The following is a 72,089-nucleotide window of genomic DNA, read 5'->3' as shown; positions in this document are numbered from 1 at the left end:
TTTTTGTCTCTCTCTTATGTCAAAGAATATAGAATAAATTTTTACTTCAGGGATGTTGGGGTTATCACAAATTTTCATCTTTAGAATTAACCACTAGTTCAGATGCTATTGATGAGAATTCTTAGGATTATGAAGAGAATTGATAGGTTAAACTTTTTCCCTCTTTCTTGTGACTTGTGATAGAGCAAACTCGAAATCGTTTTCCAGTTTTCACATTTGGGGTTATAAGTTGACCTTGATCAATAACAGTAGCAACACAAGATAGGACCCTATCTAGAATTAGAAATTTGTACAAAAGAATCCGTATAAATTGTCAAATCTAATCAAATATTCACTAAAATAGTTAAGGTTCATGTCACATGTATATATACATGCATGTCCTAACATTTGGCAGAAACCGTGACCATATATGACATAAAATGTCTGTAGATTCTCTAAGGGTGATCATGAGGCATGAAGAGTGATGCACCGTGACTGGTGTGTCATGGGAGTGTGGGGGCTAGAGCTAACGGAGATTTATCCTCAAACTTTTTTTTTTATTTGATAAACAAACACACATATATATAGAAGGAAAGGGGAATGAGATAAGGGAATACACTCACACACTAATATTAAAACTACACGTTGCATTTATTTTCAAACTTTGATATACTATATATGATTAAGTATTTGAACACAATAACTCAACGATATTTGACTTTAAATATCTATATCTCCAAGTTAGAGTCGAAAATTCTCAATGACTATATCTTTATTATGAAGTTCCATGTATTACTTAGAGTCGGAGTAAAATTATGATTACTTCACTTACACTACTCAAAATGCTGATTATAATATATAATATTTCTAATATCACTAACAGTAGTGATAGACAAGAATAGGCAATCATGGTTAAACTTGATTGTAATCATATATGTGTGTTTTATATGCATTGCATGGCATAATCTTAGGCACATCAATATATATAAAAATAAATGTATGCAGTGGGGGCATTTCAGCGAAAAGGAAGGTTAGATAAGATTGGATTTGCATGAGAGAGAGAGAGAGAGACGTAGGGTAGGGTAGGGACAAAAGAATGACGGGAAGAGAGAGAGAGAGAGAGAGAGAGAGAGAGAGAGAGAATGTGCGTGTGCAAGATCAGCCCCGTGAGAAGTGTTTGGAGGGATTGACAGCTAAACTACCTTTGACGCTTCCTTCACTGCTTTCGATGGCCTCTCTCTGTCTCTCTCTCTCTCTCACCCAGCCAACCCCAGAAACACACCATGTCTCTCATCACGTGCAGATTCCTTCTCTAAACGCGTTAACCCCATAATAGCAATAATCCATCTAACCTTTGTTTGCACGTGTCACTATCTCTCTCCACGTGACTTTTTTTTTTGCTTACAAAATTAATGAAAAAGATGAGGAAGGTTGAGTAGGAATGAGAATGGGTAGAGTAGAATCGGATCATGGGTGTCTTATTTTTGACAAGAGGAGATGAGATGTGGAGAGTAAAACTCATGCAAAATAGGACAAGTTGGATGAAATAAGGTAGGATATTTTTACCATTCCTAAAGTTGGTTGATTGAGCAGGATTTCATGTCCTATATGCAAACCAATATAAGAACATATACAAGTCGACTTAATAGAGGTTTTGGAAAAACCCTAGAACTTTTGCGTCACCACAATATTGAAGTTCAAATAGAGAATATGAGAACAATATTATTGAATATGAGTAATTCTTAGGTACTCTCGGAGCAAGAAAAATGGTGCTCCCTCATCTCACATTCATAGTGAAATCTACTCATTAAATTTATGGTGAAGTCCACCATGAATGTGAGAGGAGGGAGCACAATTTCAGTATACTCCAGGAGTACCTAAGAATTTTCCATTAAATATTAGTGATCAAGCTGAAGTCAAGACGCCTTCCTTTTGTTGTTACAATAAAGAAAAATATTTAAGGCGGCCTTTGAAGTAATTAATACAGTTCATGGAAACAATTCTAGATAGTAATTTAAAAAATCCAAAAGGATCGTATTAATGTGGGGTATTTGTAAGTATTACTACAGTTAGCAACTAGAAATTTATTTCAATTGTATAAATTTCAATTTCTTTGGGTCGGTGATTCCGTAATAACCCTCGGCTTTTTTCCCTTTGAATTTGTCTATTGGCTTTTCACTTCGTAAGCAAATTGCCTGTCTTTTATTTCACCGCGCACTTCAAACTACATGGTGATTAGATTATTGTGGCTTATTAATTATACTTTATCTGAACTTCATAATTAACCGTTCATCTGAACTTCATAATTTGTTAATTTAATAAATATTTTATTCTGCTAAAATCAAACAAAGGGGTCTCAATCGTTCCTTTCGAGAAGCACTTCATACTAATGGTGAATTTATCATTGTTTATTAACTATAATTTATCTGAACTTCATAATTGGTTAATTTAATAAAGATTTAATTCTGCTAATTAAAATCAAACAAAGGGGTCTCAATCATTCCTTTCAAGAAGCTCTACTACTACCGTAGTACTAAATATTTACGCTAATACTGACCTTTTGAAAGATAGTTGTTAATCATTCTAATCATGTGATGTGTGGATGGATGAGTTAATTTGGCATGCATAGACCTCTTACCCAACTTCAACACTAGACTTATATATGAACACATTAAAGAATAGGCAGCAACAACCCTAGCAACTGTTCCATCTAGGCGTTGAGTCTAATAATGGAACTTTTGGAAAGATAGTTATTAATCCACACCAGGTGATGCAGCTAGTATGGTTAAAACAATATCATCTATACATAACAATAAGATTTAATATACAAAAATTTAACATGCTAGCAAGCAATTACCTATATCTATTAGCATCACCTACCAAAATTGACTATTCATATGCTTCAGGCATTATTTTAGTCCCAAAAGAATGAAACACATTCCTTTTGATTTGGGGGACACCTTTGGTTGAAGCCCCCACCAAATCCCTAACAGTAATGCCTATATAAAGATATAATTACAATTTCTTATTTCTTAATCTAGTTGCAATATCAATGTGTGAGATTGTCAACCTTACATGTGTGAACTGTGGTGTTTTTCTTTTTAATAATATTTCTTTACTTTTTAATGTGGGATTTGTTGAAATTTAAGGCAATCAACAGCATGAATGTCACTCAGTTCCAAAGAAGCATTGCTTTTTAAAAGCAAGGTGATAAAACTCATAAAAGGGTCACTATTTTACTGTGAAGTTTTACCTACAGTAAATGTGATCTGCATACAGTTTACCTGTTTACCCTAAAAATTAGGACTCGAATAAAGAATTCAGTTAACCTGGTATTGTGGAAGACAGTGGGACACATAGCTTGATTCTATTAAACAGAGAATAAAATAGTTTTCAAGTAGATCATGTAAATGTGTAAGACTAGAATCGGATCATATGTTGATCGAATTCAAGTTGAAAAAAAATGACGGGAGATTGAGAAACTGTTTCACAACTTTGGGAGAAAAATTAGAGGAATGGTTATTCCAAAATTTTGACATATTTATGATAAATTACTTGACAAATAGCGATAAAATGGTCGTCCATAATACAAACCATCCAAGAAAGTGACGAGTTAAATATGAATGAGCGTAAGCACATTAATCCCAAACATAAATTCAGCATTTAATGATCCAATGATGAACGGATGTAGAGCCGTTACCACCGTTCAATTCTATACATTTAATGGCCGTTACGAACCTTAAATGGCTAGGATTAAGTGGTCATTACCGAGCCATTAATCCTCCAGCTCAAGTACAACATAAGGTGAGGCCAACAGATTGAATATTTACTCACACAAAGGCTATATAAAGCCAGGAGAGAGATATAAGTGATTCATTCTAAACACACAAATATGTATTGTTCAATAAGTATAATTCTGAAGCTTCCTTTCATATGTGGACTTAAATTATGCAATAATATTTATTGTTCGGATCAATTCAATTAAATTCAAGTTGTTTACCTCTTTTCATTACATATTCTGTTTGCTTGCATTTTTAATCCAGGCAAGAGATTGGGGACATTATCAAATTCAGGCAAGAGATTGTATATGAACATAAATTAATAGTACCTTAATAATAATTAATAAATATATATTGCGTTAAGAGTTTTGTAACTCAACTAGTTAGTAGTATTTTTACACTTTGTTTGGCTTTACTTCAACAATAAGGTTTAGATGATTTAAACTATTATGCTTCTCTTGGTTGATAAGGAGAAAGAAACAGGTCTGAAAGCTACCAACCCAAATTTGTAAGTGATATCATCAGGAGATAAATTATGCATGGGAGATTATGCCTAACATCTAAAAACAATATATCCAATGTGGATTCATAAAGGGCATTTAATATGTCCATTGCATTTCTCCAACATTGTCTCCATTGTATACAAACAAATCACAGTGTACCACCTATTCACATGTGTGCCCATTAATCATCACAACAAAACAATTCACCACATACATAACCAGCTCCGACCCTTGTCTCCTGCCCTAGTTTATTATTCTTCCTAGGTTTTAGAGTTCCTGCTGCTATATACGGTTCCTTCATTCATCATAGGATTTGATTCAAGACAATTATACGCATATAATTCTATAAAAAAGAACCATTAGAAAAAGTAGATGATCACTATCAAATGTATGTTTCATGTGCAAAGAAGAAAATTCAGTTTTTTTATTTTTAAGCTCAACTTTCCTTACACTTGTAGTTGTTTTTATCACAATAATATATATACTCCTTATTACATTTGTAATATTAACTTATATACTAACAAAAATGAATGTTTTTGAGATTACAGCTAATGATCACTCTTTTGATTGAACAAATGAATGAACTTGGCAAAATTCATGGCTAATCAAAACCTTCTTCCTACTTTTGCAAGCGAGCGAGTGAGATGGCCCCCATTGATGCATTATGCGTTTGAATCATGCAGAGAGAGCTATTATTTGAAGAATAATCAGCAACACGTGCTTTTTCTTTTTTCTTGACTGGTGTAATGATTATGTGCTTGGCATATATGCATGGTTGTATCAAAATTGATTTAGTTTGTTGCTTTTCACAAAGAAATTCTGATGTCTTTCTAATAAAATAATCGGTAATTAGACAATACAGGTCTATAAGAAATTCGACTACAGTTACAATTGAGGGTGACTTTGTTCTTATCACTATATCAGCATCACTGACAATGTTACAGAAATGATTATATTAAAAAGTAGCCAAAAACCAACAGAAAATTATTGGTACAACCAGAAAACATCATAGCACCCTTTCGTATATGTGGTGAATTATGCAGTTCATTAGGCACCTTCAAACGATCTATTTGTTCAATTTTGTTACAACGAAAAATACTTTTTTCTAAGAAGATAAATATGATCAAAAATAAATCAGATGCTGTTAATTAGTCAAAATCTTGAACACCAAAAATCAAAAAATGTGTATTTAGAAAAATAATAAGAAAAAGTATGTGTAGCATCCATACATTGAAGAGAATGTCATAATAACCAGCTTCCATAATATTAGTAACAAGTCCTTAACCCGTATATAACTCATAGAAGTTTGTCAAAAAATATGATACATGTTTAATTAATAAGTGTCAATAAAAACGAAAAAAAAATTATAGAATTTGTGAAAAAGAATTATTTAATTTAATTAGAATTTGTTTGAAAAATGTTAAAACTAATTTATTGAGAAATGGTTAATATTAAGTTGTTTTATCCATCTTAAAATTAATTTGTTTTATTCAAAAAGATGCATGTGAATTGAACTCAGCCACATATATACAAATATACATGTATATTTATATATGAGAGATGCTATGTCCACAATATTTTTATAACATTTTCACAATATATCACAGGTGGTTAGTTGTTATTGGTTCAAATTTGAACATAATACTAAGATTACTTTTTTGCCTCAATAATAACAACCAGTAACAACTTATCACTTAGAATTTGTTATAAAAATGTTGTAAACATATCATCTCTCTCTCTCTCTCTCTCTCTCTCTCTCTCTATATATATATATATATATATATATATAGCCACCGACTCTCAATATTTTTATAGTTAACATGGATAGGTATAGAACTTTTTAGCCAAGCCAACATTCCAAAGTGAATGCTAGTAATATAAATCTTGTTTTTGTTGATTAATTAATTGTAGCCAGCTACTGGGATTTCCGGATTATTCTGTGTATGATTCTTTTGACTCCTCGAACGTCCAGAAAAATAAATATTAATTTATAGCTGACAACTATGTACCTGAGATTGCTCTTCACCTTAACCATACAACTAGTTTTTTTTTTTTTTTTTTGAGGAACAACCACACAACTAGTTTGCCTACTAATAATTTCATTAATTCAATCTTGGAAGGAATATTATAGAGAGCATGATTAAATGTCCAATCAAAGAATACGGATATTAATACAAATAGTGCCAAATTTGGAAATGTGTCTCGTGACAATCCCTCCTCCTTTTGTTTTTAGACAAACTTTCCTACAGATGAAATTCCAATCCCCCAAATTAATTTTATTAAGTGACAAAATTCCCTTGCAAGTAATTAAGGTGAACTTCTTTTTTCTTTTTTCTTTTTTCTTTTTTTTTTCTTTTTTTAAATTCAATAGTTGAAAGAGAAAATTATGAAACTTAGTATTCAAGGGGAAATATGCACATTTTTTTTCTTTTTCTTTTTGCTGTGGAGAAGGCTAGAAAGGTTGATTTAGGCTTAGGGAAGAAAAAGAGTAAAAGACGCAGACAAAACTCTCACTTCCTACGATAAGTTTAGATAGAGGGGTCACTTTGCACTTGCTTGAATGCCCTAAAGTTCCCATCAAAACGCCAAGATTTTCGAAGCACGCACTCGTAGTACAGACAAGGCAAAGTGGCAAACCATGCTTGCTAACAAGCCTCACAATCTCTGACAGCTATATATGTTTTCCTCAACATTGTTCGCTTTCTATGTGTTGACAGTTTGATACTCCAGTTAATTTTCATTTTAATTTATGGATTATTAAATTAGAGTAGTAAACAAGAAAAGAAAAATATTATACTTTACTCATCTATGATATTATTGACTATTCAGTATTGAATCAGTCTAACTTATTAATCCATCGTTTAAATAGTGACATTTTCCTCGTCATAGATACATTCTATTATCATAATAACATATGATATTATTGACTATAATGCTTTATTTTCATGCCCAGATAGGAAATTTTGAACAAGGTAATTACTAATTAACTAGTATCTCACCCCTAACTAAAATTTGTGACTTAAACCTATTCATTCCTTCCATAATGTTTTTCTGCATAACTTGCAACTTAAGTACTGTAGTCATACACTCATACTGTTAAGCAATAGGCTCTTGCATTGGTTATTAGTCAGCCCTACAAAGTGAATCCAACTTGTTGTATTAGTGGGAAAATTTCAAAGTGCTAATAATTAAAAAGGCAGGCAATCTTCTGTGAATTGATTTAGACTTGTTGGAAATGTGGGGTCTCTTATGAGTCTATGACAACTGATGTTTAAGTCACTTGGGTCCAGGCGGACATATATGCCACGGCTCTGTTGTGACGTGAGACTAGTGACATTAGGGTTCACGGGCTATGGTTCTAGTTACGAAACACAACAATTTTTTTGCAGCTAAATTTGTGTAAAAAGCGAGAGAGAAGAAAAACATATACATATGATGGTAAAAACTCATGGGTGCGTATGGTACGAAGTGCATATATAGCTTTGTCCCTTCTCCTCACATGTTGGATAGCCACCAACAACCATAGATGAAAACAACCAAATTGCATGATAGCTCAAGGATATTGAAGTATCCTTCTTTATCAAAGAGCATTTTGCACAAGTCATTTTTTTACGTGGGGCCACTGGACAGCTAAGATTTTTAACTTTGGACTAGATGTTTACTATAATCCCCCACAAAATAGGAGTATTTCTCTATCTTGCTCTCTCTCTAAGTTAAATGGAAAATTAAAAAAGTGACGGCAACTCTTCAAGGCATATAATGGTTTAATGTAACCCTATAGAGCTTGTTTATTCCATCAAATAGTAGCTAGGTAGGTGTGAAATGATAGGTTATGAGTTATGACTCCTAAAAAATTGGCTTCAATTGGAACCTCTCCTTCGATGTCTTTCCTCTTGCATTATACAGAAACAAAGGAAGACCAGTTGGCAAACTAATCTCACGGAAAGATGTTAAAAGCAGTTAATATCAATTTTGTTATATAAACCTTACAAACGTCACATCAATAATATAATAAATAAATTCTTTAAATATTTCTTTGTGTTGTGTTTAAAATTTGATAAATCAATTTATAGAGTTTATGTAGTAAAATTTATTGTGTCATTTATGTTACTTTAAGTTCAAGTTCACAAAAATAAAATAAAAGAGTTACCTAATGGTTTTCAAATAAAAGAATTATGGGGGCCTTGGCCAGAACCATATAATTAGATGCATATTCTATGAATTCCAATGGTGTTACTTGACCCTAGCTAGGATTCAACTATAATGCCTCAATGGGGTTAATTTTCTCGTCCTACCAAGCAAGATAAATTGGGAGTCTAGTGAATTCGATATTATAGGCTTCCTTTAATTTTAAGACCGGATATGTGTTCAGATTAAATATGGAGATATAACCATAATTTTTTAAGTTAAATGGAGGCAATGATAAATATATAGAACTTGTTACTCCAGCAATAATTAAGATGACTTTAAGAAATGGGCAGCTGAACTCCTAACTTCTCGCAATGAGGATTTCTTGGAAGATTTCCTTGATGCCATTAGATTAGTTGGACGCTTGAATATTACTCAAATGAAGAGAGCTAGTACGCATAATAGGGTCCTTGTGAGGTGAAGAGTCTAGTCCGAAGCTCAAAACCAAAAATCCTCAACATCATTTATCTTGGAATTTGGAACTAGCTAGTGCATGTATGCTAAACTTGGGAGTTTAGTAATTAAATGACAACCCAATAAGCTAGAATCAAATTTAGTATGTGTCCATGAATTTAGCATATAGCTTCTTAGAAGAAGAAAAAAGAAAGAAAAAAAAAAGCATGTATCTAGATTAGATCCTATCTTCGAAGGCCTAAGCCCCAAATAGTACAAATTAGCATAATTTTTTGTAAGTTTAAAGAAGAAGATAATTGTGTGTTTAATAGACCAATATTCTTTAATAAAACTAGCATCACGCAGTCATTTTTAAAGGTTCGAATTGAAGACCTATGTCTTAACAAAATCCTAACTATTGGATCACGGACAAAATATTAAACAAATACACACGGACAAAGATATGGGATTTGTTCACAAAGTAAAAACATAGACAATAAAATCACATTGGGGGCAAAACCCAACTCAACAAGTCCACTACGAAAGTAGTTGCAGTACAAATAATACTCACGTGAGTTTCTATATGCATAGTTAAACTAAGTACTTAAGCCCTCTGCCCTTGCTAGGAACTACAAGCTCATATCTTGTGCCTTCAAAGTTACATCTTGTTGAAATTTGATTTGCTGCCCTCAAATCGTTCTCTTAGTTTCTCCAAGGTTTCCTAAAGGTCTGACACTGTTCATGTGGTTTCAACAGCAATTCCAGCACAATTATAGTGATTTATGTGTTTGGAATACTCAACCTCTCAAGGATATTCAATGGAAGAGGATGAAAGACAAGTAATGGAATTTCCTAGGTTTTTCTCTATTTTTTATGGTTGTCTTCCTTATCTCTAGTGATTAGGATTGAGATAAAGTTTAAACACAAATAAGGTTTGTGCTTGAAGTGGCTACAAACACAACCCTATAAGAAAAACTTGAAATTTCTAAATTAGGGTTTCGGTCAACCAAGGTATTCAATCTTGCACAATGATCAAAAACTTCAACCTTTAGCTCTCATTACACCAATTCATATTGTAAAGCACAAAACCCAAGATGATTTAGAGAAGAAGATATTTAATGTATCAAAAAATATGCATATTCCTTTTTATAGCATGCAAATATTATATAATTGTAAGGCTCATATACTATAAGAGAGAGAAGGCATATATCCTATTTATAAGAAAATTATTAGAATAGGAGATGCATATTATATATTGATATCACCATTTGGGTGTGCATTTGGTTAACTTATTTGATATTAGCTTATTTACTTAAATATGAAATTAAAAAAATGACTTTAAACAAATACATCTCGTGAGTCAATAAATCACATCTTCGAGTTTGAAAATTAGTCTCTTAAAGAAACAAATTTAGACTAAGATTCTCTATCAATTAAGTCTCCCAAACCCCCCAAATATGAGAGAGTGTTTGTGTGTATGTGTTTTTTTTTTTTTCAAGCAATTAATAGTTAATAAGCTACCCTAACGAAGTGTAGCTTAGGCTAATTGAACGTGAATGCATAAAAGTGAGACAAAGGGTCCTAAACTCCTTCGGTGTACAAAGCATCTTACTTTTGGTGTGGGGTTTTTTTGTTTGGGTTAAGTATTGTTGGGACCCACACTAAGCTAATTTCAGTCATTTAAACGAGTAAATTTGATACCACAACTAATTTCACAAATTTGCCACAACTTTGCCACATAACGACTCAAGAGTGGTGGAATTATGGACCCACATAAACCTACTATTTTATTTTCATCATTTACAACTTACCACATAAGCAAGTTGTGGAAAAAATAGTGAAAATTGTTGTGACACTAGACTTCCTCCTTTAAACCACAATATTTCATGATGACGTGGCAGAATTGGTCGATTGTTCCTTATAGGAGTCCCGTCAGCAAAAGACACTGGTGGAGGCTGGAGAGTGGAGAGAAGCAGAGGACCAATCCTCGTACTCTGACCACTTGTAGAAAATAGCAGTTTGAAGCTCTGTCTAAGATTTTACAGTGTTTCTTATACTAAGGATAAAAAAGAAGACAAAGTTTGTAGTACTATGCTCAATTTATGTAGATTGGTGATAACTTTTCGCGGCTATAACCCAACACGTGGGTTATATTACATTCAGTGTCCACATTTGCATTCCAAGAGTTGTCGCTGGTTGTAAATGGTTTACGATTTGGTTAGGTGAATTATTTGATTTCTAGTGCTTTGAAATCAAAAGAGAGGCTAGTGATGAAAGGAAAAGTTGCATGTTGTTGAATATCTGTATACTTTTTTCTTCTTTGTTTATCTTTTTTATTTGTTCTTTTTTGGTTCTTGCACTAGCATTTTTTTTTCTAATGAGTAATTTTAATTGTATGAAGGGTATTGATTATAATATTTAGCTTAAGGCTAAAGAGGGGTGTTGAAATGTTTTTGTGATTCGGATTCAATAAAATATTCTTGGAGAGTACCTAGAATTCACCATTCATCTGTTTGTGTATTGAGATTGGATTTCTAATATAATTTGTTTTGGATGTATTTCAATTCGTTTGTGATCTTTAGGTTTTAAAAGATGGATGCAGGGATATTAAGTGAATGAAGAACTTTTGTGTTGTAGAGACGGGTAGAAAATATGAAAATGAAACCAGGTAAAGGTCCCTGATCAGAACGGTGGTTGGACTTCCAAAGATTCTCCAGTTTAAAGAAGAACAAGCCTAATAACAAGGCCAAGGATTAACCAATATAATTGGTCAGAGATACTATAAAGGTTAAGTTAAGCTCAAAGTAACAATAATAGAGAGTGCATATTGTTTCCACTAATCTAAGGGGTGTGTAAATGTTTCCTTAGGAAGGAAAGAGAACATGCTAATAACACGTCATCTGCTTAAGTCAACTGAGTGGATGTGTTCCTAAGGTATTTTTCCAATGCGGTAGAGGGTAAGAACATATCATATCGTAATAAATGCAAATAACAGTAGGTGAGCTATAATAAATGTGAACATGATGAATAATAATCTTTTGTGAACACTCCTTTTTAGGTAGAGCTGGTAGGTTGTCGACCTTTATGCAGGCTCTTTCAATCCTAAATCGAAATAGGTTGACTTAAGCCTGTAATTCGATCGTTCTAGGGATGTTATTCGGCCATGCTTAGGAGCTTTTCGATCTGCTAATCTTTAGCTGGGCATGATGTCTTTTGATCGTTCAAGGTCCACAATTTAGGACCAAGTTCAATTGGGTCGAGCATACTTGAATTGGGACTTCTAGACCTATTTAGGAGTTTGTTTATCTTGGCTATTGAAGATTTATGTTTATGCAAATATATAATGAAAAAAATAAAAGAAAAAAAAATCAACACAAATTTACGTGGCTTAATAGTGTACCTATATCCACAAGAGCAAGCGTAGAACATTCCACTATCTAAAAAATTAAGAATTCACAACATATTTGTATTGTCCTAACAAAAATCCTAACTCCATTAAATTTTCCAATATTACCATACCATGGGATCAAATTCCCTCAATCCCACCCCCCCCCCTCCCGCCGCGGGCGCTTTCACTGCTCAACCTATTATTCGCTCCCACATGAGCTCCATTCCATCATGGGGTTCTAAACAAAAAAAAAAAAATTGTATTTTTTTTTTCATTCAAAATATGAGTCACTGTCTCTAACTCTAACACGAGTTACAAGATTTCCCTCCCACATACACAGGATTATGTGTTTCTTAACTTTTTGCAAGAGACTTGAAGCGCAACTAGCACAGTATTCTTTGCTTAACATTGAAGCCATCATGCATGATCTCTGACCATTCAACTATTTGAGTCCCTCTCCATAGGTTTTGAATTTTAGACTTGTTTATTCTGGCATGGGCTAAGCTCAGTGCCAAATAAACATAGTGGCAACTGGCAAGGCTTGGTCTTTTCAGGGCCCAAATTCTCGTGAAGACCATTGCTCATAATAATCAAAATGTATGCAAAGTCGGAAACAAGTAGCATGCATGGAATAGTACCACTGTGCCTAGCTAAGCTAACTTCCAAAAATCCTTGTACTTTTTTGGTTTTGGCCAAGGCTGAAACTCTTTAGAAAATTGTAGAGCTTTTTCATAGTGATGATGTTGTAACTCAGGCAAGGCAAGACAAAGAAGCATCCCTATTCTCCACGACAGCTCCATTACTCTTACCTACCAGTGATAGCAGATCCATTTCGATTTTGTGGTTGTGGCCTCGCATACTAATTGAGCTTTATAACCATACAATTTGCAATGGCTTAGTAACAATTTCTAGAGAATAATGACAATAATGATACTAATAAAACAGAAACTTAAAGTCCCACATGGCTGTCTATTTGTGTTTTGTGTTCAATTTTACAGTTTCTCCAATATGTATGAGTTGTGACAAATCTGCTAGTGTGATGTCACGGGTTCTTCAAATTTGTCTGACATTCATTCAGATCAAAACAAGCACATATCCGAGCTCTGCCTTCTGTGATTTTTAATTTTAACGTACTCTTATATCATCCAAGAAAAAGTATCCAATACAAAATCAAATTTTGAATAAATATGCATGAATCACTGGCTTTTTTGGATTCCTTTCTTGTCTTGCCACAGGGATATTTCTCCTACAATGCATATTCTGAAGCATTCTTCATGACTTTGCACCGTTAGTGATATCTCGGATTGTCTGGATTTGTATTGGATTTTGCATGAGTGTGTGCTAAATCGTACATCGGAAGTCTACTAGATCGATTTGGACTATATAAGTGATTATAAGTAGATTTAATTGTAACTTAATTAATCAATTCTCTTCTAATTTAAGTTAGAAGTACTAATTGTTTCTTTGATTTCCTTGCATCGAATGGTCATAAAATGAATTTTGGCTACATGGGGAAGATTGGGATTTTATCTTGATGAAGTTGATGATAACAATTTTTTTTTTTTTTGTGTTTACGATATTTAATTATTGGTCATTACGTTAATAAAAAGACATAGAGTATATATATAAACTCTCTTAGAACGAATCTGGAATTGTACAACTATTCTTGTGCCGAATATATAGTATGATTTGTTGGTTTTTCTTATATATAAAATTTTGAATTTTGATTCTACAATTGACAGACCTTCACCGTAATAACCTTTTAAGGCAACCAATCACCGCGGTAATATAACTTTTTAGTAACTATTTCTATTTGTAACATCTATAGTAATTAAGTGTTACAAAAAACGTATGTTGAGTCTTTCACCTTTATATGTTTTTAAATAATCTTACTTATCCCATAAAAATAATAATAAATAAATAATCTTACTTAACTTTTTGCTCCACTCTTCATTTGATGGCATTGTGATTTGTGAATGACAAATTTTAATTATAGCTTTTGTTTCATGATGATTGCTATTTATTATAATACCAAGATATCAGTTAGTTTTTTTTTTTTTTTTGGTTTAGGTTAGATTCGAATTACATATCTCTTATTTAATGAAAAAAGACTTTACAAATTAAGTTAATTAGAACATGTTATGAATGACCAATTTCATAAATCATCTTGTAAATGAGAAATTCAATGTAGTTTTTGTTTAAATAAATATTTTTAAAAGTGGAAACTTCGGTCCAAAAAATTGTTTGCACTTCACACCGAAAGCTCAGAAGAATAGCACTCTTCATCAGCACCATCCTTTTTTCCAGGAATAAAGCAGGCCCAATTTCACAAAGCCTGTCCTATATTCTATGCTTTGTCGTTTGCCAAGTACTAAAATTTAATGCCCGCATCTTGTGGCCCGAATGGTAACCCCTGTGGCCCTGCCCCTCCCCACAGGAAAGGAGAGTCCACGTTTTGAGCTCCATGACTTCATGAGGAAATATTTTGGGAAACCCAACCTATGCACTGGATTGGGGGAAACTTGTAATGTAATAAATAAATAAATAAAAAAGAATCAATGTTGGGTTGTAATTAAGTTATTAAATTAATTGGAAAAAATTTTTTTATCGAAAATAATAGATTTAGGTTCAAATTCGGTTTACACAAAAAACTAATTGATATTTTAATTTGATAATAAGGAGTAATCATTACGAAGTGGACACCATAAGTTGAAATTCTATTATATTTATCCACAAAAAAAAAAAAAAAATTCACTATAGCATATCATGGTATATTAATTATTCATACTCTATGTTTTGAAAGCGTACACTTTAGCATTTTCATTTCATGTTTTAAATTTAAATTACAAATTTAAAGGCGTATCTAGGGTCACATCTTACCAAAAAAAACTAACTTATTATCATTTACGCTATTAGATTACGCCACAAGAAATATTGATCAACACTCTCCTTCACAACAAGTTGAATTGGTCATTTTGTTCAAGACACTTTGTCTTATGCTAACTCTTTACCGAAAATCTCTTTCTCTCGTATTTTTTGGCAAAATAATGCTTTAACTCATGGCTTAGCAAAGAGAGTTAGAATTTCTTTTACTATATTTGTTTGGATGGAGTCTATTTCACCGAACCTCCATGATTATTATGGTATAGATCTTCTCGCTATGAAATAAAAAGTGAATGTGTCTTTCCTCTAAAAAAAGATAAAAGAAATAAGAATTAGGACATGAGGCTTGTTTACCGTAATATGTTCTGCTTGATTCTTGCACTAGTTACCCATATGCTCTTGCCTTGTCTTAAGCTAGCGCTGTTGAACTAGAAAGGAGATTTCATATCCAATGAATTCAATTGAGAATTATTGAGATATATCATTGGTCATTTAGGAAATCTGCTATTTCTCTTTAAAGCTCTTGGCCTACATGATCAACTCCTAGATTTATTCTTCGTTGAAGCATTACTTTTACTAGATTTGATTTCTAGTCATTGGAATTCCATTTAAACTCACAATATGGAGAAAATCTTTGTTGCCAGCACACAAAAAACTGATGTCAGCTATGAGGATGTTCAAAATATTTGAATAGAGTTAAATTACCTCTTTCCATGAACCTCAGCCTATTAAACACAAGCAAAAAATGTGTTTTCTTTTTTTCTCTCTATAAAGTATAAACTAAATACAAAAGAATTGTAATGGTAATTTGAATTCCCACAAAAAAAAAAAAAACAAAAAAATTGGAACCGAAGTCAAGAGTTTCTATCAGTATTCAGCAAGTTTTTCCTTCTTTTTTGTACGAAGTAGTAACCAAAGCCTCCCAAAATAAGCACAATAATCAATCCATCAACCACTCCTACCATGACCAAAACCCATTTCTTGACATTAGACTTCCCATGACTCCCATGAGTTCCCTTTGGAACCTTAACCATATAAGTCATTCCAGTTCCCCTTGTAACCTGTTTAGCTCCCACAACTAGCCCATAAAGATAGCATTCTTGTAGGTAATATAATGCAGCTGCACATGTACAATCATCTAAACACAAATTTTCACAATCTTCTTTGCTAACATTAACCTTTTTAGGAGCACCCTGCAGCACACTACTAACACCCCCTAATTCAATCATCTCTACCTGACTAATGTTACAGAACCCTTCAGAAATTGCCTCACTGCAATTAGGACTTCTTGCACTTGTTAAAAGCCCAATGCACGAACAAGCATTGGAGAATGTACAAATGCCATAAGGTTTACAAGCCAGAGGAAGATCACATGTGGTATTGAGTGCCTGATAAGAGGCCTCAAATTTTCTCTCTTCTGCTGAATAAAAATATAGCCCCAAATTTCCTGTCGCATTTCCCAGCGCTAAAAATCTTAGAAGTTGATTATCTTGTGATGTGATCTGCGCAATTTTTTTATATCTATCACTAAATAAATATAAGCCTTTTGAACCCAACTTGATAAATGTGATGTTTCTGTTCATGGAAGGCTTAAACTCCCAGTAGGAATAGTTCCACTCACCAGAATGCAGATACAAAGCAATCCTGTTGTGTTGGATCTCTAAGGTGTAGAATGAACTTGAGTTGCTTGGGAATGAAGTCAAGCGAGTTGCCACATTGAGTCTCTGGCCCCAGAGAATTACATCTGTTGGAAAATTGAAACTTTGCCACTTTATTCTGTCCATGTTGTCAACTAGAACTAGATTTCCTGTGCTCAGTATCTGCAATCTCTGCATCAAAGTGAAGGAAAGAAAACACATACACACACATATCAGAATATGTTGGCCTAATGAAAGAAATGACACTATAGGTTTCAAATCCTATCGTATCCATCTGTCAAAGAAAAAACTTAGTTATGCTATAGTTTTTACCTCCACACCTTGTCCAGAAGTCCCAGTTCGCCATCCCACGCGATCTTTCGGACCCTTTAGTCTTAAATCTCCATCATTAGTCAGCTCAAGCACACACTCATCCCATGTGTAAAACCTTGAGTAATGGGCAGAATTCCAGACCTTCACATCTCCTAGGAAAACTTCAAGGGAGCATGAGTATTTTCCATTAACTGCCTCAACACTTAATGCAGCTTTAAAATTGGGCTCCATTTGATTAGTCTCCATTAGAAGAGCTCTCCCAATGAACCCCATACTATATACCACAGGTACAGCAAGTGTGACCTGGTAACCAATGTGAATGTCTGATTTGCAATAGCCATGAGTTAACAAAAGAATGAGAAAATTGAAGGAATAGAGCTTCATGGGGGTGAATTGCAACCTCAACTTTTGAGTACTAATCTTTGATCTTTTGGCAGGTGGGTTTACTCTATTCATCAGGATTTCCCGATGTGAATTGATGAGATGTTGTGAAAAAAAGGTAGGCATGAGTGTCACAACTCACTCAGAAGTCACAACTTTACAAAGACCCAATCCACTCTAGAAAAGGGTATGAGCCTTTCACTTTGTTTTTTCCTGGAAAATGTACTTAATGCTAATGTAGTGGGGGCATCATGCCGGAATGAATTGTTAATTTCTTTTTGTTTACTCACACCTGCTCAAGTAACAGAATGTAAAGCTCCTGAAGGACCAAAAGTTGTTGCATACAGGTTGTCAATCTGGTGGTCAATTAGTAATACAGGTACATACTTATTAATGTTGGGACAAATAATGTTACAAACCCCCTTTCATAACTTGTTGAGATGGCAATTTTTTAATAATTTGATAGTTTCGACAATGGAGAGGAGATTCAAATCATGAGTCTTCTAAAAAAAGAAAACAAATACAATTGAACTGCAAGTTTTCTTGACATTGAGATAGCAAATTATACATAGGTAAAAAAAATTCATAGTTTTTTTTGTAACTTATTAAGATGACAATAATGATTGGTGCAATATTATATTCATATGAACTCATCACTAAAACAATTTTTTATTGTAGATCAATCACAATTTATCAACTCAATAAATGTATAAAAAAAAATTTTGAAATTTGTTGTGTACAAAAGACTTACTTTATTGTAAATAAACTTTTGTAATATCTTTTGGTTTGCGTGTGTATGATTAACTTTGGACAGCCGCGAGTGAAATTGTGATGTGGGACACAGCCCATCTAATTTGGTTGGATCAATTGAGTGCTATTCTTTACTAGTGGGAAAGGCATCATTTTTTAGTGGGATTATGAGAAGTGTGGTGGTTGCTAGCCACGTGGACGTGTCCACTTGAGCCACGTGTAACCGTGAACATATATGCTGACACTGCTCTCACGTTTGGATGACGTGTTTGGTTTCATGGCGGCAAGAGCATGCTTGCCTTGCAACACGTTTTCGTGTTTTCTTGAAGCTAGGGCATTGGACAGCATGAAGATTTTCTAAAAAGTTGTAAAACACAAAAAGATAAGCCTTCTGTGCTTCCTTTGTTCATATAGCCAATGATTTTTGTTACTCACTTAGATAGACAGAGACAGTAATCACATAATTTGGCAGCTTAGCCTTCCTCATCTGTATATTATTTTACCAAAAAATTCTTTTTAAAAGTTACTTAGCTGTATAGCCTCCTTTGAAACTCAACTTCATCATACTAGAATTTTTAAGTAAATTAATTGCAAATCTACGATTTCACAAAAAAAATTTGACTATTTTTTTATTAAGTAAAAAATGAAAATAATATATGAGACTTCTAAGTGTTACTTCCAAACCTTTCTTAAAATGGACTGCAATGAATCGAAGTGGACCATAATTGATTGTAGTGGACTGAAATAGACCGTAGTGAACCAAATAGACTGAATTGAACCGAAACAGGCCAAAGTGGATTGAAATGGACCAAAGTGGAGCGAAGTTACAAAGTGGACCGAAATAGACCAAAGTAGGCTGAAATGGAATGAATAGACCGAAGTGAGCTGAGGTGGACCAAATGGACCTAAGTAGACCGAAATCAACCCAAGTGGGCTAAAATAAACCAAAGTGGTCTGGAATGGACCTAATAGAAGTAAATTGACAGATTAGACCGAATAGAACCAAATCGGACCGAATAGGACCTAAATAGACCAAAGTGGGCTGAAATGAACCGAAATGACTGAAGTGTACTGAAATAGATCTAAATCGACCAAATTAGACTTAATAGACATAATTGGACTGAAACAGACCTAAGTAGACTGAAATGGACCGAACATACCCAAGTGTGCTGAAATGGTCCAAAGTGGACCGAAATAGACTAAAGTAGACTGACTAGACTGAAGTACACCAAAATAGACCAAAGTAGGCTGAAATGGACCGAATAGAGTGAAGTGAGCTTAAATTGACCAAATAGACCAAAATACTATGTTAATGTGGCTTAACATAAGCATAACAAATAATAAATAACACACTTCAACTTTTAAATATTTTTTTTTTCCTATACTTTTAAACATTATATAGATACATGCTAATGTAACATGTCTAATATGACATTTTTAATAGAATGTCCCTCTTGGAACTTGATTTTAACAGACTCAAGTTCTTAAGTAGGCCGAAGTCGTCCTTCACAAACTCGAGGTTCTTATATATACATATATATATATATATATGGGCAAATTTTAGCTACAAAATTGCTTGTAACCTTTGGCTACAAACTCATTCAATAAAATAAATATTACTGCATAATTTGAAAATCTAACTATTAAATTGCATGTTCTATAGGCTCTTAATGCATATGCTAAATTTCATGTCAATCAAATATTATTTATTATATAATCTATAAACTTATATTTTATGCATAATTTTAAATTACAAAAACTTGTAATTTAAAAATGTATTGATGACATAGCTATTGATCTTTAATTTTCTTAAAATTTTGCAAACATGGAGGATATAAGAAGAAGATGTAATCCAATGGTGGATTTGTCAAAATTTACCATCAATAAAAAGATATTGAGTGAGTTTGTAGCCTAAGGCTGCAACCGATTTTGTAGCTAAACTTTGTCCTATATATATTGTAACAGATACAAAAATGAAAATGGAACACAGAAATATATTGAAGTAACGATTGAGATTAAATCATCAGACGTGATCAAGGCTGAACAATCAGGAGAAAAATAGACATCACACCTGGTAGTCTGAAACCCATTGTTGCTTTGTTTTTCTGATTTTGCAGCAATTATTAGTCTCTACCTATACAACCATCACCTTGATAAGATTTTTCATTCCGTATTACAGCAATGGCCACTTCTATCTTTAACCACTATTTATGGCTCCAATCTTTTTTCAAAGCTATCTATAAATGTAAATTCCATTGATGACTTGCAGAACATAAATCCCAAAAAAAAAAAAAAAAAACTATTTTCTACCATTATAGCTTTATTTTAAGCCATCTCACAGCTCCAATTAGGGGTGTGCATGGATCAGATTCAGTGGCATCTCCAAGATTTTTTTCTAGGGCGTCAGTATTAGCGAAGCTAAGAATTTATAGGGAAGTAAAAAATAAATGACTAGATTTTTTTTCTTTATACACCACTTCCATACAATTTAGTATACAATACAACTATATTTTACAATGGTCTAAAAAAATTATTATTAATAGTTTAGAGGTTGGTAAGAAAACGACTATTAAATACATAAACAAATAGAATTAAATAACTAATCATACATCTAATAAACCACAAATGTAGAAGAAAAGTGCAAGGAAAAAAAACTTTATTATGTTGTCAATGCCAAAGTAAGCCAAAGTTCAAGGGAGGGCTTTTAAAAAAAATTAACAAATGAGCAAAATTTTGAACTTTTTTATTTCTTATAAAATTAAAAATTTTAAGAGTAATGCTATTGACAGTTTGACACAACACTTTCACGAAAATATCGCAACAAAATCTAGATGGTAAGTAAAAAAGTTGTGTTAGTTACGGGTTTAAATAAAAGTCAATTACAACTTACTACTTAACTTTTATTGTGAAAATATTGTGAAAAATAGTAGTAAAATAATCATATTTAAGTTAATTTTATTTGGATTTAAAAAAAAATAGGATCAAGGTGTTCAAATTTTTATTTTAAAAGGGTCAAAACAAAAATTAAAATTAAAATTTTATATACAATTTTGTTTTGGGGGCATGCAAGGGGTTCATTTGAACGGTTGAACCCCTAGGATGTGTGTAACGTCGCCCCTAATCAGGTTGGATAATTTTTTCAACCCAAAAAAATTTATTTTGTGGTCAATGAAAAACTCAATAGAATAAAAATTGAGCTTTTAGCATTGCACAAACACTTTTACAAATCTTTTTTTATGTTTTAAATGTAAACATAATCTTTATACCTTTTAAAATGTACATATCAATATATCAATTGTGGGTATTGTGTAAAATAATAGATGTAAAATAAGTACAAGAAAATGCTTTCTCAAACAAATTTTAGGCTTAGAAAAACATTTTTCAAAATGTCATATATTCAACAAATCAATACCAAAAAAAAAATAACCCCCCCACCCCAAAAAAAACCTCTATATTGTAACATTTTTCTCTTCGCCTCTCGTTCTTTTCAAACATGGACAGTTAATCGCCATTGATCAATTACTCCCTCCGTCTCACTTTGTTTGTCTTGTTTAAAAAATCAAATTTTTTAAGAGAACATCATTTATTGTCTTGTCTGTCTTATAAAAATGTAGAAGTTTACAAAACTACCCTTAGATAAATTTATCGGCTTTTATAGAAAATAGTTATTCTTAATGAGGCAACTAAAAAGGTGTCCCAATTAGATTGATTTAAAAAAATATATTAGTTAGTTTTCTTTTCAAATAGTTTTGAAAATAAAGTAAGGGTATAATAGGAACATTAGTAAATTAAGAACTTTTATTTTTAAGAAACAGGACAATATTTTGAGACATCTTAAAATGAAATAGAGGACAAACAAAGTGGGATGGAGGGAGTATTAATTACCTGTTGAATTTTTTCCAAATGACATTTTTTACTCAAGTAAGTTATTCCCCCCCCCCCCCTCTCTTAATCTTTTTATATAGATACTCAATTTGAGACATGTTTTCTTATTTGAGGCCCCAAAATTGTTAAATAAAATATTATCTTATTTGGAATATGTTTTGCAACCCACACACACACAGATTTGTAATTAATTAGAGGTAAGCAATTCAATAGATTTTAGATGTCGTTTCCACACTTAAGATCTGTCGTTTAAATAGTCCAATAAAAATAAGCAACTCGCGCCTGTTCCGTTCACATTCCAGGTCTATTCGTCGGTCATGTTTCCGAGGCGGCGCTAAAATCAGCAAACACAAAAATCACAGTCAGTTCGTTTCGATTGCTACCTAAACGGCGTCGCATAGTATGCTTCTACAGCTCCACCGTACAATCACCTCGTTATTGACGAGGTTTCACTACCATCATCATAAACATCTTCGTACGGTTCCGAATATTTCCCGCCAAATTTCCCTGCGGTTCTCATCGCTAAGGAGCATGAATAATTCAAACCCTAAACCTAGTACTCACAATTCCTCGATTTCATATGACCCTGATGTCATTGTAAGTATTTTTTCTTTTTATTACAAAAAAAAAAAAAGGTTTTTTCTTTTTTATTTACTATCTAGTTGATTTTGCAAAAAATTGTTAATGAAGCCTTGGTTTATAGAATTGTGGTAGATTGTAACTTTGAGTTTGGTTTTTTTGTTTCCTATATGGTCAATTACCAATTAGCAATAAGTCAAAACAAGTTCATTCTAGTTCTGCTTATTTATTGTCTTAGTTTATTTGAGTAAAGTTGACATACAAAAAAAAAATGAGCATATTTATTCAAAAGTCACTTTTCGTTTTACTTATAAGCAAATAAACTAGTTATAGTGCATTAAAGTTTATTTATTAATAAACAATTTTTTAAACCATCACTTTTTCTAAGCAAGAATGTACTTTAATTCCCGTTTATTAAAGTTTATTTATTTATAAACGACTTTTTAAACCTTCACTTTTTCTAAATGCAAATGTACTTTTACTCCCATTCAATGCGCACTTATACTGTGCTTGTGAGGTGTGGGGGCGAGAACCGGATCAAGTCTTCAAGAGGGACTTCACATATATATACACTTAGATTAGATTAAAGTAAAAATTTTATCTTGTATAAAAAAAAATGCGCACTTATACTGAGTGTGTGTGTAATGTACCAATTAATAAAGAGAAAAATGAAGATTTCTAGTTTTATAAGTATTACTAGTTCGTTTTGATTTGAGACCTCATGTGTTGGAAACTTCGCAACCTGGCAGGATGAGTCATTACTGCCTACTCAATTTGGGAAAAAGCGCAAGCATTCTTATGGCGAAAGACTCCAACTTGGACAAAGCAATTCAAAACATGTGGCTGGTACCAATTTTGCTGATTGTTCCGAGGTTTTGCCTGAGGTGAAACCATTTGATATGTGCCTATCTGGAAGCAGAAGTTCTGCTACATTGACAGGTTGTTTGAATGAGAAGTGGAATGAAATGGGGCACATTGTGGAAGGGACAGAGCAAAGAGTATTGAGACCTGGGATGGTTCTACTAAAACGATACATCACCCTCAGTGAACAGGTTCCTCTTGATACCATGCCTTAAATTGAGTACTGCTTGTATTCTTTAATGTTGCAAATACTAGTTAACTTGAATCGAGATTAACAACCTAGGAGCATAAGTACAAAATGTAGCATAATTGTAGTTTGTATTTATTTGAAAAAAGATCTTTACTTAATGTTTCCAATTTCTGTAATCTCTAGATAGTTGTAATGGCATTTGTGGGGAGCCTAATCTATTGTGTTAGTTATGTTGCCAGCCCCCAACTCCAAATTGAACAAAATTGGCGTCCATACAATTATCTGAGTATTTGTGATATTTAAGCACACTTTAGATGTTGTAGGCCCTTTATTGTAATTTCCAACAAGTGTGTAGACCAAGTAATAGGGCAGTATATATCTGTTGATGATCCATGTAACTCCTGTTGTAATTACCATAATACAACTATAGTAACCCCGTGGGCATAACACTAGTTTTGGGTGAACCACATAAATCTAACGGTTTGTGTGTGTGCATTGAGCTTTTTTGTTCTCTATTTTCTGTTTTTCGCATTTTATAGATCCTGGTTAAGATGTGTTGTTTCCTAAAAAGTTGTACCCTTTACCACTCTTATCGTTTCAGGTTGAAATAGTAAAGAAATGTAGAGTACTTGGTCTTGGCCAAGGGGGATTTTACCAGCCAGGTTATCAGGATGGGGCAAAACTTCGTCTGCAGATGATGTGTCTTGGCCTGAACTGGGATCCCGAAACCAGAAAGTATAAAGAACAACGGGTTTTTGATGGTAGTAAGGCACCTGCCATTCCACATGAATTTAGTCTGTTGGTTAAAAAAGCAATTCAAGATGCACATGCCCTCATTAAGAAAGAATATAAAGTTAGCAATGTAGAAGATATACTCCCTCCAATGTCTCCGAACATATGCATTGTCAACTTTTATACTACCCACGGGAGACTTGGTCACCACCAGGTCGGTATTGTACTACTATTTGTTAAACTAAGTTTCAATATTTTTACAACCACTTTCTTTTTACTTACTGATGTGGGTAGCTTGAAAAGGCTGGGTGTACAATTTAGCATTTTCATAATACATCCAAGAGTCTTATGATATATAAGGATAATTATTCATGGAGATAAGAATCTCAATGTGTATATTTACAGACTTCCACCTGTATGTGGTGATCCCTATGTAGGAAGCAGTGAGGGGCTTCCAGGCTGGTGGACTTTCTTGTGTAAACTTATGAATTAGAAAAATTAAAGTAGTTCTTGGATATATGTACTAAAAGAATTTTTAGCAAAAACTTAAGTTTTAAAAGAGATCAGATTCTACTTAATAATAACTAGGAAGAAAGAACAGTTTGAGTAAATATAACTTAGGAATTTGCTTCAATGGCTTCTGGCTTTTTTAGTAGCATGCACTGTCTTTTTGAGAACTACCATGATGAACATTATACTTTTGTTGTAAAATGTGTAGAGAACTTATATTTACTCATCTTGAATTTAATATATATGTATAGGATCGTGACGAAAGCAGAGAGAGTCTCCTCAAGGGATTGCCTGTTGTCTCCTTATCTGTTGGTGATTCAGCAGAATTCCTTTATGGCGATCAGAGGAATGTGGATAAGGCAGAGAAAGTTCTGCTAGAATCAGGAGACGTTTTGATTTTTGGTGGTAAATCTAGACATATATTTCACAGTGTAGCTTCTATTATACCAAAGTCGGCTCCTAGGGCCTTGTATGAGGAAACTAGTCTTCGTCCTGGCCGTGTCAACCTTACCTTCAGACAGTTTTGAAAAACCTGTCAATCATACCACAGGTCAGGCATTTGATAAATTACTTGCATTGCACCCATTATTGTAAGATATTTTAGAATAGTAGTCCAGCTAAAATTATGTTATACATTATTAAGATTGTGACATGTTGATGTCGCTATGTTTTGTCAGATTGATCTTTTTTTTTATCTAATTATGTTGTCATGGTGCTAATGGAGCCCAGCTGCTTTTTTGGTGTCCAAAGTATGAACTATATGTAGAGTGGATACAATGAATGTGATAAAGCTGCATTAAGCTTTTATGAGATGAAGACACATTCGTCCAGAACTGCAGGATTAATTTCGGAAAAATAATTATAGATTTATCCCCAACCTAACAAAGGCTATGAGAAAATTACCAGTTTCTCTTAACTGCTATGCAAAATTATCTCAAACTTGAAATCCTGGCTGTCAATGTGTTATAATTGCAAATGAAACTATAGAATGGGATAGGCAAATTGTTGCTCATCCGAGTAGAAGGGACTTAAACATTTAGCTTGGAAGATTCCATATAACTTGATAGGTCTGGGAAGAAGATATATTGGAGAAACTAAGCATGCTATGCATGAGTGGAGCTATTAACATCAAATAAAATGGTGGTGACTAGTAATGAATGTAAATTTGACATTGTTACCCCCATCCCGTTTAAAATTTAGAGATGCAGTGAGCTAAATTTGGCTTAAAAATCATGGCGCTGAGTTGGGCTGCAATAAAATATATGAATTTGTTGCTTTCAATGATCTCACACTGATTACTATCACGGTTATTATTTTAACATCAAGGCAACAATAATTCTATCTCTAATATTTTAGTTGTTGTTGTTGCTCCTGTCCTATTTCTAGTTGCTTGCAATTGTCCATGTTGGACATTAAACTCTAGATGTTTCCATTGGTGCCATGACTGTTTGATTGTTTCTTTGTGAGTTGTGTCTCCAATTTCATATTATGTGGTATTTACTTTCTGACGAATACTGTGATACTTCCAAAAAGAATGCAATTTCTGAGTCACTAACTTGGATGCAGGTGTCCTTACAGGCTTATAAATTAGTGTCCCACGTTATCTCAACATATTTATATTGTTTGACATGTCAGAAAAAAGGATAAGCTGCAAAAACGTACAAAACTGAAACATCCAGTGCTAGGAATATCATTTTGGTTGCGAAGATAAGATTATCTATAATATGGGTTTTTATATCATAGGTAGGTAGAACCCATCTCTTTTCCAATCCACTCGATCATCACTCATCAGTTTGCAATTAGATAATCTAGAAGATCATGCTTAATGCAGAAAACTCTTACTTCTGTGACGTCTAAGAAGTTTAATTTATTCACCATATAATTGATTATCTACGCTTGCATTGGTGGAAATGATATGGATATCTAAGTTGAACATTGCTGTTTATCTTATTTTGTAATGTTCAATACAGGTCTCATCTTTTCTTCCCTTACAATTGATTATTGTGTCATATGATTGATGCCTTCTAAATGGGATACTAGTGGGAAACTTAAAATTTTAATAATTTATTTATATTGATGTAATGTTCATGTGTGAGTGGGGTGGTTAATATAACACAATTGTACTAAACTATTTATTTAAGTTTTTGGATTATGTGGCCCTTCTATAGTAAGAGTCTTGAAGTTCAACTAGCATCTCCAAGTGTTTCCAACAAAAACGTCCTGGTTGAAATACTCTCTCCTCCCAATTGAATTATAAAAAGAAAAATAAATAGTGATGTTTATATATGTTATATTAATTCCTTAATTGGAGTCTTCTCAATATATTTTTTTGCCAGCAAGTGGTATTAATTAGAATTCATGGTTTGACTAAAAAAGTGTTAGTTATTGGGTCCAGCCCTAGAATGAGAAAGACTTCTATCCACCCATAGTTGAGTCAAGGGTGGCTTAATGTATTTGGGGTCTTGAGGCAAAAAATGAATTGAAGCATTTTATATATATAAATATGATTTTTTTATAAAAATATTTAAATATTACTTAAACTCTATTTTCTTGTTTTAGATGCAAAATTACTAATTAGCATGAACCACATATAATTTTTTTTATAGAAAAGTTATAGACACAAAAAATTTGTCAAAACTTTTCATATTTATTGATGTGGCATATTAATAGTGGTAAGTAAAAATGTGTTAATTGTAGACTTAAATAAGAACTAGTAAAATTTTTCAACTCAATTGTTATAAAAAATGTTGTGAAATTTTTTGTGCATTACTCTTTTTTTTTCTTTTTTCTTTTTTTGAGAAGTGCTACATTCACAACATTTTCACATCAAATACTAGGCTTTAAGTTGTTACTTGTTCTAATTTGAACTTGTCACTGAAATTACTTTTTTGTCAACCAATAACAACCTGCTACTTAAGATTTATTATGAAAATATTGAGAAAAAGGTTGTGGACGTAGCATCTCTCTCTCTTTATTTGATAAAAAATAATATTTTATTTATTGATTAATATTTGGGCTTAATTAATACCAATACAATAAAAGAAATAACTCAATTGGTTAAAATTTGAGGGTATTTTTCTACTTGAGGGCCTTAGGCTACCACCTCATTTGCCTATAGTATAGAGTCAGCCTTGAGTTGAGTAAAAGTTCTACTGGGGATGAGTCAAGGTGATTGTGCATGTTGGTGGCTCTCCTCCTTGTTCCATTCATGGTTGGGTAAGGGCGCTCAATTGGTGCATCGTTACTTTAGGCTTGATGGTGATAGTAATGCATGGCACTTTGATTTTTAAGAAAAAAAGCTTCCATTCAAATATAAAGTCATGCGTGGCACTTGGATTGTTAAGAAAAAAAAGCTTCCATTCAAATAAGACTTAATGGCGATGGTAATGCGTGACATTTGGATTGTTAAGTAAAAAAACTTACATTCAAATAGGATTTGATGGTGATGGTAATGCATGACACTTGGATTGTTAAAAAAATAAAAATAAAAACCTTCTATTCAAATAGGAAGTCTAACCGAAGTATAACTGCATAGACTCATGTGACAGGGAAGATTTATTAAAATATTACGTGTAAGTAGTTTGGTTAGTTAAATAGTGAAGTCAACATTTGATAACAATGACAATATTGGTGAATAATTAACGTAATATAGTTAGGCATAAATCTATTAACTTAAACTTTGAGGTTAAGTTAAGTAGTTTACGTATATCTATTATATTAATAATACCTCAATTGTAATTTTCCCAAAATATTATCTAACCCAAGGTGTATATCAAAACAAAATCACGAGTGAGAGGGAAAGATGGAATCCGACATGGCTAGCACATTAAAGGTGTTATCTGACTAGCTTGAAATGTCCAGACTCCGGAGCCATTTCGTTTCATTACTTATTTTTATGCTTGCACTTCCGTTTGCACTTTGCACTCAGTCATTACAAATTTACAATCATGATTATCTTGGGGAATGATTATGGTACTTGCATTATTGCCATGGTCACACAGACTTCAAGTTGTCTATGACTTGTGGTACTAGTTTTGTTTTCCATATTATTTGTTTATAGTTTTTTTCAACAAACAATGGCTAACATTTAGCCAGCATAAACAAGCTTTACGTGCCCCCTTAAAGTAGTTATCTCTAGAGCAACTCCAAACCCCACCTAGAATTTGATCAAAAAAGAGGGGTTAGGTACATTAGAATCCATAATTTAGTTCTCATCTAGCCTATATTATTAACCAGGTACATTTTGGCTTTTAGTTCTGAATTTTATATTATGAGAGGCTCTTGTTATTGGCTAATCTTGTGTGTGGAATCGCCATAATAATTATTGGAGTAGAATCATACTTCCACATTTAGCCAAAAGACCATAACCACTATATATCCGAGTAGCAGAACCACACACCCTCTTGTTATATGAAAAGGAATTCGTTTTCTGGTCACAATCAGCTTAAACTCGACCACGTTAATCGGGTCAAGAATCTCATCACAGCCAAGACTTAGGGTGCAAGTTCCTTTTTTTTTCTTTTCTTTTTTCTTAAAAAGATGCACACTAATATTTAAATCAAATAAATGAATGTACTCTTTTTCGGGTGTTATCATTTTTATAGATATAACAGTATTTTAATCTATAATGTCAACTTCATAATAATTACTTTATCGTTACCTCAAAACAAGTTTTTAAGATGTTATACAATTATTTTTGGAATGCAGTAAAAACTAAACAATATCACGAAGTCTTTAACTTAATGACACTTATTGTAAGGAAAAATTATATATATAATATATATTGAACTAAACATTAAGGATATTCATGGTACAAACCTTAATAATCTAAACATTAAAAAAATAAACATCTGAGTATTCATGAATCATGCATACTAGTTATGTCAGCCGTAAACATCTTTTTGATCCATCTAGAAGTGCTTCGACTTTCGAGTCATGCAGAGCAGTCACCTTGCTTGCATGCAAAGATCCCATTATATGGACACTAGGAACAAACCGACAAAAATATTAATAATAAAAGGTATTGGAAAAAACTACCTGGTTTAAAAAATAAAAAACAAAAACTAAATTATATTCTCTGTTTAATTATTATAATTGCAATAAGCATCCTCACAATTATATTGCAATTAAGAATTAAAAGATAACCTCTTCTCCACTGCCCTTTTTTTTTCTCAATTTCTATATTTAAAAATATTGTATCTTTAATTTTTGAAATTTTCACCTCATTATATCTTGTACTTCAAATTTTATCTTTTTAATGAAATTTTTTAACAAATTAAAAGATGAAACCACTAAATCCTACTGTAGTATTATATAATTCTTTCACTGCTTCTATTTTATTAAAGAGCCCATTAGAAAGTTTTCTTGAAAGTTCTATCAACACATTGCGGACAATATACAAGGGATTATCCATGAACAATATTGCAATGGAGCGTAGGGGACCATGGCCTCCCCAAAACTTCTTAATATACTTCTCAAGCTTTTCTAATACTTAAGGACTACTGTCAGCAAAACATATGATGATCCCTCCAAATATGTATTTAGTACTCACATAAACCTTATAATCTTTAATTAAAAATATTTTTTTCTAATTTAACCCACAATTTTATAATAAGGCCAAAATAATATAAAAAATTATTTTTTTCAAATTTGACCCAATTTTATAATAAGTTTTGTTGCTACACTTATCCACATGCAATTGTTGTGTACATTAATTATGAGACGTATTTAATAATCACGTAACTTTTTATAATATATTTTGTTCCTACACTTATCAATGTATGATTGCGGTGTACTTTATTTATGTGACATATTTAATAATAACGTAACTTTATGGTGTAATTTTTATTAAAGATAAAAATTTTATTCTAATTTAATCTAAGTGTATATGATTGTGAAGTTCCTTTTTTAAAACTTAAATCTCGGCTCTTGCCACCCACACTCCATAAGCACTTATACTTGTAAAGTGACCATCGCACCAAAAATGTGTGGTAGTCTTTATTTAAATTATTAGTTTAGAAGAAAACAAATCTAAACAAACCAAACAATCGTGAGACCCACCAGTTTTGAGATATGGGTGATAAAAACAAAGTGATAGATGATGAAAAACACTAAATCCAAACAGCCTCTAATACTCCTTGATGACAAGCCTTGTTTACTTTCCTTTAACTACATGTTTCGTTTAACAACAAGAACAGGTAAAATTGTCAAATAGTACTCATATTTAAAGAAATTTTTCGATTTCTGGTTTTTTTTTTTTTTAAGTTTCCAATTTTTTTTTTTAATAACAGTCTCCAATTGCTTTAAACAATTCCACTTATTTCATGTGAAAATAATAATACTACAAACGTAGGAGCCCTTCCAAAACAAATATGTTATCCCTATTATGGTGACATAACCTGAGAAAACAGTGCTGACTGTACATGCAATCTTTTTTTTTAAAACCAAATTCTAACTGATAGAGAACTGATTTAGCCTATCTCCGAGTCGTCCATACAAGTCGTCCATAACCCACCTACCATTGAGAGCACCCTCAGAAACTTGCCTACAATTACCTCGTCCATGGAAGAAGAGCTCTGGACGAGGTAAGCACCACCAGAGTGATGCACTCGTCCAGAGTGATGCACTCGTCCAGAGTGCCGACAACCTCGTCCTGAAGGAATTTGTCTGTTAGACGAAACAGCCCCTGCGCGTGTACCAAAGCACACCCAACTAAGGAACTCCAGGACGAGGGTATCATACTTAGGAAAATCTCCGAATAAGACGTGACAATCCCTTATCCCACGCATAACCGCCAAGTATCCGTTGTGGAACAGAAGCATAACCTCCAAACGGTTATGCAAGTTACGTTTGATTTCTACCTCTCCTTGAATCCAGGAGAAGTTCCAATTTTGATAACCGCCTATAAGAACACTATATAAAGGCTGTTTCAGAAAAGGTTAAGGTATGTTCATTTTTTACTCCAAAAAAAGTTGGAACTCAGATAACATAGAGAGAAAAACTAACTTTGCCATCGGAGGGTTTCTGGCCGGTAGCCCCGGTCGCCTTTGATTTGCTTTCTTTCTTTTTTCAGGCCGCAGAGAGAAACAGTAGTCCTTTCAAGTCCGAAGCATCCAGCCTACTGATCTTCTTTGCATCATCACTAACCAATACTTGAAACTTGAAGGCTGATCAGTTAGTGTTATGTAGCTTAATACTACTGCCAACTGCCATTGCAAGATTACAAGTTGTCTATTGTGCGTGTTTGAATTTGCATGTGTTTTAGAATTTAGGTACTTTTTTTTTTCTTTTCTTACTTTTGTGTTCTTCAAACAATTCTAAAGTCCACCCAGATCTCAATTTTAGGTTTTGAATTTTCTGGGTCTATGTTATTGTTGTTCTTGTTCAAGATAATCTTAAATCTCAATTTATGTGATTTTTGGTTTTTAATTCTATTTTTATTTTTTTTTTATTTAGTTAAATTTGGTAAATTAATATTTTTAATTTATATGCTAACGTGACATTTTAAAAATGTCAAATAAATTTTTTTTTTATTTTAATGGCTATGTCACCATTTAGTATGCCAACAGTGTACTATGTCTGCCATGTAGACAATTTTCGTTAGTGAGATAATGGTAGAGACAAAAATAGAACTTGTTTTTCATTTTAAGCAAGGGTGTGCATGGATCGGGTTGAGGGAATTTTTTGACCCAACCCATCATGGTGGGTCAAAAAAAATTCAACCCATCATGGTGGGTCAAAAAAATTCAAATCAACCCAACCCACATGGGTTGGGTTGAACCCATGGGTTGGACGAATTTTATTTTATTATTATTATTAAATTGAGTAAAAAAAAATATAAATATAAATATATTAAAAAAACTCAAAGATTAGTATCAATGTAACTCCTTAAAGGCAAACAACACTAATGACTAAACAATAATAGTAATTTACTAGGGTTTGTATGAACTAATTGATTTTTATATAGGATAGAAAGAGCTAATTATTTTAAAATTTTTATTAATTATATAATATATTTTAAATATATATATATATATATATATATATATATATATATATATATATATATATATATATATATATATATATATATATATATATATATATACACACACACATATATGGGTGGATAGGGTTGGGTTTTGCGAGTTTGAAATTCTATGACCCAAACCCAATCCGACCCACTATCAAAAAAAAAAATTGTAACCCAACCCAACTCACCAAGGCCTAAAAACTGACCCAACCCGGCGGGTTGGGTTAGGTAGGGTCAGTTTTGGCGGGTTGGCTATATACCCCTAATTTTAAGGACTAAAAACGATAAAATAAAAAAGTATGGACCAAAATGAGAATGAGGCCAAAATGTAGGGACGAAAATGGTATTTCTACCTTTAAATTAATTTTTTTTATACAAAATAAAAATTAGTGTATATGAGTGTAAAGCTCCTTCTTAGAAACTTGAATCTCGACATTTGCCCCCCACATTCTATAAACACTTATACTTGTTGAGTGACTATCACACCAAAGATATGTGGTGGTCTTTATAAATTACTAGTTTAGAAGAAAACTTGGATCTGATTAATTCTAAAGAGAGAATCTTGGAATGCTCCTAGAAATAGTGAGGCATGATATATGCATGTACCTTGGATTAGTTGCCTTCCCTCACGAAAGTTAATAATACTCCTTGGTGACAAGCCTTGTTTACTTTCCTTTAAATGCATGCTTCGTTTAACAACAAGAACAAGCAAAACTGTCAAACAGTACTCAAATTTAAAGAAATTTTTCGATTTCTGGTTTTTTTTTTTTTAGTTTCCAATTTTTTTATAATAATCTCCAATTGCTTTAAACAATTCCACTTATTTCATGTGAAAATAATAATACTACAAACGTAGGAGCCCTTCCAAAACAAATATGTTAAGTTATATATCCCTATTATGGCAACATAACCTGAGAAAAGAATGATGACTGTACATGCAATCCTTTTTTTAAAACCAAATTATAACCAATAGTTTTTTTTCTTAATTTGATAAAAGTAAAACAAATGCTTTTAGAAACACTAAAAAATGTCTTCTATCTTTTCTGTCCAAAAAAAAAACACTAAAAAGTGTGAATTAGTTGAGCTACTATGGTATTATGAGTGTGTCTATATATGGAAGTATATATCTTATCATTTAAAGAAAGTATGATAAATTAAGACTTTAATGGAGAGTTTAAGTATAGAATAGCATTTAAATCAATTAAAAATGCATATTAAATAAGTGACATGTAAAATTATGAGACCTCAAAAAATTATATGGCTAGATTTATGAGGTCAACCGACAATTAAACATCTTCAATTATTCTTATATATATATAGTCAATAACCTGTGCAATGCATGAGAAAGTTAACAAAATATTAATTTTTTTATTTCTTTTTTTTTTTTTTGCCTAAAAATGAAATTTGGTAAATTGGATATTTATTAATAGTTTTTTTTACCAAAATTTGAAATTTAATAATTAATGTTGTTTTTAATAAATAACCCATGCAATAAAAACTTGAAAAAATATGATTTTCATTCTCTCTTTCATTTTTGTCTACAAATGAAGAGTAATTCTATAGATATAAACTTTTTTACATAAAATTTTACAAATTGCTAATGTGGTGAGTGATTATTGGTAAATGAAAAAGTGATATTAATGGTGAGTTTAGATGAAAACCAATAACAAGTTTGTCATGTCAACATTTTGTAAAAATGTTGTAAAATAGTTTGTACGTATAGTATTACTTATAAATGAAATTTAATAATTATGATCATTATTAATAATTATTGTATTTATTAATAGATAACCCATGCAATAAAAACTTGCCAAAATATGATTTTTATTCCCTCTTACATGTTTATCTATAAATGAATTTTGATAATTATTAAAAAGCATTGTATTTATTATGATTGTGTTTGTATATATAACTATTTATTCTATTATTTAAAAATATATGATTTTGTAAGATTTTAATGAAATATTTAAATATAAAATAAAATTTTAAATCAATTAAAAAAATATAATAAAATAATGATATGTAAATTATGAGGTCTTGACACTTAATGTACTAACTTGTTAGTAATAAGTAAAACAGTAGAGCCCGTCGTTAACCCAAGTGAGAACTAGCTAATATACGAACATGTCATATTAACTAGCGTAAAAATGTTTTTAAACTTTTTGTATATGTAATATTACTCAATCTAGAAAATTGATTAGTATCGCTCATTATCGTGGTAATTGCCTAATATACCAAAAGGTAATTAGGTAAAATCATCCATAACCAATCATAATAGGACACGTCAGCATTACCTTGCTCTCAGTAATCCTCTATATAAAACTCTCTCGGCTTAGCATAGTTTTAGCTACCACCACCAAACACAAACACCCGAAACATAGTCCTGAATTCTCGGAATCTTAATTTCCTCACAAATTGTAGAGACCAAATCCGAGGAATCAGAAAGATAGAGAGGCAGCGAGGAAATTAAAATGCAGGGAATTCTAACGAGAAGGGTATTTTCGGGAAAAATTTCCCTGTGCTCACAACGCTGCTTCTCTCAACTAGCCCAGAAGGACGCCTCTCTTCAAGAAAATGATGTCACTGTTCCGAAAATGCCCCCCTTTGATTACTCTCCTCCGCCTTATAATGGTCCCACCGTCGATGAGATCTTGGCCAAGCGAAAAGCTTATCTCAGCCCTTCATTGTTTCATTTATACAAGAAACCTGTAAGTCACTCTCCCACACCTGATCATTTCTCCTCCTCCTCTCTACCTCCTGCTTCTGAAAAATCATGGATTTCACTTTTCTTAAAATGAGGGCATGTTTTAATTATCTCAACTGGTAAAAAAATTTATTGTCAAATAAGGACTCGGGTCAATCTCGTATCATAATATCATGAGTTCCAGTTATCTCAACTAATAAATTCTTCCATCAATATAATTGCTTATGTGTTCGAGTTATCTTGATAAAATCTCTTATCATTTAACAAAAATTTGGACTAATTCTGTCAACAATACAATTTTAAGTTTTTAAGATCTCATGATATGATGATCAAAGATCATACGTTAAATGAACTGATGATTGTTTCTCAAATCGTTTTTTGATCTTAATTATTACTTCTTTATTGTGAATACTAATTTAATTTATGTATGATTGGGCAGCTGAACGTGGTAGATGGGAAGAGGCAGTACTTGTTCGACGATGAAGGCCGGCGATACCTGGACGGTTTTGGAGGAATAGCTACCGTGGGTTGTGGCCACTGCCACCCAGACGTTGTGGAGGCTATTGTCAATCAAACCAAGCGCTTGCAACACTCCACTGTTCTATACCTCAACTCCGCCATCGCTGACTTTGCTGAGGCCCTTGCTTCCAAGTTGCCCGGCGATCTTAACGTACATACAATTATATATTATTTTGTTACTAGTAATTATTCAATATTCCGGGAGCAAGGCTTTTTTCTTTTGCATGATACACGTTGTCATGATTATAAAATATTACAACTAAATATGGAATAATTTCCAATATTGTTAACGTTTTCTAAGGATTTTTTTTTTAGGTTGGTATATTTTTTGTTAAAAATAATTTAGTTTTCGTAAAAATTGTAAGTGTTTACCTATATACTTTTACCAAAAATGATTGTTTGTTTGTTTTTTTTTTTTAAAGATTATTTGACTTATACTATAGATGCACTCTTTTAAAGATTTTTTTTTTTTTTGGATATAATTGTATTTTTACCTATCTTATTTTTTTAATAAATAAACTAACCCAAGAGTGTTGTATAACAAGAAATACACGTCAAATTTATTTTACGTTTCTTGATGATATAGTGATTGTTGAAGTAATTTATTCGTGGAGCCTTTTTTTTTTTTTTAAGAGAATTGTGTGACTATATATGTTTTATTATTTGCAGGTGGTGCTGTTTACGAATTCTGGGACGGAAGCGAATGAGTTGGCTTTAATGATGGCGAAGTTGTATACAGGGTGCCACGACATAATATCACTTAGAAACGGTTACCATGGAAACGCAGCTGGAACTATGGGGGCCACAGGACAGAGCGTTTGGAAATACAATGTTGTTCAGGTAAAGAAAAAAAAAATTCTCCTTTCATTTCAATAAAATTCTTCTACAATTATCTCTTAATTTCTTCTTCCATTTTCTAAAACCTCAAAAAAAGTGTGTGACACACAAATGATATGTAACGAAGTACACAATTTTAGATGGTCTAAGTTGGATGATGGTACCTAACATATAAAGGGTTGCACGACCAATCATTTTTATTTAAAATACGATTATAATAACTTCTTACTCATTATGAAACTCATTTTTAAGAAGTCTAAACAATCCGAAATTACGAGCATTCTTTCAAGTGAATTGAATCATAACTTTACTTCAAACTTTTTTTTTTTTTATGAAGTTGACCTTAACCTAACTTAATACTAGTTTCGAATTAGTGTCACATCATTGCCAAATAGTTGCTTACTTAGATGTAAAATGTTTTTGCATCTCACTGTCACTGTATGTCACTTTAAATGGAGCACTAGGGAATTAGCTTTTTTTAAGCCCTATTTTAATTTTCTAATTGCTAAAAGAATAAGTTAAATTATTATAGCTTTTCAATAATAGGTTAAAAGAGTAGCGGCATTGTATAAATTAAACAAAAGAGGATTGCATAGTACATACCAATACTAAATGTAGTCGCTATCTTAGTAGTTTTGTACTTTTGCCTTTTGATGTATGTGAAGAGTGAAAAAACTTGTGGTTCATAATAGCTTATGATGAGTGTTGCTATGACATCGTTAATGTCATTAGATTTCATGTAAACTTATTAGTTTGATTATCTTATTTTATAGCAAAAATAGAGAGAAGGTTAAATTCTTTTTAGGGCTGTCCACAAAAGTTAATCACCTTTCGTTTGCATGACTCATAGTGCACTTTGGGGCTCATCTATGAATTGACCAAAAAGGGGCCAAAAAAATTTTGTAAGGTAGTGGATCTTTAATTAGCTCATAGTTCACTTGTTAGGTGACTTGTGAAGAAGTCACATCGTAGCTGGTGAGGCATATTGTAACCCCATCTTGATGTTACCAACACTACCAAAACTCAGTCCAATTAGACATTCACTACTATCTTTTGTTTTTTCCCCGCTTCACAATCATAGCTATTGAACCAAGCATTATAATGGATGGTGAAATTTCCACTATGATCATTATACTAATATGAAAATGAGCTTTGACATCAAATGATAAAGATGTTAAGCCAATGCTATCTTGCTATGTCTACATCAAAAAAATTTTGTTTCTGTTGGGAAGGAAAACGTGTCAATCATTTCTTTAGAGTTAGAGACAATAGCAGAAATAATATCTTGTAACAAGTAATAGAAAGTCAATCCATGGTTATCAACTCAATGAGTAAATGCCATGTGATTTAATTTTATACTCATTTGTCTGAGTTTGTTCCACCAAATAGAGAGAGCTACCTTACCAGAAAAATAGTTTGATATCAATCTATTCATACACATAAGCAAGTAAAATTAGAAGTTTCTGTTGTCTGATTTAGCTTGTGGCAGATCAGGAGCATAGACGATAGAACCTCAATAATTGATTAAAGATGCTTTTAAAATATTTTTTTTAAAGTAGGCCATAACTTTAAAAATCATGGACTTTCTGCTTTCTTGAATTTGGATTGTGGCAAATCGTGACTTTTCTGTTTTCTTTATTTTTTATTTTTTATTTTTTATTTTTTATTTTTTACTTTTTATTTTTTTTTGTTAAGCAGGCCATTAACTTTGTTATCAATCTATTCATACACATAAGCAAGTAAAATTTCTAATGTTTTAGTTTAGTTTATTGAGGTTTTAATGTTAGTTTAGTTTAGTTAGCTTTGTTTCTAATGTTTCCTTTTGTTTCTGTCTTGACAATCCGCCACCCCCCATACTGTTAGCTTGTAAAGCAGATTGCCCATCAGTAATTTCCTTTCATTAATATATTAAAATTTATTACTTTCTGCTTGTCACAAATCAGGAACATTGAACAATTATAAATGATAAATGATGCTCTTAAAATAGTTTGAAGTTTTTCCATCCTTAAATGATGGCATTCCATGGATTTCCCTTTTATTTCTTTTGTCTATGGAGCCACGTAATCTAAATTTGATGAACTTATAAGAAATATGTTGCTACTATTCTTCTTCTTATGGCTATGGCCACCAGACTGGAACCCATCATGCCTTGAATCCAGACCCGTACAGAGGTGTTTTTGGTTCGGATGGAGAAAAGTATGCCAAAGATGTCCAAGACCTCATTGAATATGGAACTTCTGGCAATGTTGCTGCTTTTGTATCTGAAACAATTCAGGTACATTATCTATCTCCAATTGCGCAGTTCCTCCCATATTGACATTATTCATAATCCTCTTAACATCCTTTTTATGTATGACAGGGAGTGGGTGGGATCGTAGAATTGGCCCCTGGTTACTTGCCTCCTGTTTATAGTAGCATAAAGAAAGCAGGAGGCCTTTGTATTGCTGATGAGGTTCAGGCTGGTTTCGCTCGCACTGGGAGCCACTTTTGGTCGTTTGAGGCTCAAGGGGTCACGCCCGACATTGTGACAATGGCAAAGGTTTATTTTCACTTCTTTTCTTTTCTTTCTTTCCTTAGTAAGTTGCAAAAAAGTTGTCCCTAGAATTGCTCTCTGGCACGATAACATTATGGTGTTTATATCATCTTTGAAAACTTTATGGGGTTTGATACCTTTGATCTGGTGCGGAAGCTCATTATTTTTCACATGGCTTACTATTATTGACTTGTCTTTCTAAGCAGTTTGCTAGGATTGCATTAATAACTTGCATTAATCAATTTTTTTATTTATTATTTGTACAACAGAATTGGCTCAACTGCTAACATATAATTTTCACAAACTAACATACTAAACGCACAAAATGGAGATTTTACAAATCATCCATTCACTTCCATTCAAATTACCATTGCTTCATCAAACTGGTGGACCATTTTATTAGAATTTGGCTGGCTTACCTTGACTGATTTTCTTCTCTGGTATCTGCAGGGCATTGGAAATGGAATTCCCCTTGGGGCAGTGGTAACCACACCTGAGATTGCAAAGGTCCTGACTCGCCGCAATTACTTCAACACCTTTGGTGGGAATCCAGTGTGTACTGCAGCAGGACTTGCAGTCTTGAGGGTGATAGAGAAAGAAAATCTTCAGGAGAATGCACATGTTGTGGGGTCACACCTGAAAGACAGACTAACTGCACTAAAGAACAAATATGAAAGTAAACATTCTTCATTCATCTTTTGTATTTAGGCATTTAAACTTTTGTATGAGTATATAGTTAATCATAATTTTTTTTACTTTATTGATTCTGCAGTTATCGGGGACGTTAGGGGAAGAGGATTTATGCTAGGAGTTGAACTTGTCACTGATCGCCAGCAGAAAACTCCTGCAAAGGCTGAAACTGCGCGTGTATTGGACCAGATGAAAGGTCTGCATTTCTCTCATCAGCTATTCTCTAGGCTTAGTCTCACTTCTAGATACTAATTGAACTCTTTTGCTATTATAGAGTTGGGAGTATTGATAGGGAGAGGCGGAATCTATTCAAATGTATTTAGAATCACACCTCCCCTCTGCTTCACCAAGGAAGATGCAGGTGAGCCTTCAGTCCTTCAATGGAAAATGCTAAAACTACTACCAATTTTACTACAATAGGCTTAAAAACTTTGAATTACTTTTTTTGTGATTGGTGACAACAATTTGTAAAGTTTTTGTAGTTAAATTTGTAGTTTACCTTACTCACTCCATTAACATGTTGACAGCCATGGCAAAGCAATGGCATGTCTGTCATGTCATACTGAATTCTTTTAATGGTCTTTCTTTTTTCATTGCCACTGGCCCTTTCACTAAATATGTAATCTTTTGGTTGCAGATTTCCTTGTAGATGCCATGGATTACTCATTTTCTAAGATGTGAAGCCCTCAAGTTCAATGTGGACATAAATGTCTGTCTGCTCGTTCACATTTTGTACTAACTAGTGATGTATCATGTCAAAGCCTAATGCTAGTGAAAAACTTCAATATTATATATATATCTACGAGGTCTCCTCTTGAATAAGTTGCTAGGGTCTTCAAAAACGATGAGTCAACAATTCGTTGTCTCTCGGTTAATCTATTTGGGTTCATTGTGGTCGTCTCTCTCTCTCTCTCTGAATTTGATCTGAATATTTGTTTGGCATTATAGCATTCCTGCAGAAAATGTGGCATTATGGTGCACTCTTCCTCTAAAGTCTAAACACTATGATAGCCAAATACTACTATTGAGATTGCTTAGATGTGTACAAATGAAAAACCCTATTTCAGTTTCCTTGTTAAATGAATTACTTTTTCTAAAAAAAATTATTGAATTAGTTGAGCCAAACTTAAGAGTCCCTATTATATAATGTCTTGTTTGAAATATGTTGGAGCATCCACATCAGTGGATGCAAAAATTTTGCAAATTTACACATCTAAAACCTACTTTTTCTATTTTACACATCCATTTATCCAAAACACCCACATCAGTTTATCTATTATACACACTATTTTCTTTAAATAATCCTTTTTTTTTTTTTTTTTCCACATCCTCCTGGTCAAACCCACTTTCCCACTTTTTCTTTTCTGAACACTATTCTCTCTATCTCTCTTTCTCTCACACGGTGAGTTCCTTTCTTTTTCTTCTTCTCTCATCTTTCTTCACCGGTCAAGTTTTCTTCTTTTGCCCATTTCTTCACCAGAAAACTCGTAAACAAACCAAAAAACTCCATAAACAAACCAAAAATCTTCACTTCAACACAAACCCATGTCAATCTAAGTCCATTTGGGTTGGATTTGGCGATGGCAACAAGGCAGATGCGGCGATGGCAGCAAGGCAGATGCGGCGGTGGCAGCGGCAAGGTAGATCCGGCGGCAGATCTGACTGATTTCCGTTGGGTTTTTCATGTGGGTTTTTGTTGAATTTTTCTTATGGGTTTCCGTTGGATTTAGTTTTTATTGATTTTGGTTTGGATTTGGAATGGGTTTTTTGGCAGGTTTGGGTTGCGGTGGTGATAGTTGGGTTGTGTTGAGTTGGTGGTTGGAAAATTGTCTTCTTCTTCTTTGCTGAGCTGTTGTGATCGTTGGGAAAGAGAGGGAACCCAAATGAGGTGGAGAGTCAGATCAGAGAGAAGAAGAGAGAGGGCTGGAGGGAGAAAAAAATAATAAAATATCAAATACATCAGCTACAGTAATCATGTATATATACACGGTTACTGTAGCATTTGGATATTTATGCACAATTATGCACCATTTTACACCCATTGATGTGGGTGATTTTTGGGCCAAAATGTGTAAAATGGAGGGATTTTTGTATTTTAGAATATTATACATCCACTGATGTGGATGCTCTTAGGAGCCTATTCTATATATATATATATATATATTGTGCTGGATGGAAATAAGACTTCCAGACAGATGAGTAAGGGTTCTTGATTCTTGTGGGTAACATAGCTTGTTTGAGAGAGATTATTTTCAGCTTATTATGCACAACTTTTTAAAATTTGACTCTTTTTTTTCGTGAGAATGATTAGAATATCTTAGAAATGTTACTTCTGCAACTCAGACCCTATCCTGTCCTGAACCCCCAAGACACTTTGTGCTTGGGGAGTTACCACTTGAACTAAGAAGTTAGGTAAATATTAAGACTTCATTAAGTAGAGAATAATTACTAAAAAAAAAAAATTTATGCTGGGGGAGTTGCAACTTTTTAAAATTTTACTCTTTTTTTTGTGAGAATGATTAGAATATCTAAGAAATGTTATTGCTGCAACTCAGACTCCTATCCTGCCGTGAACCCCCAAGACACTTTGTGCTTGGGGAGTTACCACTTGAACTAAGAAGTTAGGTAACTATTAAGACTTCATTAGGTAGAGAATAATTGCTTATCGTGGTCTTACAGTATTGAATAATTTTCATTTTATAGAAATGATACAAAAGAAAATGTAAGAATAATTTTCATTTTATAGAAATGATACAAAAGAAAATGTAAGGAAGAAGAGGAAAAAAAGTGATATTTTTCATTTGAATTTGGTGAAGGGAATAGACAAAATGGGGAAAAAAGAGTATTGAAAGAGATACAATTATCAAATCACTAAGGTATTTTCTTTTTGAGAAAATTAAAAATGGTAGACCAGAATAGAAATTAATTGTCATTCTTTTTCTTCTTTTTTTTCCCTCTCATTTCACTTTTCTTCTTTATCAAACAAATAATATTAATCCATCTTTCATTTCCTCTCTAACATTTTCTATCCTCTCACTCTCACTTTTTTTTTTATTCTTTTGGTTTTTTATTTTACTTTTCTGGAGAATGAAAAAGAGGGGAGAAGCAAGTCGAACATGAGACAAAAAAGACCGGAGAGGAGATAGGCCATCAAAATAGAAGCCCATTGCCCCCATCCTCTCTTCTTCTTCTTTTTTCACCCAATTAAATGGATACGAATAGTATGGTTGGAGAGTTGGAGGGGAAGAAATGGAGGAAGAGAAAAAGGAAATGATCTCCCTCCATTCAAATATAGCGTCCTATTGAACTAAAAATGGTTGATATATATTATGCTTTACTCAGAAACATAAATTTGACTCGCAAACTTGTGGTACAATGACGCCCAGTTTAGCACTCAACAAACAGGCATCACACAAGGAAGGTTGGTTTTAGCTATGGGAGTTAATAATTTGGCTCAAACCCACCTAGGACTAACTTATTCACCCTAAAATTTAAAGCACACAAAAGATGCAAATAAGCTTGTAACCTAATTCAAGAACGGACTTAGCAATGACACTAGTTAAATGGTAAGGGAAAGATGAGGAGACATAAATTGAAGGAGCCAGTAAGTCACTTACATATACATTATTACGATGATACCTTGCGCATATTAATATGGGCTGAAATTACTAATAACTAGCTAGTGGCAGAAAAATTTGACTATTTGTTTTTTGGTTAAGTAAAAAATGAGAATATTAGATTATAAATAAGTGTTAATCCAAACCCTTCTTAAAATGGACTGAAGTAGACTGAATAAGCCAAAGTGGACTAAAATTAATTAAAGTAGACCAAAGTAGATCAAAATGCTACATTAACATGGCTTAACAAAAACATAGTAACAAACTAACATTAAAAGCTACACTTCACACAAAACAAGAAATCAATTAAAGTTCATTTACTATATTGTTGATGTAACACTAATCACATTCCTGTGTAAGTTTTTTAGAGTAAAATTTGGTCCTAACTTTCCAAACAAAAATTATTCGTGTCCACCTTAGCTTCTTTGATAATGCATGCAGGTTACGGGAAGCAAACAACTTGGGCAAGAACTGACATGGAGACTACACGTATTGATGGTAGACATATTTCAGATTCAAAATCCATGTTTGAGAGATAAATGATTTAACAAGTCCCGTCATGCATATATAAGTTCCTCCAAATTAGTAACCTCTCAGTTTCAGGTATTTGCTAGCCTGCAAGCAACATCGAAGTTGATGAGCAGTAATGCCAGACAATATTGTGGCTCCCATATATCATCATCACAAAGTAGGCATGGTATAAGACTAAGATGTAAGCAGAACATTCAAATAGATGGAATTTGAAATTCAATTACTGGATGGCAAATCATCACGCACTGCAAAGTGGCAAAAGAGAACCAAACCAGCGTAACAAAACATGAAACAAACAATTAAAACTAAAGGATGCAAGTTGCAACAGTTGATAAAGAAGATTTTGCTTGCCTGAACACTATATATCTTGAATTTACCCAAAAATATATCTAGACTTAGTTAGATAACATGAGAGATGACTAGAGATTAGAAGTACAAATGCATGATACATAATTGGAAAGAAGAACTATACTTCCCTTGCTCACATATATTGGTTAATTTATTAGATAATTTGCTTGAAATGACATGTTTCAAATCATTTTAATGTTATAATATGGGTTATCCCAATAGATAAATAACGAAAATCCCAAACAAAGATTATTCTAAATGGAAAAGATCTTAATAAATATGTCACAAACAACCTATAAACTTGATATTGCTATCGATCCTATACATATGAACAACAATTGAGAAATATATATATATATATATATATATATATATATATATATATATAATAACTAAATGATGATGAGCAATATCAATCAACCATAAAACTTTTTGTTTATTGGGGATGAAATACCCCGATTGTTACTTCTATCACTAGCGGCAAACTGGCAATAATAAACCTACAAAATGATAGTCCTCTCTCTCTCTCATCAATTGGAAAAATATCCGAACCCAAAATCACACAAAATGTGTCAACCAAAAAAAAATGTACATTTCCAACCCCTCCCCCCTACTTATGTGCTTATTTTACTAAAAAATATTTCATAATCCAATCACTATGTAACTATGCTTTAAGCATTTTGCTTCTCCCCAACTTAATTAGCATAGATTCATTTTAGCTTTATAATAATTGATATGTGAATAATTTCCAACTGAAAATGCTTGTTATTCATCTATACTTTGATGTTTACAACATGTGAGCTAGGATAATGTGACTTGAGTAAAAGCATGATATTGGCAAGATGTATAGTAAATTAGTAATAGAAGTAGTTTTTGAATGAAATTTCACAACTAATACATAGCACAAGAGGACTGGCGAGACATGGTTGGAGATAAAATCCCATGTAGTTGCACTGCCCTTGAAGAATCAAAATATTGTAGGTGCTAGAATTCTTACTAGTTGTTACTGATTAGATTTAAAAAAAAAAAAAGGGTGTTACTGATTAAACAAATGCCCATAGTCATTTGATAAGTAGATCAACCAACCCCATATAGATTTTCTTGGAAGATAAAAATCAAACACAAAATTGTAGCCTGAAAACAATATTTTACTTTGTCTGGATTAGCTTTCTTTCTGTTGACTTATAAGTTTATTTGTATATATACAACTTTTTAAATTTTCATTTTGTTTCGTATAACTATATCTTTTGCCCATGGTTGGAGATGAAATCCCATTTAGTTGCATTGCCCTTGAAGAATCAAAATATCTTATGTGCTAGCAATTCTTTACTGGTTGTTACTAATTAGATTCTCAAAAAGAAAAGTGTTACTGATTAAACAGATGCCCATAGTCATTAATTTAACAAGTAGATCAACCAATCCCACATAGATTTTCTTGGAAGATAAAAATCAAACACAAAATTGTAGCCTAAAAACAGTATTTTACTCTGTCTGGATTAGCTTTCTTTCCGTTGACTTATAAGTTTATTTGTATATGTACAACTTCTTAAATTTTCATTTTTGTTTGGTATAACTATATCTTTTGCCCATGGTTGGAGATGAAATACCATGTAATTGCACTTCTCTTGAAGAACCAAAATGTTTTAGGTGCTAGCAATTCTTTACTAGTTGTTATTGATAAGATTCTAAGAAAAAAAATGTTATTGATTAAACAGATGCCAATAGTCGTTTGATAAGTAGATGAACCAACCCCATATAGATTTTCTTGGAAGATAAAAATCAAACACAAAATTGTAGCCACAATTTTAGTCTGCCTGCATTAGCTTTCTTTCCGTTGACCGATATGTTTATTTGTATATCTATAACTTTTTAAATTATCATTTCTGTTTGGAATAACTAATATCTTTTGCCCATTTTTCAATGAATAAGTAAAAAAAAAAAATTGAACAAAAAATTAAGCCAAACAAACACATATCACTGGTACTTGATGAGGAACACGTATCATGTTTTGTTGGGAAACTAGTTTCTCACCCTTCATGCTCTATATCATGAATGTAGTGCAAAAGCAAACGAGTAATAATCATCAAATCCTATAAAAAAAATAAAAAAATAAAAAAACAATTACTCCAAGTGAATGAACTCAAAGAGAACAAGAAACATCATTCTTAACTACTAATATTACACACACAGATTCATCATCCCAAATGAATTATCATTTTTCCGAGATTATTACACCAATCATATATAGCATTCATCAAATAAACTCAAAAACTAGCTAACTAGCACACACAAAACCGAAAAAGAGAGCTAGAAAGCCAACACTTACAAGATATAACTATACTGATAAACCACAATGGTTTTTTTTTTTCCTTTTGTATAGCACTACCGATCATGTCGAGCCACCATGGATGACATGGGAGAGTACCTGGCTGAAACCACCGTAGTTGGCCTGAAAAAGAAACGGGAAAATCGGATTGTTGACACCATAACTGGAAGGAAGTCCACCATCAATAGTGCAAATTCCTTATATACGTATATGCTCTTTCTTAGAATTACATTCACCAATACCGAGATTACATCCGCGGAAGAACTAGCCATTATTCTTAACTTCTCTTCCACGTTCTTGGCATTGAAAAAACAAAGAAAGCTTGGATTCAATCGTAGCTTAGATATAATTTTATTTAAAGCAAGCACTTGCAAAAAAATATATGCCAAAAATGCAAAATTACTAAAACACCCTTTTGTTCTCTCAAACAGCCTTACTCATTTTAACCTTTTCACTATTTTATTTTTTCCGTAATTGAGAATTTGCATTCCTTCTAATTTTGTTCTAGTAGAAATTATTATTTCTACAACAGTAACAAATAGACTTATAATTTTTATTATAATGATAAAAAAAAAACTTTTTGAGTGTTTAGTGTTTATAATTTTAACCTCACCTCCTTTTTCTATTATCTATGCAAAATAATCTGAGGAAGAAAATTATAAAAAAATTTGTAACCCTGTTGTCTAAGTCTTAGATTTCACCATCTAGGTGTGCACGAAACATGCCATTATAGACTCTATGTATTTGTTATTTTATTGCGAAAAACTGAAAACCAGCCGATGATACAGAGAAACCAAGAAATTTGCGAACTGACAAAGCAAGTTCTAAAAACCAAGAGGTTTGTACTTGGAGGATCTATCTAGCTATCAGGGATAATATCGTAACTATGTCTGAGTATGTCAGACTTATGAGTACCAAAAATAAGAATGATGACATGATGGGCTCATGTTTTAGCGGATGCAGCTAATGGTCAGTGTTCGTACATCAAAATTCGAGGACTTTTGTTGAAAAATGTCGACACTGGTTATCATCCAATATAATTTCGTTTACCTACTCTCTTTTGATCCCATCCTCGAGCGACAAGTCTCATTACTAAAGGTGTTGCATGTTTGATGTTTCTTGTACAACACTAAGTTCTACTACTATTTATTACTATGCAATCAATATTCCATGTTTTACTTTTCCTCTGTAGGGTGGATATATATGTCACCTAAAGAAAGAAAGAAAGAAAAAATAAATAAAGAGAATATTTTTTTGCTTTTTACCTGTGTTCAACTTGTGAATAGAAACCACTACACTAAACGAATATTGAAGGAAAATGTTGAAAAATAAAAATAGAGATGTTATGATAGACCAATTATTTTCTTTTGTTCTTTCTATTAGACATGGGCACTTGTCATATTATCAAATTTTGTTATAATTAATGAAAAATACTTTATAAAATAAACCACATGAAAAGTAAGTGCCATAAAATACACCACACGATATTTTTAAAGTATACCACAAGAGTGATATTTGTAATTAATCCATAAATAAATAAATATCTTATGGCAAAGTTATAGTATTTTAAATTTATAATAATTATAATTACTTTTAGATGCATTGTTATTTTTGTGACAGTCAATCGCCTTTTTTTTTTGTAAATGACTATGTTTAATGCTATTTGAGCTTAACTATTCCTTAGATGTGTGTAATTCTCTTGTACTATACCCACCGTGTAATTAAGTGGATGTGTCCTTTAAAAGTGACTCTAACAGAACTTAAAATCTCATAAATCTCATCTTGGTTGTGATGCTCACCTTAACAATGATAACAATATATGACAATCGTTGTTTAAATAATCTATGACGTAGTAATCGAAAAGACAACTCTCATACCAACTTTTTAGAAAATTGATTTCTTCGCTTTTTGAGATTTAGCTTTTTGACATTTTTATTTTGTTTTATTTCCTAGCCTTCAAACTGGTAATGTTCTACAAGCTCCAATTAATATGTTATTTTTGAAGGGGATTCAAAAGGTGTCATTGAAACATTGTTGGATCTAGACTCCACCCCGCCTTGGTTTCTATCTTCCTTTTTCACCGAATTAAAAGATGTTTTGTCCTCCCTCTCTTGTTGGGATTCATTTTTGTTCATCAACATGTAAATTTTTTGTCGTACAATGTGGTTCAATGAGCTGTCCTTTGTAATTGGGTTGGGCCCATATCATCTCCTCTCTTCTCTCTTAGGTGCTAGATCCAAAAGTTGGAGATAGTTTAGCGGAGTCTTTTGGGTAAATATTGCTAAAAATAAAGTTTTTTGTGATTATAGTCACTGTTCCAAGTTATTTGGAAAAATGAGGAGAGAGAGTGAATTTCAGCAACACCGTTGCCGAAATTCGAAGAAAAGTATGAGAGAGAAAAGGGAAAATGAGGAGAGAGAAATTTTGGAATTTCGACAACAGTGTTGCCGAAATTCCTTCTGCCCAACCCCTGCCCGAGTCAGTGAATGCCCAATGCCCGTGCGCGAGTGCCCAAAAGGAAAAAAAATATGTTTTGTGGCAATCCCATTGCTGAAAATGGAGGGAAAAGGTTAAAAAAACAAAATTATGGCAATGAGATTGCCGAAATAGGAGGGGGAAAAAAAAAAAAAAGAATTGTGGCCATGTAATGCCGAAATAGGGAAGGAAAAAAAATTGTGGCAATGGTATTGTCGAAATAGGGGGAAAGATTAAAATAAATAAAAATTGTGGCAGTGGTATTGCCGAAATAGGGGGAAAAGAGAAAAAAAAAATTTGTGGCAATGTATTGCCGAAATAGGGGGAAAAAAAAAAAGAATTATGGCAATGGTATTGCCGAAATAGGGGGGAAAGAAAAAAGAATTGTGGGTATTGTGGCAATGCTATTGCCGAAAATGTGAAAAAAAATTTAAAAAGAAAAAAGAAAAATCAATTGTGGCAATGACATTGCCGAAATAGAAGGATTCTTATGTGCCTCAAACAAATTCAAGTAGTACATAGATTCTAACACATGAAAGTTATAGAAAAAAATATATATATTGATGTGACAAATGAGATTTTTGCAATACATAGATTCTTTGCTGAGATTCTTTGCTGAGAATCAAACGGTACTTGAATAAGAATCTTTGCAAAAAAAATGATTGATGTAACAAAGAGAACCTATCTCAGTTTGCCTCCGTGACAAATGAATTTTTTTTGTCTTTTATTTCACATCGTTGTAATAAAAGGCAAGCACTTCCTGAAATTTTCTCACAAAACACTTCTACTTTTAATGAAGTTTTCTCACAAAACACTTCTACTTTTCATCTCTCCGATTGTTCAGTTTTTCTTCAGTTTTGCTTCAGCGTACACAACTAAAGATTGTAAGTTTTGGGTTAATGTAAGTTTTTTTGCTTTTTACTTCAGCGATTATGGATATTGTTGTTGTTGTTGTTGTTGTTTTTATTCAAATTTTAGATTAATGAATTTTTTATGGTTAGGGCTACAAACATTTTTAGTATTGTTGTTATTTTGTGTTTATTTATTATTATCTAATTGTATTTTTCTTTTCTTTTTTTGCAAGTATCACTCTATAATTCTCACTCTTTCAGTTGGTATTACAATTATCGTAAGCATCTCAACTCTCTATCTAAATAAATTTACGTATATGTTTTGTTAATTTTCAAATTATTTAATATTATTTATTGTTGTTATTAGTATATGACCACAAAAATTGTAATAAATTGTATTATTGTGATCTTTTTATAATCAATTTTACTTTGTTATTATCAGTTATTACATCATTACTTGGAAAAAAAATATATTGCATAATATGTTTGTTGATTTATAATAAAGATATGTATGTGTATTATTTTTATTTTTTTGTATTTAGTACAATAAATCATACATTTGTGTTTCCTTTTCTTTAAAGTTTAGTTGGCATAAAAATTAATTATATGCTTTATGTATGGTTATATTAATCTTATTATATTTTATTGTTGTTCTTTTGTTCTTAGAAGATATTTATGATTATCTGATTATGTTTTTTTTTTCTTTCTTTCTTTTCTTGCAAGTATCACTCTATAATTCTTACATTCCTTCACTTCGTATCACAATTGTAGTAAGCTTCTCAGCCCCTAATTTAATTGGAAATTATTTGCTTAGTTTGTAATTTTTTATATAGATGGTTTGTAAAAAATGTACCTTCAGATATTGTAATTTTTTAATCTCAGTATTTATATATTAAAGATACTGTGAAAACGCATCTTCTGATATGGTTTAACTCATTGTAGCATTTAATATAGGATATATTTGAAATGGAGCCTGGGTCATTCGATCATTCTTTGCCAACCCAACAACAATATCACATCTCTAATGATGCAATGGAAGGTAATGTACGTTGCGAGATCCAAATTTATCAATATCCTAATAATATCTACAATTATTCAATTTACATGAAAATAATTTCAACATTAGCAATATAACATTGTACATTTTTAAAAAAAATTCAGGTTTCCACGTTATGAGTGCGACCCCAACGGTTTTCACCCCCCCGGCAATTAGGCGAGCGTATCACCCCATATTTGCATCAATGTAGACTATACCGTGTTATGCGCCTACCACATATAGATATTAAATGGAGTCTTATCACTTCTTTGGTGGAGCGGTGGCAATCTAAAACCTATACATTTCACCTACCTAATTGTAAAATGTTGATCACTCTCCAAGATATAACAATCATAACAGGATTTCCTATTGATGGCAATGCAGTGTGTGGGTCCACTACTATGAAATGGTAACTAGTTTGTCAAAATTTACTTTGAGTGACACCACCTGAAACTGCGTTGACATATGGTAGCCTTAAAATAACATAAGTTAGGAATACATTCTCAAATCTCCCAGAGGGTGCCGATGCTAAAACAACCTAACAGTATGCTAAGGCATACATGTTCCAGGTCTTGACTTTACTATTTAGAAATAAAAGCCAAAATAAATTGCGTTGCTGCTTTCTTAAGCTGTTAGCGGACTTTGGTGTAGCTGGGCAATATAGCTGGGGTAGTGCCACACTTGCTTTCCTTTATAAAGAGTTGTGTACTGCTTCTATTAAAAAAAGCACAGAGGTTGCAGGTTCTGTTTTCATATTACAATTATGGGCATGGGAGCATCTTCCATATCTAACCCCAATTCCAATAATTCCAATAAATTTAAATGGTGACAACCCATACGGTTGCAAGTATAATATTTACTTTCTATTTCTATACAATATTGTATACTGTAGCGTTTATCCTTGATACTTCCAAACCCTAAAATCAGTGGTAATCATTAATTGTGTATAGGTAGGATACCAAGAGAACGTATACTCACACACTAACGCATATTCTACTTGTGTATCGTTCTAATCACGACACACATAATAAGGATCAGGTAATATATGCTGTCACAATGCATCAATGGTTAATTTACTAGTTATATTATTGTCTTGATCGATTATAACATAGTTATTGTAATTAAAATCGCAAGTTGTTTGGACACCATACGATAATTATTTGCATCCATGGTGTTTTGCAGGAAAACATACATGGCTTACAACAGCGTCATTGCTATGTTTCCAAATTGTTGAGTATTACCATCCAGAAAGAGTCATGCGACAATTTGGATTGTTGTAAAGATGTCCAAAGTGGCCTACTGACAATTTTGATAAATCTATGCATTGTGTAAAGTTGACAGGAAAGGCTGGTGTTGATTGGTGTAGGCATCATGCACATTACTACCGATTTTGGAACGAGCGAGCTCAAAATATAGTTGGGGATGAAAATTTCCATCTAGATGTGGACTACACAACATGGTACCACCAACATGGTCACTTATTTACGACACCAGAGGCGGCTGCCCATATGTACCAAGTTATTATTTTAGCATTTTCAATACTGCACTAATATTGATAACAAATTATTATTTTAGCATTTTCAATAATACTGCACTAATAATTTTTTTTCTTTTTATGTGGCAGCAAACGGAAATTAATAATATGTTAATTTCGGCTGTTGCAAACCAAGGGAGGGCTGACCTGACTGCACAACAAGTCCTTCCGGCAATAGTAGAGGACCTTACTCGAGTGAACTTATCGATGGAAGCAGATATTTCCTCCGTCCCTACTGAGAGGGTGACACACTTTGGGCGACGACAAAGGTACCAAGGAAGACAGGGTAGACAACGCAGAAATAATGAAGCTGGACCATCCACGTCTACCTAAGCTGGACCATCCACCTTTACCCAAGCTGGGCCATCCACATCTGCCCATAATGAGCCTACCACCTTCAATGAGTATAATCCAATTAATGTCAATGAGTATTGTATGTCTTTATATCAACAGATTGGATTATCCACTTCCATAGGACAAGGATTAAAGGGTTTGTTTAGCTATGACCACTATCCCCAGCCTAGTTCAACACCTCCCTCTTATCATCCATCGCCACCTCCATACTATTCTAGGCAATACAATTATCGCCAAGATAGCCAGTTTAGCTATGAACAACCTTCCCAACCATCCCCTCATATTGGTGATTTCTGCACACCACCAAATACATGGGCATGTGCTCCGAACTCTGAGGAAGAGGCCTCTGTAACAATCTCTGAGGAAGATGCCTCAAATGAGAATAGTGGGGAAGATGCAGAAGATACAGAAGATATGGAGGTGTCATCAGATAATGAAAGTGGTAATCATCAAACAGATTTTGATATTAGAACACAGCCAAGGCACATGGGGAATAGTCATGTGCAAGCACGAAGGTACCCTCAACGAGTAAATAGGCATCCTCCACGTTGTGGAACACAACAAAAACTTCATGTACCCCATCGTGGAAATCACTAATCAATATAGTTTGGCTGTTTATTAAAAATATATTAAAGTATTATTATTGTTTATGCATCATTGTAGCAAAAAATATTATGCCTAGAAAGTATACATATCACGTTATACTACTAACCGTAAGACCTTTGCCAAAATAAGAAATGTGTACACATATTTGGTATTTGAAATTAGTGCCCAATTAATTTAATCATACATCTATTTAATATAATTTTCCAATCCACAACCTCTCTTCCAAACCCTTGTAAAAGTGTCAAAGAAAAATAAAACTTTCACCATCTAATTTTCGTCCAAATTTACAGTAGTAATTTGTGAGTTAATTTCGGCCTTCAAAAAATGTGAATTTCAAAAAACTCAAAACATAAAAGTTGTAGATATTTAAGTCACCATTCCAGCCCATCTAGTCTTAAGTCAATTGGATTTTTGAGGAGAGAGATACGTCTAAAATACTGATTAGTGCTCAAATATGATTTTTCCTCTTTAGATTGTGGCCCTTTGATTTATTTCCTTATTTGAAGCTTTCAAACATGGCAAAGGACCCAAGCACTCCATAAAAGTATATGATGATGCAAAGAAAATTAGTAGGCTGGATGCTTCAGACTTGAAAGGACCACTTACTCTCTTAACGGCCTGAAAAAAGAAAGAAAAGCGATCAAAGGTGACCGGGGCTGCCAGCCAAGAACCCTCCGATGGCAAAGTTAGTTTTCTCTCTATATTTTTGGAGTTCCAACTTTTTGGGAGCAATAAAACGTACATTTGCTTTGTCTGAATAAGCGTTTATATAGTGTCTAATAGACGGTTATCGCAATTATAACCTCCCCTAGATTCAAGGAGGCGTAAGTATTTAAAAATAACTTCCATAACCGTTTAGGAGTTATGTACTACAACGGATACCTGGAAGTTACGCGTAAAATAAGGAATTGTCACATTATACTCGGAGATTTTCCTAAGTATGATACCTTCATCCTAGTATCCCCTTGACGAGTGTGCTTAGCTCATAAATAGGGGTCGTTCCGTCTACGAACGAATTTATTAAGGATGAGATCGCCAACACCCTGGACGAGCGTCTCATTCCTTGGTCACGACGACCTCGTCCTAGTCTCTTCTTTTTTGGACGAGATGGTTATAGGTAAGGTTTTCTGGGGTGCTTGCAATACTATTGGGTCACAGACGACCTCTATGGACGGCTTCAAGATGGAAAAAATCAGTACCCCATCAGTTGCCCCTTCGTCCAAGGGTCGTCCAAGGCTTTTGGTTTTTAAACACGTCTCATTACGCCACCCCACGTGTCTCGATCTATATGGTGGGGTTCCAGTGACTCCAGATCGCGCCACGCGTCATCATTATATGGGTTAACCGTTGTGTCGTTTTGAGTTTTCGAGGAAGTTGCCACGTGGTTCTTCCCGATTGAGTGCTTCGTTTCAGGTTTCATTTTTTAACGCCTATAAATAGTGGATTTCCTCCCATACCCTCTCCATTTTTTCAAATTTTCTTATTTGACATTTCTCGTCCATCGACTCGTCTAGAAGTATTCCAGCGTCCCTAGTTTTCCTTCGTCTAGAGCCAGGTATTTTCTCTACACTCGTCTTTAGGTTTCCCTTGAATTTCCACAATGTCAGAAGTTGTTTCTTCGTCTAGAATAGTGTTGATAAGGAGATAGACGAATACCACAATTCGACTAGTTACGGTGGTTCTAGTAGTGATAGTAGTAGTAGTGGGGGTAATACCTCAGACGAGTATGTTTCTGGGGTTCCTAGGGTTCCCCTAGAAGTCTTCCAAGAGGAATTTAGGACGAGAGTGGCGTCTGGGTCTAGGGTTGGTCCCTCTGGTGCGCCCTCGTCCACTCAAAAGGACAAGGTTGAGACCACATACAGCTGTGCTGTGGGGGTTCCTGCTAAGACAGACGAGAGGAAATTAGCTTATCTTAGGAGTTGGTATCAAATTCCAGACGAGCTAAACCCTAGGTTGGCCGTCCGTGACGAGTGGTGTTGCCAACCTCATTTTGGCATTGGAGTTTATGAAGCCTATCTCCTAGGAGGTCTTAGGTTGCCTCTCAATGCCTTCGCTAGGGAGTTGCTCACTAGATTGGGTTTAGCGCTGTGTCAACTTAATCCCAATGCATGGAGACTAATCGTTTCTATGCAAATTTTGTGGAGAGAGGTTTTTGAAGGGAATTGTCCTCTTACCGTGGACGAATTCCTTTTCTGCTACAAACCCTCTGAAATTTGGCCAATCCCGGGGCTTTTATCAGTTTACAGCCAGGAGAAGAGATTGTAGGATTATAAGTTGGTTACATCGGATAGGAGTTGGAAGACGGAGTTTTTCTTCGTCTCAGGTTTTTGGGCAGGGCGCCCTGTTGAGGTGGGCAGGGATCCATTTGCCCCTTATACAGGAGAGTTAGGGAACCTTCGTTCTGAAGGTATGCTTATCACCATTGTAACATTACCCTTATCACATGTCTTTTTACACTAACTAAGCTTCTCGTCCTTACTGCAGGTGTTAGAAGGCCGTCTTTGAACAAGTTTTATTTGGGACATGTTCAAAAGGCTCGTCTCCACCCAGAGAGGGACTTCCATTCTTTGGTCACCCTTCAACGTCTTGCGACTTGGGGACTTGGCCCAGAACCTTCTCCAGAAGCTTTAGCTCACGAAATCACAATCCGTCGACGTAAGTTTTTGCCTTGGGATTTTTTTTGTTTTTCCATCAACTTAATCATGCCGTCATAGGCACATTTGTTGATTTATTCGTCTATTTTTTTGTAGGGATGGCTACCATGAAGGAGAACAAAGGCAAGGGAGTCGCGGACGAGCCTACTAGGCAAGACGCCGAAACTAGAGCTCGTCCTGCTGCTGGTGACAAGAGAAGCCTGTCGAAGGCCATTAATCTTGAAAATCTCCCCAGCCGGAGAGCGAAGCATAGGAGGTCGTCCAAGCCTGGAGTCGTCTCTCCTGCTGTCCCTGTTCCTCCTCCATCTCAATCGCCGTCCATCCAGATTCTTGACGTGGAGTCGTCTGAGCCTACTCACCCTCCTCCGCCTAAAACTAGTGTTCCTACCTCGTCCCAGCCTCCTGTTGAAGTCGCGTTAAACCTCCTTGAGAGTGAGGACTTCGCCTGGGAGAGGTTTGAAAAAGCAGTTTCTGGCGAGGACGTAGCTGCATGCTATAACATGTCCTTGAAAGATTTTGAACACTCAAGTGTCCACGATCTTTTCAAGGTAATTAATATAAATTTCTTCTCGTTTTTATTATTTTTTTTATTTTTTTATTTTCCTCGTCATTAAGATTATTTGCTTTGCTTAATACGAAAATTCGTAATTGCTTGTGCAGGCCATGTCAAAGCTCATAGCTGCGTCCAGGCAGGCTACTCAACTGGATAAGACGAGGCTTTTATTGGAGAGGAGGATACAGGAAGTCAGGGACGACTGCAAAGGCTGGGCTAAAACAGCGGCTAAGGCTAAGGACGAGGCCAAGGGTTTGCTGAACCTCGTCGAGGAGCTAAGAGCTGACATAGTGGAGAAAGACACTCGTCTTGACCACTTTCAGAGGAAGGCTGACGAGTTAAGCAACTCCCTTGAGAAGGCTAAAGACGATGCTGTGGAGGAATTCAAGGCCTCGAAGCAATTAACTGACCTTCTGGACGCCAACTACGCGGCTGGATTTGAAGATTTTCGCATGGAGAAGAAGGAGAAGTTTCTAGAGGTTGATTTCAGCCCTATCGTCCTTCAATTAGGGGGTGCTGCTAGTTCTTTTCTTCAGACTAGCTCTGAAGATGTCAATATTGAAGACGATGCCTCGACCAAGCCTACCCAGGACGACCTCGATGCCTGATGCCCTTGCTATCCGAAGATTTTATTATTATTTCCTTTCAAAGTGTTTTCTTCTCTTCTTCTCTCTCTCTTTTTTTTTTAAAAAATGTATTCAAGAACAATTACCTTGTCTAGAGTGTTCTGGACGAGTTTATTAACAATTGTCTTTTAATGCTTATTTTATAAGGGTTTTTGGACGGTGGTCGTCTACCCTTTGATCTTAATGAATGTTTATTTTCATTTGTTGTTGTCGTTTCATAGACGAGTTTATGCATTACTTTTATCATTTATGCTTTTGTTCCAAGTGTCGAATGATCGTCTATGTGACTTCCTCATAGACGACCCACTTAGGACGATAATGATGACTGCATTGCTTTTGCTTGTCCTTTAGGCAATTATTTCTCGTCTTTCCACAAGGATTTTATGTTTTACTCGTCTCAAAATATTGAGGCGTCTTGACTAGCTTCTCGTCTCTGTTATGCCATAGCGCCAACCCCCTCTTTTTTCTTTTCTTTAGACGAGTGGGACTTGGCTTTCTCTCTTTGCTTTATCCTGATTTAGAGGAAAGCATTTTTTCTTTATCCTTATTTAAGGAAAAGCTTGGACGAGTATGCCTTGGCTTATTTCTCTTTACTTTATCCTTATTTAAAGGAAAGCCTTGGACGAGTATGCCTTGGCTTATTTCTGCGTCCGAAGATTTCTATTCGTCTTAGGCTTTTGTCTCTTCTGTGGGTATTATTATGGAAACTAGATCTATGCATCAAATACATAAGAAATCCAAACCATATTATTACATGAACATTGTTCACAAACGTGGCACATGCTTATAAGCTAGTGCCTTATTAAAATACTTAAGAAAAATACATAACCTCGTCTTTCATAAGCTGGTCTGTAAGCAGTGCAAAAGTTTAAGAACTAGTGCACTTTTTATTCATAACACACCATAATAGTAGTAAGAACGCAACAGTAAGTATAAGTGAACATAGGTTATAGCTGCAACTTTGCTAGTGATTTCCCTCGTCCCTGCTCGTTACTAATAGTACCTCCTTAGGTGTTCCACATTCCAGGGATGCTCTAACTTCCGTCCGTCTAGAGCTTCCAGGTAGTAAGACCCCTGCCTCTTGCAGTTAATTACCCTGTAGGGTCCTTCCCAATTAGGTCCCAACTTTCCATGAGTTGGGTTCCTGGTTGCCAAGGAGACTTTTTTGAGAACAAGTTCCCCAACACTGAACCGCCTGGGTTTTACCATGGCGTCATGCTGCCTGACCATAAGGTTCTTGTATCTTGCTGTCCTTTGCTCCGCGTCCATTCTTACCTCGTCAATAAGATCGAGGTCAAGACGGAGTTGCTTCGCATTCTCTCTTTCCTGATACTTCATCACTCGGTGATTAGCCATATGGACTTCTGCCGGTATAACGGCTTCACTTCCGTAGGCTAACTTAAAGGGGGTTTCTCCTGTTGGGATTCGTACTGTCGTCCTGTAGGGCCCGAAAGACGCACTGGTAGCTCGTACGGCCAAATCCCTTTTGCCCCCTTGAGGCGGGTCTTGATGATTTTCAGCGAGGATCGGTTTCTACACCTTGCCCATTTGCCTGTGGATGGGAGGGCGAGGAATAGTGATTCTTGATTCCGAAATGATTGCAGAAGTTTCTGAAGGGTGCGTTGTCGAATTGACGTCCGTTATCCGATACTAAAACCCTGGGTACTCCAAACCTACATAAAATGTTCTTCCATACGAAATTTTTCACATTTTGCTAAGTGATTGCTGCGAGAGGTTCAGCTTCTACCCACTTGGTAAAGTAATCGATTCCTACCACCAGAAACTTCATTTGCTGGGTTCCCATGGGGAAAGGGCCTAGGATATCCAATCCCCACTGTGCGAAGGGCCATGGGGCCATCATTGGGGTCTGGTACTCTGACGGCTGCCTAGGTACATTGCTATAGCGCTGACACTGGTCACATACCTTGACATAGGCTTTAGCATCTGCCTGCATTGTAGGCCAATAGTAGCCAGCACAGACGATCTTATGAACTAGCGACCTTGCTCCTGAATGATTTCCACATGCTCCTTCATGAACTTCCCTTAGAACATAGTTTGACTCGTCAGGAGCCAAGCACCTTAAGTAAGGTTGGGAAAAATCTCGCTTGTACAATACTTCATTTATGAGGACGTACTTGGCTGCCCTGACCCTCAACTTTCTCGCTTCATCCTTGTCCTCTAGAAGCCTTCCATCTTTGAGATAAATCATTATTGGACTCATCCAATCTTCTCCTCCTCCTACCTGCTGTATGTGAGGGATGTCTATGCTCGGCATGTATTGGATGTTGTCGTACTCGTCCGTCACCCTTGCCGAAGCTACTTTTGCCAAGGCGTCCGCTTCCGTATTTTCCTCCCTCGGTAGTTGAACAAAACTTACAGCTGAAAATTTTTGTGCAAGTCGTTTCACTTTATTGAGGTATTTCTTCATTCGATCTTCCTTAGCATCACACATTCCATTTACTTGGTTAATGACCAGCTGAGAATCTCCTCTGATTGTTACCAACTCCGCCCCTAGGGACTTAGCCAACTCCAATCCCTTGAGTAGAGCCTCATACTCAGCCTCGTTGTTGGTAGTTTGATGCGGACGGGGGCTGTCCTCCTGCTGTCACCCTCGGGGGGACTTAAGTATAACCCCGAATTCCTCCTGCATACGGTGTGGACGACCCGTCGACATTGATCACCCATTTCTCGGCACTTTCGTCCTTGTCCGGCTGGGGGTGAACTTTGCGATAAAATCTGCCAATGCCTGCGCCTTTATCGCACTCCTGTGGAGGTATCTGATATCAAACTTGCTAAGCTCAACGGCCCACTGTACTAACCATCCAGCAGCTTCCAACTTGTTCATTGCCATCTTTATGGGATGGTCTGTTAGGACGTTGATGATGTGAGCCTGAAAATAATGCCTCAGCTTCCTGGAAGCCGTGATCAGTGCAAATGCTAGCTTCTCCATCATCGGGTATCGTCCTTCTGCTCCTCTCATTGCACGGCTTGTATAATAAATTGGTTTCTGGACTCTCCCTTCTTCTCTGACCAACGCTGAACTTACTGCGTGTGGAGACACTGCCAAATACAAATACAACACTTCCCCAGGTACAGATGGACTCAATAGCGGCGCTGTCATGAGATATGTCTTCAAGTCTTGGAAGGCCCTTTGACACTCGTCTGTCCATTCAAATGCCTTCCTAAGGACTTTAAAGAAAAGCAAACACTTATCAGTAGCTTTCGAGACAAACCTGTTAAGGGCGGTGACCCGCCCGATAAGGGACTAGACTTCCTTGATATTTTTTGGTGGTTCCATGTTCAGTATCGCCTGGATTTTGTCCGGATTTGCTTCAATTCCTCTGTGTGACACCATGAACCCCAAAAATTTTCTTGACGAAACTCCGAAAGCGCACTTGCTTGGATTTAATTTCATGTTGTACCGCCGCAATGTATCAAAAGTCTCTTGAAGGTCGTCTAGATGTTTATCCTCGTCCTGGCTCTTTACCAACATGTCGTCTACATAAACCTCCACATTTCGCCCGATTTGAGGACGGAACATATGGTTAACCAGCCTTTGGTAAATCGCCACTGCGTTCTTCAAACCAAAGGGCATTACCTTGTAGCAATACAACCCTTGGCTCGTAATGAATGAGGTCTTCTCCATGAAGCTAAGCACTCTGTGACTTGCCGTCGAGTCCACCAACTGGTCAATGCATGGCAATGGGTAACTATCATTGGGGCAAGCTTTGTTTAAATCAGTGAAGTCCACGCACATTCACCATTTGCCGTTAGCTTTCTTGACCATGACCACGTTCGCCAACCAATCTGGATAATAAACTTCTTGGATGAACTCTGCGGCGACCAACTTCTGTACTTCTTCCTTAATGGCATTGTCTCGCTCAGGAGCGAAAATCCTTTTCTTCTGACGCACTGGTTTTGAATGGGGGCACACATTCAGGCTATGGGTAATGACACTCGGATCAATGCCAGGCATGTCCTCATGACTCCATGCAAAGTCATCGAGGCTTTTCTTGAGAAACCGAACCAAAGCGTGCTTCGCCCCCTCTTCCATGCTCGCCCCAACTCTTGTAAACTTCTCAGGCTGGTTCTCGTCCAAAGGGACGTCTTCTAATACTTCAGTAGGCTCTGCCACGATCCTTCTCCCTTCTATACTCATTGCATGTATGTGCTCGTCCATCGCCAGCATAGCTAAGTAGCATTCTTTGGCGGCCAACTGATCTCCTTGTACTTGGCCTACTCCGTGCTCAGTTGGAAATTTGATGGACAAGTGGTAGGTAGAGGTTACCGCCTTCCAGCTATTCAGGGTTGGTCTTCCAATAATTGCATTATATGACGATGCACAATCAACAACAAGGAAATTTACCTCCTTGGTTATCTGCTGTGGATATGTTCCAACAACCACTGGTAGTGTGATGGTACCCACCGGTTGCACCTTTATTCCTCCGAATCCTACCAACGGCGAATTCACTAGCCGAAGCTGATCTCGTCCTAGCCTCATTTGCTGGAATGCGGGGTAGTAGAAAATGTCTGCAGAACTGCCATTGTCTATCAACACCCTCTTGGTCATGTAGTCAAAGATGAATAGGGTGATGACTATCGCGTCATCGTGTGGGTGGTGAAGTCGTCCTGCTTCCTCGTCCGTGAACGTAACAGCCTGCTGGTCTACTTCCCTTGTCCTAGGAGGTCGTCCGGACAGTTGGATGTTCTGCACCACCTTCAGGTATGTCTTCCTTGATTTGGATGACTGCGCTGTCGAGTTTCCTCCTACAATTACCCTTATTTCTCCTAGTGGGGGACGTGATGATTCTTCCACCTTGGCCTTCATTTTCTCATCTCTTTGGTCTCATCCAAGGAAGGTCCTCAGTTTTCCTTGTCTAATGAGATTTTCTACCTACTGCTTCAGGTCAAAACACTCGTCCGTATCATGCCCGTGGTCCCTGTGAAAGCGGCAGTACTTGCCCCTATTACGCTTGTTGGGGTCTCCCTTCATTTTATCCGGCCACTTCAAGGACGGATCATCCTTGATCTGCATAAGAACCTGCTCTAGTGGCATCGTTAGGGGTGTGTATTGCTGATTCCTCGCGAAGGAACTCGCCTTCTTACCATCCTTATCTTTCTTCTCATCTACCCGAGCTTTCTTTGGACGAGGTCCTTGATCCGAATAACGATGGTGACCCGCTTCCAAGCGTTCTGCCCTTTTTATTTTCTTGTCTATGATAGCGTCCTTAGCATTCATAAAATTCTGGACTGAATAGACGAGATCAGCCATAGTCTGTGGTTCCTGCTCGTAGAGCTTATGAATGAACAAGTCAGAATTGACCCCATTGTGGAAAGCGGCCAGCAATAACTTGTCATCCATCTCGTCCACCGTCAAGGCCTCCCTATTAAACCGGGTGATAAAGGATCGCAAACTCTCATTTTCCCCTTGCTCTATAGTCAGTAGACTAGAGGAGGAACGCTTGTGACGCTGTCCCCCAATGAAATTGTTGACAAACAACTTACTCAACTCTTCAAATGATCCCACCGAGTTTGGGGGTATCTTACCGAACCACACTCGCGCTGGTCCCTTAAGTGTGGTGGGAAAAGCTCTGCACATAATCTCGTTCGGGACTCCTTGTAGGTGCATGGTTATCTTGAAGGTCGCAATATGATTGCAAGGGTCGCGATTTCCATCATACAAGTCCAGAGAAGGCATTTTGAATTTTGGAGGTTGGGGTGACTATTGATGGAAGCCGTGAAAGGGGAGTCCGTTCGGTGAACCATATCATCCACTGGGTTCGCTCGCCTCATGTTTCCCTCATTTCATCCATGGCTTTTCTCATTTGGTCCATCTCTTTTTCCAAGTGTGGCACTCTTCTTGAAGCGGTACCCCTTGTCTGATCTTCGGACTCGACATTTTCTCCTCCACCTTCCTGACTCGGTGCCCGTCCATCCACGTGCCCATCTTGGCGCAGCCTCCTGAGGTTAATCTCCCTATTTAACTCCTGGTTCTGACGTGTCAGTTCTGCCATAGCGGCGGCCATGGATTGTATATGTTGAATGGAAGGCGGTTGCATGACGGGGGCGGCGACTGCGATCGCGAAGGGGGTTGCTAGAAGCATCCCTACTCTCTGGTGGCTTTGGTGGCCACTTGATCTTGTTCGAACCATTCAGCCTTTTATCTGGGAAAGACTAATCCTTGACAACAAAAACACAGTTGAATGAAAAGAACAATGAACAGTGCTCGTTTGTTTTTCTTTTTTCCAGTGACGGCGCCAACTGATGATGCAAAGAAAATTAGTAGGCTGGATGCTTCGGACTTGAAAGGACCACTTGCTCTCTCAACGGCCTGAAAAAAGAAGGAAAAGCGATCAAAGGTGACTGGGGCTGCCGGCCAAGAACCTTCCAATGGCAAAGTTAGTTTTTTCTCTATATTTTTGGAGTTCCAACTTTTTGGGAGAAATAAAATGTACCCTTGCTTTGTCTGAATAAGCGTTTATATAGTGTTCTAATAGACGGTTATCGCAATTATAACCTCCCCTGGATTCAAGGAGGCGTAAGTATTTAAAAATAACTTCCATAACCGTTTAGGAGTTATGTACTACAACGGATACCTGGAAGTTACGCGTAAAATAAGGAATTGTCACATTATACTCGGAGATTTTCCTAAGTATGATACCTTCATTCTAGTATCCCCTTGTCGAGTGTGCTTAGCTCATGAATAGGAGTCGTTCCGTCTACGGACGAATTTATTAAGGATGAGATCGCCGACACCCTGGATGAGCGTCTCATTCCTTGGTCACGACGACCTCGTCCTAGTCTCTTCTTCTTTGGATGAGATGGTTATAGGTAAGGTTTTCTAGGGTGCTTGCAATACTGTTGGGTCATGGACGACCTCTATGGACGGCTTCAAGATGGGAAAAATCAGTACCCATATCAGTATATATTTTAAGGTGTTATCAAACCCCTAAACTATAATACGCAATATATATATACACACACATATGCACACACACACGCACAAAAAAAAAAAAATAAATAAATAAACATACACCCCAATCAAACTTGAAGTGATAGAAAACATTGTAGCATATGGAATTAGTACCAACTTGTTCTATCAAAAAATACAAACTAACAATATGGTCTAACTCCTAAAAAAAAAAAAACAGTCCAACCAATCCACTGAAGTAGATTGAATACTTATGTTGGGTCATTCAGTTTGGCCACTAGTGGAGCCAGCCACAGTTCGAGTGGGGCGTGTTCTTCTGTTATGGCCTTCTTGCCTACAGAGGCTGCACAATGGCCTTGGTTGATGCTCTGTCCCTAAATTCATTTCATTTAGAAGCCGAGTTGATCTTGGTCGACCTTTTGCACGGCGCAACTTCACATTAGGATACAAGACCGGGAAATCAGGCTCATTCCAATGTACACTGTCTGGAACCATGCGAAATCTAGGTGTATAACAAGCAGCTTGTTCTTCCAAACAGTAGCAGTGGTCGATATATCGCATTACAAAGATTCCTTGATATTTACACACGGCAATGACATGTGAGCACAGAATCTTATAAACCTGCCATTTTTGACAACTACAAGTGCTCTCCCTTAAATTCACCTCATGACGATGATTACCCCTATATGCAGAGTTAGGGTTTATTGGTGTTCTGACTTCAAATAGACCATCTTCATGACTAAACACAGTAACTGAATGCTTTGGTGCCTTTTTTTTTTCCCATTTATTGAATTTATTCTTTGCATAGGCTGTAATGCGTTCACCGACTATAATCTCTGCGCGTGCCTTAGTATACCGATCGGCAAAGTAGGCTACACAACGGTAGTATGTAAGCTCGACTAACGCAGTTATGGGCAGATTTCTAGCACTCTTTAGAACACCGTTGAAGCTTTTAGACAAATTTGTGGTCATTGCCCCATAACGATGTCCACCATCGTGTGCTAATGTCCACTTCTGCACTAGTAACTCCCTTAAATACTTATCACCATCTGCATTTAATTGAGTAATTCTATCCCTTGTTATTTGATACTTTAGTAGCTGATTCTCCATGCCTGCCCTCATTACCATAGCCTTTAAGTTTTTATTCCCAATTTTTTTATTGAAATTGCTAGCCACATGGCGAAGGCAAAAACGATGATGCCAACGTGTCGATTCACATATAACTCGTATCGCTGACATTATACCAGGGTGGCGATCAGATATGACACATAACTCATCTCAATTAGTGACATTATTCTGAGTACAACGCAAAAACCAATACCAGCTATCATCAGATTCCTCCTCCACAATGGCAAAGGCAAGTGGAAAAAGTCTATTGTCACCATCCCAAGTTGATGCAATCAATAACTTACCTCTGTACTTACCATATAGGAAAGTTCCATCTATACTAATCACTGGCCTACAATGTTGAAAACTTTCAATTGATGGACCAAAAGCCCAGAACACTCTCTCGAATATGGCACAGCATGGCACAGTAGCAGGTACTGTTCTCCAAATAACCTTGCTGCCTGGGTTTGAATCAGTCAAAGCTTTCAACCATTTTGGCAATAATTGGTAAGATTTGTCTCAATCACCAAATGCTCTACCAATTGCCTTCTGTTTCGCCTCCCACACCTTAAAATAAGAAGGCCGGTATTCGTACTTATTGTAAAGACTCTGTTGAAGCGAAGAAATCTTTATGTTTGGATCATCTTTGACAATAGCCCTCAACTCTTTCTCAATAATATGAATGTCTAATTGCTCGTGATCTTGTGTGAGCGTGGACTCCATACATGTGTGTGGACCATTGTATTTCCTAATCTCAAAGAACCTATGTGTAGCCCGGAAGCATGCTCGAAGACGCCAAGAACAATTTTTGCAACGTACAGACCAACATGCTGGATCTGACTCTTTTACACTAAATGTTTGGTTCCTCTTGATGTGATATTGTTTAACAGCAGCTTGTAGTTCATCCTTATCAGCAAAAAGCAATCCTATATAAAACTCTTGGGTAGGGTCCCAAGTACTTTGAATGGGCTTTTCAAATGGTGGGGTTGGATCAATCATATTATCCTACGTGTTTTGTGAAAAGCTCAGTGATGAAGGTTGATGGAACGCCATTGCTGGACTGCTTTCATGATTAGGTTCATTGGGAAGCTCCTGTTCATCTCCAACATCATCAAGGACCTCGTCGTTATCAAGTTGGTCATTACTATCCATGGCCCGCATCCTTTCTGATAATGTATGGACCGCATTTTCAGTAGTAGCAGCTATGCGGTGTGTATCATTGGGATCATTAGCAGCTCTCTGAGTGGCGGTTTGGTCATACTGAGCTTCAAACTCTGGTGCAACATGCTCAGTTAGGTTATCATAGTCAACATCATTGGTGTTCATTGGCCGATAAGGAGCATGTTGGTCCTCAGTTGCAACATGGGTATATAGAGCATGATAGTCAGCACCACCAATGTTGATTAGGGAATGAGCCACATTTTCAGAATAATGACCAGTATGAGTGGAATATGGATCATGAAAGTGCCCGCCATGTGAATAACTGAACGGTGCACTCGGTCCTTCATTGCCATATCGAATGGGAAAAACATCTTGGTGGCTTCTTATGGGCTCCACACCCACGTACAACTCTGCACCTACAAAACTATATTGGCAGTCTAACATATCGAATATTGCATTGACACCATTATCATCTTCTACCAAAACTTGTTGGTAATTCATAGGATGTGGATGACATTGAAAATGAAATTTATACCAAATAGTAAGTCTTGAATCTTCTCTGTTTATATGAAGCATAGATGCTACTCTATCACATAGATCTTCAAATGTCACACCCCTACTTAATAGAAGCATAGAAGGAGGTGACCCTTGGTAATAAACCTCATTTTCGTCATGTTTAATTATTCCACCGGAATGGATGAGAAAAATAAACAACTTTTCTGCCATTCACACTAAAACATAATAGTAGTATTAATATATTAACACTACACAACCATTAAAATGCAATACAAGAAGGTAATCTATTAAAAATGTTCAATGTTTAAATAGCTAGAGTTAAGAGAATTCTATTAAAGATGATTGGTTCACTGATAATTTATTACTGTCTATCATAGTAGTTAAAATTATTTAGAATGATCTGTTATGGTTACGTAAATTATTTTATGTAGCTCTTCATTTTACTTCTTCTAAAATAAGACAGATTATATTTCTCATGCATCATTACGATAATAGATAAATATTTATAATATCGTATAATTTTTGTTATTATTATTATAACTAAAACTTAGATTTTTGATTTAGGGGCATATACTAACCTTTTTTTTTTTTTTTTTTGGGTTTTCTTATAGCATACATGTATATTTTAGGGTAACAAAGTAAGAATTTCTTTAAGAAAAATTTATGTCAATTTTGAAATTTATTTTTGCTATATGAAATTTTAGGCAAGACCCATAATTTAAAACATATCATACAAATCAGTTCTTGTTGCAAAACACATAATACAAAAACAAGATTTTCATGAACAAATAATTTAACAAAAACAAAATTTTCATGCTTAACTATGCCCCTAAAACATATCAACATGAATATTATAAAAAGAAAAGTAACTACTTAAAGAGATGTAACTCACCTTGTAAAATGATAAACACGGATAGGTATTTGCAAGTGTTGTTCCTTATAATTGTTTGTAGAATGTATGGTACGCATGAATTGAAAATGGTTGATAAAATTATGAGGGGAATAAGAGTGAAGAAGAAGGCTGATATAATTTTTAGGGGAAAAAGAGTGGAAAATAAGAAATGTGAAAACTAAAGTAATATTGGTGCTGTTTAAATAAGATGCAAGTTTCGTATAAGTTAAATTCTTAGATTTTAAACTGTACTAATAGAAATTGACCAAATATAACAAATCATCTCTTAAAAAATCTCAAAGTGTCTTTGTTTTTTTTGTTTATAGTGCACATCAATCATTTATAAATCTCTACAAATCCTACAAAGAATCTCTGCAAAATCCTCAGTTTTTTTGTTGTTTACACCGTGCACATCAATCATTTTTTCTTCCATAAATTTCTCTCATGCATGGATAAGAATCTGAATAAGAATATTTATGTACTTTAAACTGTACTGATAAAAATTTACCAAATACAACACAGTTTATAAAAAAAAACAAAAAGCCAAAAAGATCAACTTTGTGAGGAGACTTGCCACAAGGAGGAGGGATAAAAAGTAAAAAGAATCTCTGAAACCAAATTTTAGGTGTGATATGGTTTTATTGGGAATGATGAATGCAATCATTTTAGGCATAAAATAAGAATGAGAGGAAGAGGTGAATATTTTCACAACAAATTATAAGTGTCAGGTTGTTATTAGTTATTATTGTTAGGGCAAAAAAGTATCTTAGCGTTAGGTTCAAATTTGAACCAACAACAACTAACCACCTATAATTTATTGTAAAAATATTATAAAAATAAAAATGTTGTGTACATTTTTTTTTCCTTTTATTTCGGCAATGCCACTGCAAAGAATCTCTACAAAAATCTCAGTTTTTTTTATTTTTTTACGGTACACATCAATCATTTTTTTTCTTCTATAACTTTCTTTCATGTACATTTTAGAATCTATGTACTTTGAATAAGAATCAAACGGTACTTGAATTTGTTTCAGACAGATGGATAATAATCAAACACTCAGCGTACTTGAGTTTGTCGTTTTTCCCCCAGCAATGCCATTGTGACAATTGATTTTCCTTTTTTTTAATTTTTTTTCCCATTTTCGGCAATGGCATTGCCACAATTTTTTTTTTCTCTTTCCCCTATTTCGGCAACACCATAGCCACAATTCTCCTTTTTTTTTTTTTCTATTTCGGCAATAGCATTGCCACAATTCTTTTTTTTTTTCAATACATTGTCACAAATTTTTTTTTCCTTTCCCCCCTATTTCGGCAATACCATTGCCACAATTCTTTTTTTTTTCTTTTTTTTTTCCCTATTTTAGCAATAGCATTGCCATAATTCTCTCTCTCTCTCTATCTTTTTTCCCTATTTCAACAATAACATTGCCACAATTCTTTTTTTTTTTTTTCTTTCCCCCCTATTTCGACAATACCATTGCCAAATTTTATTTTATTTTTCTCTTTCCTCCCTATTTCGGCAATACCATTGCCACAATTCTTTTTTTTTTTTTTTTCTATTTCGGCAATACCATTGCCACAATTCTTTTTTTTTTTTTCTCTTTCCCCCCTATTTCGGCAATATCATTGCCACAATTCTTTTTTTTTTTCCCCCTTCCCTATTTCGGCACTACATGGCCACAAGTCTCTTTTTTTTTTCTTTTTTTTTTCCTTCCCTATTTCGGCACTACATTGCCACAATTCTCTTTCTTTCTTTTTCTTTCCCCCCTATTTCTGCAATCTCATTGCAATAATTCAATTTTTTTTTTAACCTTTTCCCTCCATTTTCGGCAATGGGATTGCCACAAAACATTTTTTTTTTTTTTTTGCTTTTGGGCACTCGCGTACGGGCATTGGGCACTCACTGATTCCGGCAGGATTGTTGCTGAAATTCCAAAATTTCTCTCTCCTCATTTCCCATTTTCTCTCTCATACTTTTCTTAGAATTTCTGCAACAGTGTTGCCGAAATTCACTCTCTCTCCTCATTTTCCCAAATAACTTGGAACAGTGACTATAACCACAAAAAACTTCATTTTTAGCAATATTTACCCAAAAGACTCTAGTTTAGCGCCCAATTTTTCTTTAATATATCTTTATTCATCATGAATAAATAATTAATGCTACTTTGATTACGGCTAATTATAGCCATTATTAGGAGTCCTTTGACAGATTATGCCACTCCATATAACAAAAATGGAAGAATATCAAAATTGACCAATCAAAAAACCCAAAACGAGATGGGTTCAGTTAGCTCAATTTGTAAAGTCTGCGATGGTTGTATAAGAGATTTAGGGTTCAATCTCTGTCTACACTAAAAACTTATTAGTGTCTTGATCTGATGATAAATAGTTATCATTAAGAGCGGATATCATAAATTAAAACTCCCTCTTAAAAATAAAAATAAAAAATAAAAAACCAAGACAAGCAAATGGTATAATTCAAAGACTGTGATATTATTCAAAAAAAAAAAAAAAAGTCACTGTGATAGGCTGATGGGTGTCACCACAATTAGAGCCCCGCAAGTTGGAATTTGGAATACACCAGACTGGCTACTAAAAAGTACTAACCCACCAATGCCAGACATTACTATCATTTACGTGTCAGGCTGGTTCATTATGATTTTAGCCTAAACAGTAGCCAAGGCCCCAATGTTCACGTTACTAAATGTTCTGAGTCAAAAGATCCTTCCAGTTTGAGTTGGGCCATTATGGCCCAGCAGCTTCACTAGTTATAAGAGTCAAAATATCCTTCCATCTATCTACATATAAAAATTATAAGTTTTTTAAAATATCATTTTCACTTTTTTTTTAAGAAACATTTTCAACTTATAGCATCTACTGTTGATGATATTTTTATCATCTAAATAAGATACCAAATGATTTTTTGGCATAGGCAATGATCAAATCTCAAATCTCTTATTTGACGACATGATATTTTGCTAGTTAAGGTAATCAAACCCACCATTTTTTAAACTTTAGCATGAGGGTGAATTTGTTCCTTAACTTTTTAATTTGAACAATTAAATTAACATCTTACTCAAAAGCTCTATCACAAATGCAAAACTTTTGTTATTATTTTACATTTAATACTAATTGATTCAATCAAATGCCATACACATGATTTAAGCCACATTATCAATAATTTTTTGAAATGTTATTATGATTTATGAATGTGTAATTACATGATTAAATTTGTTAGATTTAACAAAAATTAAGATTTATTTATCACAAACTTAGTGTGTAGATGGTGTATTGTTAAATTAAAATTTCAAAAAGAAAAATGATAACAAGTTAGAATTAGCTAGCAACATTTATCATAGCTGGATTTGGCTCACATGTGGAGTATTGTGAGCCATATACAAGGCCTACAACTCTGAAACTTTGGCACAGCCTATTAATAACTGGATTTGCAGTAGTGCAATATTAGCCGAACCATTAGAACATTTACATTAAATATGGCATATACCATATGTTGGTTTAATTTAGTATAAAAGCCCAAAATTTCCGCTCCATCAGAACTTGTAAAATCTAACTATTGCCAAAAACAAAACAAAAAAATTGCAATTGTGTTATAGTGCAATTCTAAATGTAGAATCGCGCTGTAGCTCAATTGTAAAACCAAAAAACATTATTTTATTCTCTCTCAT

The 72,089-nt window shown here is 34.6% G+C and overlaps 5 protein-coding genes and 1 long non-coding RNA gene across 6 annotated transcripts; 2 read left to right on the top strand and 4 right to left on the bottom strand.

Moving 5' to 3' along the window:
• Positions 1-15,788: 15,788 nt before the first annotated feature.
• LOC142611146 (G-type lectin S-receptor-like serine/threonine-protein kinase SD2-5) lies at positions 15,789-17,713 on the bottom strand. Its single transcript, XM_075783187.1, has 2 exons — positions 17,084-17,713; positions 15,789-16,942 (listed from the first exon to the last, which is right to left on the bottom strand). Exons 1-2 carry the CDS (start codon positions 17,588-17,590, stop codon positions 15,968-15,970), a joined length of 1,482 nt encoding a protein of 493 aa, XP_075639302.1. The 5' UTR covers positions 17,591-17,713; the 3' UTR covers positions 15,789-15,967.
• A 4,652-nt stretch (positions 17,714-22,365) lies between these two features.
• On the top strand, positions 22,366-25,705 carry LOC142609995 (DNA N(6)-methyladenine demethylase ALKBH1C-like). The gene is made up of 4 exons (XM_075781716.1): positions 22,366-22,696; positions 23,428-23,730; positions 24,331-24,675; positions 25,223-25,705. Exons 1-4 carry the CDS (start codon positions 22,502-22,504, stop codon positions 25,496-25,498), a joined length of 1,119 nt encoding a protein of 372 aa, XP_075637831.1. The 5' UTR covers positions 22,366-22,501; the 3' UTR covers positions 25,499-25,705.
• Positions 25,706-35,348: 9,643 nt separating this feature from the next.
• Positions 35,349-41,108, top strand: LOC142609639 (alanine--glyoxylate aminotransferase 2 homolog 2, mitochondrial-like). Its single transcript, XM_075781274.1, has 9 exons — positions 35,349-35,711; positions 36,147-36,377; positions 36,896-37,066; positions 39,195-39,338; positions 39,423-39,602; positions 40,047-40,272; positions 40,369-40,482; positions 40,561-40,647; positions 40,924-41,108. Exons 1-9 carry the CDS (start codon positions 35,475-35,477, stop codon positions 40,965-40,967), a joined length of 1,434 nt encoding a protein of 477 aa, XP_075637389.1. The 5' UTR covers positions 35,349-35,474; the 3' UTR covers positions 40,968-41,108.
• Positions 41,109-44,195: 3,087 nt separating this feature from the next.
• Positions 44,196-47,438, bottom strand: LOC142609777 (uncharacterized). Its single transcript, XR_012839678.1, has 2 exons — positions 47,109-47,438; positions 44,196-44,518 (listed from the first exon to the last, which is right to left on the bottom strand). It is a non-coding gene; the product is annotated as an uncharacterized LOC142609777 (long non-coding RNA).
• Positions 47,439-64,989: 17,551 nt separating this feature from the next.
• LOC142608856 (uncharacterized) lies at positions 64,990-65,856 on the bottom strand. The gene is made up of 2 exons (XM_075780517.1): positions 65,553-65,856; positions 64,990-65,444 (listed from the first exon to the last, which is right to left on the bottom strand). The coding sequence occupies exons 1-2, from the start codon at positions 65,854-65,856 to the stop codon at positions 64,990-64,992; spliced, it is 759 nt and encodes a 252-aa protein (XP_075636632.1).
• Positions 65,857-66,006: 150 nt separating this feature from the next.
• On the bottom strand, positions 66,007-66,834 carry LOC142608855 (uncharacterized). The gene is made up of 2 exons (XM_075780516.1): positions 66,363-66,834; positions 66,007-66,296 (listed from the first exon to the last, which is right to left on the bottom strand). The coding sequence occupies exons 1-2, from the start codon at positions 66,832-66,834 to the stop codon at positions 66,007-66,009; spliced, it is 762 nt and encodes a 253-aa protein (XP_075636631.1).
• Between the last annotated feature and the right edge of the window lie 5,255 nt (positions 66,835-72,089).

The sequence above is a fragment of the Castanea sativa genome, chromosome 9 (assembly GCF_040712315.1).
Source record: "Castanea sativa cultivar Marrone di Chiusa Pesio chromosome 9, ASM4071231v1".
In the NCBI taxonomy this organism is placed as follows: Eukaryota; Viridiplantae; Streptophyta; class Magnoliopsida; order Fagales; family Fagaceae; genus Castanea; species Castanea sativa.
The sequence above is the reverse complement of the archived record's forward strand: the minus strand, read 5'-3'. Positions and strand labels throughout refer to the sequence as shown.

Excerpts from the sequence above, each read along its gene's own strand:
- LOC142611146 (XM_075783187.1), bottom strand. The coding sequence starts at position 17,590 with ATGCCTACCTTTTTTTCACAACATCTCATCAATTCACATCGGGAAATC. Across the intron at positions 16,943-17,083 it reads CTTCTGGACAAGGTGTGGAG|AGATTGCAGATACTGAGCAC; the intron begins GTAAAAACTATA and ends ACTTTGATGCAG.
- LOC142608855 (XM_075780516.1), bottom strand. The coding sequence starts at position 66,834 with ATGATTGATCCAACCCCACCATTTGAAAAGCCCATTCAAAGTACTTGG. Across the intron at positions 66,297-66,362 it reads GGCAATTGGTAGAGCATTTG|GCAGCAAGGTTATTTGGAGA; the intron begins GTGATTGAGACA and ends ATTCAAACCCAG.
- LOC142608856 (XM_075780517.1), bottom strand. The coding sequence starts at position 65,856 with ATGGTAATGAGGGCAGGCATGGAGAATCAGCTACTAAAGTATCAAATA. Across the intron at positions 65,445-65,552 it reads ACGCGCAGAGATTATAGTCG|TCAGAACACCAATAAACCCT; the intron begins GTGAACGCATTA and ends GTCTATTTGAAG.
- LOC142609995 (XM_075781716.1), top strand. The coding sequence starts at position 22,502 with ATGCTTCTACAGCTCCACCGTACAATCACCTCGTTATTGACGAGGTTT. Across the intron at positions 23,731-24,330 it reads ACATCACCCTCAGTGAACAG|GTTGAAATAGTAAAGAAATG; the intron begins GTTCCTCTTGAT and ends TTATCGTTTCAG. Across the intron at positions 24,676-25,222 it reads GGAGACTTGGTCACCACCAG|GATCGTGACGAAAGCAGAGA; the intron begins GTCGGTATTGTA and ends ATATATGTATAG.
- LOC142609639 (XM_075781274.1), top strand. The coding sequence starts at position 35,475 with ATGCAGGGAATTCTAACGAGAAGGGTATTTTCGGGAAAAATTTCCCTG. Across the intron at positions 39,603-40,046 it reads ACATTGTGACAATGGCAAAG|GGCATTGGAAATGGAATTCC; the intron begins GTTTATTTTCAC and ends TGGTATCTGCAG. Across the intron at positions 40,648-40,923 it reads CTTCACCAAGGAAGATGCAG|ATTTCCTTGTAGATGCCATG; the intron begins GTGAGCCTTCAG and ends TTTTGGTTGCAG.